We start from the raw sequence: 72,089 nt of genomic DNA, 5'->3' as shown, positions 1-72,089 counted from the left end.
TTCCAAAATCCGTGGAGGCGGAAAATGGAGGACCACCGGTGCTGATGGCACCATCTATGCCTGTTTTAGGTCATCATGTTAGTGGCAATATTAAAAGCTCAGAGGCTGTGGAGAGGAGGAATGATGAGATTACAAAGCCAAAGCTGAAACCTTTGCATTGGGATAAAGTTAGAGCTACCTCTGATAGAGCAATGGTTTGGGATCAATTGAAATTTAGCTCTTTTCAGTAAGATTTGTATCGTTAAATTCTTTCCGGTCATTGTTGAAAATCGAGTACATTCTTGTTTCCTAATTTTTGAAGGGTGTGATTTCCGTTGTAGGTTGAATGAGGAAATGATAGAGACTTTATTCACTGTGAATTGTTCGAATTCGAATCCAAAAGATGGGATAACACGGCTGGTACAGCCAGTGTTGAATCAAGAAAACCGGGTGCTTGATCCGAAGAAGTCTCAAAATATTGCAATTTTGCTGAGGGCACTTAATGTCACTAATGAAGAAGTTTGTGAAGCACTTTTAGAGGGTAATATCATGCACTGTCTTTTGAGCTTTTCGTAAATTCTCTTGAATGTTCACAACTAGCAATCGTTAATTAGGATTATGGTAAGGATAAACTTTTCAATGCACTGCATTAATTTTGATCCACTTGCTCTGGCCTAGATATTTAGTTTAATCTGGTAAATTGCCTTGTTCGGATAAACTCCTAAATACATTTGGTTTTTTAACTTTTATGTTTATTCTTTAAATGTGTCATTGCTTTTACTAGATATGTTGAAGTTTGTTGAATCTGATTGCTTGCCATTTATATTTTACTCCTGCTATAGAAATTTAGCCTCAGAAGTGTTTATTCTTTAGCTGAATGCCCGGTTCTTAAAATCTACTGTATATAATATTCAATCAATCAATGAACTGCTAATTTGGTACCACATTCTGGTGGCTTATAATTACAGTCTCATCCAGTTATATTGCCATCGCTCTCATCTTGAACAACAATTAGTGGTTATTCAATTTTTGCATGAGGGCACTGATTCAATTTCTTTTTGCTTAACCAAAATCAGGGAATGCTGATACTCTGGGAAGTGAGTTACTTGAGAGTTTATTGAAGATGGCTCCCACTAAAGAAGAAGAGCGGAAGCTGCAAGAGTTTAAAGATGAATCACCATTCAAGTTAGGCCCAGCTGAGAAGTTTCTCAAGGCAGTGCTTTATATCCCTTTTGCATTTAATAGGGTGGAGGCTATGCTATATATTGCAAACTTTGATTCAGAGATTGAATATCTTAAGAGGTCATTTGAAACACTAGAGGTAAATTGTGCTTATCTGTTCTTGAATGGTACACTTTATTTTGTTCGACAATATTACCTGTCATGATGGCAAATTGGCAATACCCCTATACCACGTTGCTTCTTGAAATTGATTTTAGCTTCCTCCTATTGTGACCTTGTTATGCTATACTTTTTTTTTTCTTCTGGTTTCAATGTTCTCCCCTACCTGCTCAATCCATTATGCTACGTCAACATATTGGATGTCATAACTTTGGTCTGAGATTGCCATTCTTTCTCTATGTACATGTACCATTGTCCAGACGTCGTTCATGCATGAGTTTATTTAACTTCATTACCTTGCCATACTTCTTTTATGGACATTTGTTCTTAATAGGGTCATCTGAAACACTGAAGTTTCTATATGTTGACTGTTTAGACACAATCTCATTGGTTTAACGTTAAGAACACTGATGAGATTTTGACCATGTAGAGAGTACTTGGGTCCGGCCCAATTTCCGTGGTTGGACAATGTTCATCAATATACTTTCACTGTAGATATGCCGTGTTTGAACTTTGATGACATCAAGATGTCTTGTTCCTTTAGATTCAGTTAGTAGCTTCGATTTGATGAGCTGAATGTTGGATGTCCACCTCCTTGAAAACTTATATATTCATCCTTTCAGACTGCTTGTGAAGAGCTAAGGAATAGTAGGATGTTTCTAAAGCTACTAGAGGCTGTACTCAAAACTGGGAACCACATGAATGTTGGAACCAACAGAGGAGATGCCCGTGCATTCAAGCTCGACACACTTCTTAAGCTTGTAGATATTAAAGGTGCTGATGGGAAGACCACACTACTGCATTTTGTTGTTCAGGAAATCATCAGAGCAGAAGGGTCTCGTCTTTCTGGTGCTGATGATCAGAATCCAATTGTAGAAAAGACACTGCAGGATGAGGTTGAATTCAGAAAGATTGGCCTTCAAGTTGTTTCTCGCCTAAGTGGTGAGCTTACAAATGTGAAGAAAGCTGCTTCTATGGACTCTGATATTATTAGCAATGAAGTTGCAAAACTAGCTGCAGGAATTGCTAAGATCACTAATGTTCTTAAGCTGAACAAAGAGTTGGTGCCGAGTGAGAATAGCAGAAAATTTTCTGAGTCAATGAATGGATTCTTGAAGACGGCAGAGCAAGAAATTATCAACATCCAAGCTCAAGAGAGTGTTGCCCTCTCAATGGTGAAGGAGGTGACAGTATATTTCCATGGTGACTCGGTCAAGGAAGAAGCTCGGCCACTTAGAATATTCATTGTAGTAAGGGACTTCCTCTCTGTCCTCGATCAGGTGTGCAAAGATGTCGGGAGAATGACTGACCGAACTACAATCAGCTCAGGTAGACAATTTCCCTTGACAGTCGATGCAGGGCTTCCCCAAGTTTTTCCTGGATACAGCGTAAGGCAACACGATAGCTCCTCTGAGGATGAAACAACCCCATCTGCGTCATGACATAGTGTTATCAGATGACTTCCTTCGCCATAGTAGGCTGGTTTATTTCCACTGTATAGTTTGCTGGAGCCTATGGATTGGTCTTTTTGATGTCCCAAGTGTAGTAGATATCAGTCTTGCATTTCTCATCTGTATTTATACCTTTTCTGTAGTTGCATTCTAGAGCTATCTTATTATAATTTTATTGGTAACCGCTCTTTTTTTAATGATTGTAATACAAGAAAGTACAAGTATATCAGGGATTATCATTCATGATATTTGATCACGAGACAAGTAGTTTGTTACTGTATCAGGATTTGCTTTTGAATTATAGTTCAAGATAGCAGCCTGCATTGCATTTTTTTTAAGAATAGTAGACCATATATATAAGGCGAAATGGTCTGGTGGACCCTTGAACTCTTATACTTGTATCTGTTTGTATTGTGAACTCTTCTATTTACCCTTTTGTCATCCGGACCCTTGAACCCATTCAAACCCAATATTTTGAACATTTTTTTTGATATGATATGGTGCGTGTTGCACAAACTCGTACACGTTGGCCAAAAATAAAAACAAATTAATTCACGTATGAATATTATATTCCACGTTGGTAAATGACTATTCCAACTAAGAATAGTCCAAACCTTCACGATTTTTCCAAAACTTTGCGACTTTTCCACTTCTCCCCTTCTCCTCCCTGCGTTTTCTCACAGTTCGTTCGCGATTTTGCTCAGTTGAAGCTTGGTTTCACTGTGATATTCGTTGTAAGTTCTTGCCTTTTGCGTTAGTTCTGATTTTTTTCATTTTCTTCATGCGTATCTATTTGATTTTAGGGTCGATTTTCTGAATTTTTTTGGGGATTTTACTTTGGTTTGGGTGTAATGTTAGTGTAATATGCTTTCGTAGTTGATGTATGACTTCAAGTGACTTCAATGATATATTTCGTGAATCCGAGTAGATTCTAGGATTTATTCGTAAAATCTCAATTTCGACTAAAATTAATATTTATTTCTGGTCAATTATCTTGGGTATTGATAGTGGTAGTGGTAGTGGTCCATTGTTACATCAATTACAACAATTCATTAGTGGTCCATTGTTACTTTAGATTCTTGACAGTTGACACCTTGTTTTCTTAAAAAAAAAATTAGGGCGCTTTTTATCTTACAGTCTTGGTAAGTTAATGGCTTTAACTATAATTATTTTTATTTTGACTTTACAGGCATCGTAAGTTAATGACTTTAAGTATAGTGACACTTCAATTTCACTATGGGATTGTTTTGTATCTGATCCTACTTTAAGGTATGCCAATAGAATCACTAGTGTTGGAAAGATTAATATAGATGTAGATGAGTTGCATATTATGTAGTTTCATAAAATAGCACTGGAATTGGGTGTTGAAAATGTTGAGACATTTGGATGTAGAGTCAACAAGAAGGGTACTTTTTACATGTTAAATACTGGTTCTGATATTTTAAACTTTTTTAATGGTTTGAAGGGTGTTGATTTTGTTGATGTATATGTTGTACATCCCATTAGTATACCTTTAGTTGTTGAGGAGATACTTGTATTGTCTAACACTAATGTTGATGTGTCCTCATCTCTACACAAAGATAATGATGATGTGTCCTCCTCCCTACACAAAAATAGGGTTGATCTGTCATCCTCCCCACAAATAGATAGGGCTGATGTATCTTCATCTCAACCATTTGATGAAAATGAAAATAGGCATTTAAACCAAAATCAGTCCTTTTTAGTTGAAGAGCAGTCCCCTTTAGTTGAAAAATAGTCCCCTAGAGTTGAAGAACAAGCCTCTGACCCTAGAGTTGAAAAACATTCTGATTCTGATTCACTCTATGATGTTGATGAAAATATTGATGATTTGAGTGATTTGGATGAGGAGTTGCTTTAAGCTAGGCAGTCTAACATTCAAGAGCAAGTTAAAGAGAAGGCTGATAGAGTAAATCTAGATGAGATATCATTTGGTCATGTAGGCATAGATGTTGGTTTTGAAAACATTTATAAGGAGAAGAGGGGGAGATTTGAAGGTAATTTGGGTGGTAATGACCCTTATTTTGATAGCTCAGATCCTGATAGTGACATTAGTGAAAATGAAGGGGATCCTGTTGAGAATGATGAAATGGTAGATCCAGCACCTAGGAAGGAATGTACAAAGATCTACTTTGATCCAACTGCTAAAAAGATTTTATTTCAATTGTATATGATTTTTTTGAATCACATTGAGTTCAGGGAGGCACTGCAAACTTACTCTATTCAGAAGGGTGTTAATATTAAGTTGAAATCTAATGAGAAGGAAAGGATAAGGGCAAAGTGTAAGAAAAAGGGTTGTCCTAGACATATTCTTGGAAGTATTGATGGTAACACTGAAAACTTTAGTGTTAAAACACATTTTCTTGTCCACAAGTGTTTTAAAAGAACAAGAAACAGACTGTGTACCCCCATTTGGATTAGTAAACATTACAAGGAGAGGATTATGAGTGAGCCTACCATTAAACTACATCAGATTCAGTCTTTGATACAAAAGCAATATGGTTTGTGTGTTAGTAAGACAAGTTGTAGAAAGGCAAAACTGAGAGTTATGAATGAACATATGGGAGATTTCATAGAGGAGTTTGCTAGGTTGTATGATTATGCTGAGCAATTAAAGACCACAAATCCTGAAACTAATGTATCTATTAGGACATCCAAGAACACAATTCCAGGAAAAAAGGTGTTTATGGACATCTATATTTGTCTTGGTTCCTTAAAAAGTTGATGGAAAGAAGGGTGTAGAAGGATTATTGGTTTAGATGGTGCATTTCTCAAAAGTGTATGTAAAGGTGAACTGTTATCTTGCATTTTCAAAGATGAAAATAATTAGATGTACCCATAGCATGGACAATAGTCGATAAAGAAACCAAGGACAAATGGTCTTGGTTTCTCGAGTGCATCAAACATGATTTGGAGCTTACAGAAGGTGAAGGACTAACAATGATGTCTCATATGCAGAAGGTATTGCTAAATTATTTGTTAAATTTATTCTTTTATTTCTGGAGTAATTGATATTTAACATTGTTGTATGTCAAATGTTCTTTGTTTGACAGGGTCTTCATCTTGCACTTATTGATGTATTGCCGAATGCTGAAATTAGATGGTGTGCTAGGCATATATGGGCAAACTGGAAGAAAGAATGGAGGGGCGAAGAAAGGAGAAGAAAATTCTAGCAGGTTTCCAGGGCATTATTTGAGGTACTTTTACAGTCTAAACTTGATGGCTTGAGTGAGTTAGGAGAAGGCATTGTAGAAGCTTTGTTAAAGTATAACAAAGAAGCATAGTGTAGGACATATTTTAAAGAACATAGCAAGTGTGATGTGGTTGAGAACAAAATGTGTGAGACTTTCAATAGTTGGACTTTAGGTGCTAGGTTCAAATCAATAATCACTATGCTAGTGGAAATAAAAGTCAAAGTTATGGAAATAATGAATCAAATGAGAGAATTTTCAGAAAAATAGATTACTAATGTATCACCAATGGCTATGGATATTCTTGGAAAAATGCTGAAATTGTAGATAATTGTGAGGTAAAATTTAATGGTGATCTTGACTTTGAGATTCATGATCCACCATATAAACATGTTATTGACCTAAAAAAGAAGAAGTGTAATTGTAGGTCATGGCAACTAAAGGAAATTCCTTGTGGCCATGCACTTACAACAATTCATTATAAGGATTGGATTGTTGAGTCATTTGTTGATCACTAGTATAAGAAGGAAACATATTTGAAAGCTTATAATAGGTTTATTCAACCTACGACAAACATGAAGATGTGGCCAAAAAGTGATAGACCAATCATTGAACCACCTGAAATTATTGCCATACTAGGAAGACCAGGAAAAAACAGGAGAAAAGATAGTGATGAGCAAGTTAAGAAGAAGTATGGAAAGGCTACAAGGAAGGGAAGAAAAATGAAATGTTCTGTGTGTAAGACTTTTGGACATAACAAGAAAGGATGTCCAACTCTGGTAAGTTGTGCTTTAATGTGTCTTTGTTACTGAATTTTACTATTGTTATACTTTTGACTTTAATATATGTTTTTAGAAAAATGGTACTGCTGGAACAAGTGCTGCAACTGCTGGAACAAATGCTGCAACTTCAAATGTTGCTACTGGAACTAAGGCTGGGCACCGGACCGGGTTGTACCGGTACCGTTCCAGTACTATTCTGGTTCATTCTGATCCGATAGTCTTCGGGACGGAACGGGACACCGTGAACCGGTACACGGGACAGAACGTATCACGATTTGATACCGGTGTATCGATACCGATTTATCCTGATTTATTCTGATTCCGTTTCGATCCGGTCCGATTTTGATTAATTATTTTTTATTAATTAATTTATAGTATAATTTTTATATATAAAAAATAAAAGATATAGGCTTTCCCAATGTCCTAGGTGGCACCTTTTCAGCAAAAAGCTTGTTGCCCCTGCCTCCTGCTCCCTGCCCCCTGCCGACCTGTCCCATTCGGTCATCCCCAGTCCCCACTCCCCACTGGCCAATGTTGACTGCCCCAACCCCCAACGGAAATATTTTCAGCTTCTCTACTCTCCAGACTCCAATCCATATTCCATTCCAACGACTATATTTTCCAATTCCAACACATAATCACAATTTCTAAAAACTATATATACTTTCTCTCTTTATATTTTTAATTACAATTTACGTATTTCCAGTATTTAACAATTAACAATCATCAATTTTTCTCAATTCTCAATCTTTCTCAAAGTTTCAGACTTTCAATATTCAAGTTCCAAATTTCAATCATATTATTTTGTAATTGTGAAGATTTCAATAATTATTTGGTGAATTTTGGAGTAGGAATCTTCTTCAAACTTCAAGTTTCGACATCAATTTTTCAATTTTCGATTATAATCAGTTGTTCTTTACACAAACGTTTGGTAACTTCGTTCCACTCTCTAATCTTATATTTATTATTTTTAAGTTGTTCTTGTTATATTTTATTTGTTCTTGTTAAATTTCGTATTTTATAATTTATAATTTTATATCATGGAGTCTTCTAAAAAAAGTGGAGGTAAAAAAGGTATTGTACACAAAGTAAAAAATATTTTTACAAAAAATAATAACGATTTTAGTTCTTCTAAATCTAAAGTTCCTCTTGTTAGAATGAAACTGATGAATTTACTCATGTGAATGAAACTGATGAATTTACTCAAGTGAATTAAACTAGTTTTTCTCGTCCTGGTCCTATAGAAATTAATTCGGATACTCCTATAATTTTCGAAGAGGTTTATGAAAGACATTATGATAACTATCAAGAAAATGAAGAAGTAGAAATTGATGAAGAAGATTTAGATGATACACCGACTAGTCTTGACCTCAATAGTATTGAAGTTCCACCTCTGGAGGATAATCCTCCGGTTGGAACTAGTCGTCCCCCTATTGTTCCAACTAGAGGTAAGACCAAGGTACAACGTACTTTAAAATCAAATGTGTGAAATTTTTGTTATTTGAATGAAGAAAAAACTTTTAGTATATGTAATCTTTGTAAACAACATTTTAACTATAAATCTGGTGGGAGTGAAGGTTCAACGGGGGGATTAAAAAAGAATTTGATGCAAAAACATAGTAAAGAGTGGTTTGCATATTTATCTTCTCTTAGTGTTTGTGAAGATTCTAGCATTGGAGCATCGGCTAGAGGGTCAAATATGGTTCAAGGTGAATTAAATACTTCGAACCCAAGTGGTCTTCTTACACATCGAATCTATAATAAGGATCATGATCGTGAAAATTTTGCAAAAATGGTTGTTGTTTGTGGTTTACCTTTTAGTTTTGGAGAACATCCGGGTTTTATTGCATATATTCGTGATACATATAATCCTAGTTTTAAAGGTTTATCAAGAAGCATGGTAAAAAAAGATATTTTAGAATTTCAAGAAAAACATTGTCAATTTTTGCGTGCCTATTTTGAAATAATGGATTGTAGAGTTGCTATTACCACTGATATGAGTCGTAATCCTAATGGTTTTGATTATTTAATTGTTATTGCGCATTGGAATGATTATAATTGGAATTTACAAAAAAGAATTATCGGTTATAAAATTTGTCAACAGAAAAAAACTAGAATGTATATTACTATTACTGTGTTAAAATTTTTAAATTTTTTCGATCTTTGTGATAAAGTCATTAGTATTACTTTAGATAATGCTTCTGCTAATTTAAATGATATTAATATGCTAGAACCTAGAATTTGTCCTATTAGTAAATATGTTTTTCATGTTAGATGTGTTGCGCAAGTATTAAATTTGGTTGTTAGTGACGGTGTGAAATTATTTGAAAATAGTTGTGATAAAGTTGATAATGCTTGTTTTGTTATTTTTCATATCCATAGTAGTTGTAGAATGCTTTGTAATGCATGTAAACTTCCGTTTAGAAATGTTTCGAAACATGTAAAAACTAGATAGAATTCCTTTTATGATATGCTTGAAGTTGCTTATATAGATAGAATTCCTTTTATGATATGCTTGAAGTTGCTTATACATATAGAGAACCTATTACTATGCAATTTAATAGTCATAATGCTTATCCTGAATTAAAACTTAATGATAGTGATTGGGATGAAGTAAATGAACTTAGAATATTTTTGAACTCATTTTATGATGCTACTAAAAAATTTTCTGGAATGTATTATTCTACTATTTCCAAAATTTTAATACATATATGTGAGATTTCATCTCTCTTTTCTGAATATAAAACAAATGAATTATTTACTAGTGCTATTGAAGTTATGTTACAAAATTTAAGATATATTTTTTTCCTATCCCTCAAATTTGTTTAACTGCAATTTTTTTCAACCCTGAATATAAAGAATATGGTGCAAAAGCTTTAGTTGAATGCTTTATCAAAATTTAGATATTAAACCAGAAGAACAACCTGATTTGGTAACATGTCAAAATAGTATAAAATTACTTGCTAAAGAAATGTATGATAAATATTGTTCCTTAGATAATGTTGAAATCCTCAAATGTCAATGCCTCAAGTAGGTGCCCATGGTAGAGTGAAGCATAAACTTGGTCTTGACTCTTTTAATAAATGTGAATTTGTTAAATATCTTGAACATGATTAAGGTAATATTACAAATGAGGAAGGTATACCACAACTACTGAACTGGTAGAGGGCTCGTGGAACTCAATTTTCAAAACTTAGTAGGATGGTGAAGGATGTGCTTGCAATTCAAGGATCATCAGTAGCTTCAGAGGCAGCTTTCAGCGCGGCAAGATTTCAAATTGGAGACCACATATATTCGTTAGCAGAAGACATTTTGGAGATATCGGTGCTTTTTAGAGATTAGATAAATGTTGAGCGTAAAAATCACGGACTTCCAAAGTTAGATAGTCAATATGAACTTTTCATAGATTCAGTCATTAGATGTGGCAGTGACGATGGCATGGAACTTCAAGATCATCAACGAGCTTTACCAAGACCAGTAGTTGATTACGGTCAATCTATAGCTGAGTTAGAAAAAGGCTTTACGGGACTATACAACTATTAGTATTACATTTGAGGCTTAGTTGAAACAGAACCCTTCCTAGAAGGTGACTGCGTAAATTATGCACTCTACTAATAGTTGTAAATTGTAATTGTAATTTGTAATACTAATTTAAATAAATTGGATTGATATTTTTTAAATTTGTCATTTGTGTCATTGTTTTATCCTTATTTTTAATTATTTTTTTAAAATTACAAACTTAAGTTATTTAAAGTACAAGTTATAAATATAACTTATAAGTTATAACATATTAATAAGTAATAACTTATAAACTTCAAAAGATTCAAATCTTGAAATTTGAAAACTAAACTAAAAGACTTTTAAAAAAAACTAAACTTAACTTGTAAACTTAATAGGTGAAAATTAAAAAAAATATATCTTTAAAATAAACTTAAGTAAAATTACATTATAAATTTCAAAACTATCAATTTAAAGTTTAAGCTTAGAAAAATTAAAAAAACATTCATATTTTCGTAATTCAAAAAATCAAAATAACTAAAGTTTTTTTATCATTTTTTGAAATAGCTAGATGTGTTGTCCTGTTTATCCCATCCCGTTCCATTCCAGTTCCATCCCGGTATATAGTGGGACGGGATGGAACCGAGTATCCGTCCCGATAATTCCAGTCTGGTTCATTTCGGTACCGGTCAACAAATCGGTCAAACTGTCCTGTTTCGGTCCGGTGGTTCCGTTTCGATCCGTTGCGCAGCCTTAGCTGGAACAAATGCTGCAACTTCAAATGTTGTTGTTGGAACAAGTGCTGCAAGTGTTGGAAATGTTGCAACTTCAGATTTTACAAATGCTGCAATTGGAAGCCAATCAAGTGTAAATGCAGGTCCAAGTGCAGGTCTAAGTGCTAGAAGGCCTACAAATGCTTCATCAAGTGGTGTGAGGCCTGCAACTCCCTTGGCATCTGGTGGAAGGCCTACTAGTGCTACATCAAGTGATGTGAGCCAATTAAGTACGCAACAATCAACTTCTAGTGCAGCTGGCCAAAAAAGAAAGACTAGCACAACTTTGAGAGGTGGTGCAACTCTTGCATATAAGAGACCAAAACAAAAACAAAAAAAGCAAAGACAGCTGGTTATGGTCTCTTATTTGGATCAGGTGGCAGTGTAACTGAGAGGGTATGTATTTTATCATTTAAACACATTTAATTGCTTTAATTGATATTAGTTCATCTTTAAGGTAAGATTTTTGTTGTTCTCTCAGTCTGGAAATACTGATAGGGTGTTACATAGTGCTACATTGTCAAGTTCAACTTCTACCAATATTGATCTTGGTTACAAACCCAATGGACTAAGGTGGAAGGGAAGAGCTGCAATTACTCAAAGGCATCTACGAGAGGAGAGTTACAGAAGCACTCAAGGCACACATTAGATTTCACTTTGTTTAGCTTAATGGCTTGATCCCAACTAACTTTATTTTGATTAATGACTTGATCCCAACTGTTTTGGTTCTGCTATTAGGAAGACTTTGTTTTTGTATATGAATGGCGCCTATATCAATTTGTGTTAAGTTGCTATTGGGAAGGCTTTGTTTTTCTGTATGAATTTGTGTTTGAATGAACTATTCAAATTTCTGAAGCAAATGCAATCCACTATTGAGGCCAATGTCTTTGTTGTTCCATTTCATTATCAATAACACCTAGTACAAATCAATATCTCTTAAAAATAACGACTAGAAACCAAATAACAACAATCACAATAATAGTGATATCAATACTAGTGTTTGATCCTTGTCTTCCTTGTCTTCTATGTCTTGCTTGCCCTGAACTCGTTGATGGATTCTTGATGTTGTATTATTCTTGACATGTTGAATCATTTGCATCAGCCCATCGAAAGAATCCACACCCATTATCGGATGAATATTTTTGGCAATGCCAAAACATTCTTCCAGAATTAGTTGGTGTTCTTGATGTCTTTAGTTCAACATATATTCCATAGTAGCAACATCGAACCGTCATCGTGAAGACCAACAAAATCAAACCAACAAAAATACAATAGAATCACATTAAAAAAAAAGATGAGTAGATCGAAGGAGAAAATAAAGGTGCCAAAAATAAAAGAGAAAAAAATTGAAGAGACAATATCAAGAAAAAGAGAAGCTCAAATTTGTCCAACAATGGCGTTGAGTGAAAATAAAGAAGAAGAGATGGCCTTTAAAGGTCAAAATCTGACCGTTAGTGCCTTTTTAAGGCATCTCACGCTCTTGCTTTGTGTGTATCACACGCTCCATGTGGAGTCTTTCCACATAGGATGCCACATCAAAAAAAGTGTTTAAAATGTTGGGTTTGGATGGGTTCAGGGGTCCAGATGACAAAAAGGTAAGTAGAAGAGTCCACAATACATACAAGTACAAGGGTCCACCAACCCATTTCGCCTAAATATAATAGCAAGCAACGTCATAAATCGTAGTTGAAGGGAGAAATGATGTGAAACAACAGCTGGTTGAGTTCAACATGAATAACTTTGAAGAGTAACCCTGTTAATACAAAGAGCATAAAGTTTTGTATACTTGCAAATCTAAGTGGCTTTGGATTATACACAACTTTAAAATTTGCCTAAGGTTTTAGTTTTGCAGAGCAGCTAGTATCTGCTTTAAATAACTGTGACATATCTTGCTTTGCTATGAGTTTGGAACTCAAAATCAGGTATCCTCAGTCCTTGTCTTGCTTTCCCTCACATATCTGCCAATTGATGCTAGTCAAGAACATGAATTTTCAGCATCCATCCGTTCAATCACACGACGTGCTTCTTCCTCTGTACCAGGGACGACATTCCTAACCCGTGCACCATTTTTCAGTGAATCTTGATGGACAGTGAAAGTGAAATAGAAATTGTTTGAAACCTGTTTAACAGAAAAAAGAAAGAGACTGGAACTGATCAGCAGAGGGTAAAACAAAGAAATAAATCTATCTGGAAAGCCTACAGTTTGGGGTAAACAGTTTAGATTCTTCTTTTATTCACAACAATGACTTCTGTTTGGTTTCTCTATCTCCCCCTCCTATAAGTCCTACCTTTTTCTTTTACTTCTTCTCTTTCCTTTTTTCCTTTTTTGCCATCAAATCTCTTCCCTGATTTTGGTTTTCATCATGGTCAATTCTAGGGAATAATCACATCATATTTGCTACTTCTCAACCCGAATCGTCCAGCCATTCATTTCCCTGTTAAAATGCAATGAACTTTTTAACCATCACAGTCCATTTACTATTGCAATATTTTAGTTTTTAGTATGCTAATCATGTTGTAAAATATAGTCCATTAACCAAAAAAACTTCCTAACAGAATTGGTCATCCATTAAATATATTCCCCAAAACTCAACATAAGCACTCCTTCGAATTATCAAAAAGGTAATCCGGTAAAAAATCAATTCAAACCAACTCAAATCTCACCAAATTTTCCCAATATTTGAGATTCAAACTCCTTAAATATTTCAACGTAATCCAATAACATCCAGCCAAAACAAATCACAATCACACTAGTTTTGAATTTTTAAGCAAAGCTCCAAGTTTCTTCAATAGAACTTTTAGCTCATCTTCTTTACTTTTCAAATTATTTTGCTAAGCTACTGTATTAAAACAGGGAAAAGGTACAAGTACCCCCCTAGACTATGACCGAAATCCCAGAGATGCACCTTAACTAAACTAAGGTCTTATTTTGTAATTTTGTACACCTTTTTGGTTTACGAGGCATCCAAATATCTCCCATGCGCCTCAACTGCGTGGAGTCACACAGTGTGCGAGGTTTTTGTACACCTCAGAGCTTCCATGAGAAACCTCCGAGACAGAGAAGTCAGTCACCGTACCTTTATTCCGGTGACTTTCAGATCTAACCAGCACCACCTCCACCTATGGTAGTAGTTTGCGAGAATTAACATCACCACAAGGTCCAACAGGTATTGGTGACTAAACCCCACAAAAAAATCTCCATCAGAAAATCAACGACGCGCCATCATGTGCCTGTCGGAGTTCTGACCCGGCAGCGCGTCTGTCACACGCGCCAGCGCATGAGCTGTCTCTGATCACTTTTTTCCGAGAAGGTTTTTTTTCCAGTCAGGGTGCACTGAAATTCCAAACCCTATCCATATAATTTATCCAGATTCCGAGCACTTCCCGACGAGGGAGTCACTTGTCCGGTGATCTGTACACAGTTTCCGGCGAGTTTCTTTTTCCAAAAACTCTATTACGAACATATCCACAGTGTTTACACCAGTTTCCGACAATGTTTCCAGTGGGGAACCCACTTTCCGTCTACATAATCAAATTCTGCCAACTTTCCTAGTTTTTGGCCAGTTTTTCAACTATCCTGCTGACTTCAAAGTTGATTCTTTGTTCTTGGGGGTGTTTCAAACATTTGAAACCATAACCCTTTGAGATCCAATCATGTCTTTCAGAGGCAGCTCATTGAGACTGCTCGCACTCTTCTCATTCAATCCCATGTTCCACTGCAATTTTGGGGCAATGCAACTCACATCTTGCTATTAATAATCAGACGCCCTCAACTTCAATTCAGAATCAAATTCCTTATTAAGAGCCTATTTGGATTGACTTTTGTTTTTTGACTTAATTTGTAACCTATGTCTTTTGACTTATTTTTAACATTTTAACTTAAAGCACTTGTTTTACCCAAACACTCCACAAGTGCTTAAAAGCTAATGTCTTAAAACCACTTAAAATAAGCCAATCCACATAGGCTCTAAGTATTGTTTCCTTGGTCACCTCTATACTCTCTTCCTTCTTGTATCTACAAAAGTACATGTTTTGTTCATAACTTAGTCCCTAACCCCTGGGAAAAACAAATTAACCCCTCGTTCTCTCAAATGTGCCTTTCTTAGTTATTCTTGGGTACAAAAGGGGTATCATTGCTACTCACCTGATCTTCATCAGTACCTTATGTCAGCTCATGTCACATTCTTTAAGCCTTGACCTTACTTTACATCTTCTTCTAATCATCCCGACATATCTGAGGTATTACCTATACCGACTTTTGAGGAATCTACGGTTACTTCTATATCTCCATCTGTCCTACCCATGCCGACTTTTGAGGAACCTACACTTGCGCCTACATCTCCATCCAAAACGCCGCCACGTCTGACTTATCATCGTCGTTCATGTCCTCCATCAAGCCCAAAATGATTCACGTCCTACACCAGACCCTGCACCTACTGCGAAATTGTCTCCTCATAATCAATCGATTGCACTTTGAAAATGTTTACAGTCCACTCACAACACTAACACCCATTATATCCTTTTAAATTGTCATCGTTTATCATCGCCAATTATGCATTTGTATCATCTGTGTCCTTTGTCTCCATGCCTAAGTCTACAGGTGAAACAATTTTTCATCTAGGATGACGACAAGCTATGATTGACATAATGTCTGCTTTACATACGAGTGGTACTGGGGAGCTTGTTTCGTAAACCTACTGTTAGTTGTCGTAGGGTGTATGTAGTCAAAGTTGGTCCAGATGGCCAAGTTGATCGGCTTAAGGCTTGCCTTATTGCCAAGGGGTATACTAAGATATTTAGGTTTAATTATAGTGATATTTTCTCTCAGTTGGACATGATAACCTTTTGGAGGAAGTTAATATGGAGCAACCATCCGATTTGTTGCTCAAGGGGAGTCTAGTTCGCTATGGCGATTGCACAATCACTTTATGGTTTGAAACAATCTCCTCAAGCTTGGTTTGGAAAGTTCAACAGAATAATCCAGGAGCTAGACATGACTCATAGTGAAGCTGATCATTGTGTGTTTTATAGACATTCTGCTTCAAATCTGTGTATTTATTTAGTAGTTTATGTGGCTATTGTTATTACCAACAATGATCAGGATGGTATCATTAATTTAAAGAAACATCTCTTTCAATGTTTTCTGACTAAAGATCTCGGCTAACTAAAGTATTTTTTAGGTGTTGAGGAGGTTGCTTAGTCTAGATCATGTATTGCTATTACGCAACAAATGTATTCCACATACATTCTTGAGAAGACAAGAATGATGGGATGTAGACCCATTGACATTCCTATAAAATCGAATGCAAAACTCTTGCCAAGACAGTCACTCAGTGATCCTGGGTGATAGAGGCAACTAGTTGGTAAGTCGAATTATCTCAGAGTGACTAGAACTGACATTTCTTTTCCTATGAGTGTTGTAAGTCACTTTATGGATTCTCCCTATGATAGTCATTGGGATGCAATTATCTGCATTCACCAACATATAAAGTCAGCTCCAGGTAAAGGACTTCTCTTCAAGGATTGAGGTCATGAGCAGAACGTTGGATAGACAAACGCTAATTGGAATCACCTTCTAATAGACATTCTATGTCTGGATATTGTGTTTTAGTAGGAAGCAATCTGGTATTCTGGAAGAGCAAGAACATGTGTGTGGGCTTGATCTAGTACAGAAGTAGAATGTCAAGCAACGGCTATAGCAACTTGTGGCTAGTTTGGATTAACCAGTTGCTCAGAGAACAAAAATTTGAAGAAATTAGTTAGATGGAACTTGTGTATGATAACCAAACCGGCCCTTCATATTGCATCAAATCAGATATTTCATGAGAGGATTAAACACATTGAGATTACTTTGTCAGAGAAAAAACCCTCTCTAGCATATTGTTACAAATTTTGTGAAGTCAAGTGATCAACTTGCATATATTTTCACCAAGTTTCTCATTGGTCCTCGAATTAATTACATCTATAACAAGCTCAACACATATGAGTTGTATGCACCAGCTTGAGGGGAGTGTTAGAATAAGAATACAAATAAGATTTGTAAATAGTATCCTGCGTGGAAAAGAATTGTCATGTAGTGTCTATTTATAGGGCTCAACGTAAAAATATAGAAACACGATTTCAATAATATTCTTCTATTTTATTTCTAAAAGGCTAAATCAATCTCAAAAGCTAGTTTACGAGTGATGATTGTCCAGGACCATATAAGAAAATAATAACACATTTCCTCAACAATGTGGGACACTCTAACACAAGAAAATACACACTTCTTCCAACGGTAAAACAGTTTACTCATATTACCAGAAAAGGAACTTCACAGCATTTGAACACTAGATTAGCTAAACCTTTACGCTGGTTAAAAAAAAACAATAGATCAAAATTTCCTCGCATGCAAGTCAAAAGAGGTTTCATTTGGGTTTTAATCAAATGCTTACCAGATATATCTATTTGTGTCAGAAGGTAGAATAGTTTACATGACTGGATTTGCTAACAACAATAATTGACCAAAAAAATAAAGTTGTGTAAGCATTATTAGATGATTTTGAAGAAAAACTCAATGAATGAGAACAAACATTTTCTCCAATAAGAGCTAATTGTATGCATGAGATAGTTCACCGTAAACTAAAAATAAATATTGAAAAACTTTTAGATGATCCTGTAAAGCACTATTACCAATAATATCAATGACGCAATATGTTATGCTTTAGAGTACACATGCTCACCTCGCTAGACCGCAACTCAGGGCGCATGACATGAGCTACCACTTCTACATTGATCAGAGGCTTAGATAAATTCTCTAGTTCTGTGTACAAAACACATGATTTGAGGCGGAGGAAATTTCCAACATCAACCTGCATCAAAAGATTAAGACTTAAATCTCAGCAATATATTTATATTTGAGCGCAAAAGCATAGCTTGAAGCATACTGCTTCTTTGCTTATAATGAAGTTGAGTTGATTATTGCCAGGATGCAACATGGCTGAAACAGCCAAATACACTCTAGAAATTGTAAAAGATTGGTTAAAACCCTACTTAATACCTTCTTTACTTCCACTTCTAAGTGGCTGTAAAAGATTAAACAACTTCTAAAATGCTCAATTAGTACACTTTGTCCCAGATAAATAGAGTACCTCTGCATCAAACAGAGGCAAAAGAAAGTCTCAATGCTGGAGATTCACTTATTTAAAGATATAAACTAGAGTTAGAAATCACAAGGATTATTATGAATTCCAAGAAAATAGATGTTTTCTCAATGTTAAAAATATTATTTGATCTCTTAAGATATTACAACTCCACAGCACCATGATTTTAAAATTCCAATATGATCCAATAACCTCAGCATCTTAGCGTGAAAGGAAGAACTTGAATAGATAAATGCTCAATCCCATAAAGAAGTAAACAGTAAACCTCATGTATCCCAAACAATTAAACAAATCAGAGGCCGCCACTACTTCACCGCTCAACATATGCCACAACTCAAATTACCAATTCCTCGGATAATGACAATATGTATTCACTTTGTTAGTAGGATTCACATGGTATATCATTTTTTATTCTAATTCACTTCCGCACTCGATATGCATCAACATTTTAAGCTTTAGATATTTGTATGGCTATAAATCATCTCATTAAAGGTTAAGCGACAATTTAAAGTTCAATTGTTACTACTAAATATAGAAAGTCATTCTTTTTGGACGGATTAGAAGGGAAGAGTGTCACATATATTAGTACGATGAGAGTAACATTTATCCAATGAATATCATGCAACATTAACTAGACATACTAGCAAACCGTAAATTATCACCACAAGGTACTCATTCTGTTCCCCCCCCCCACCCACCCACCCACCCACCCAAATACACACACACAAAAAAAAATAAAAAATGAAGAGAGTAAATTATTACAAGGTAAAAGGTATAATCAAATATTGTAAATAGTTATGTACCATTAGCCAAACATTACTATATGTCATGGAAGTTAATCAATGATGAAAATGTGTTTCTTTTTGCTAGTGTGAGATGGATATGCAAGATTATATTCACCTTCAGTGTTCTCCAAAGAAGAATGACCAAGGTGTAGAACTAATACAATGCCTATTCAAAAAATGAGCCTTTAAGCCCAGTCAAGCTGACTAGGTATATGTTGTTTAGGGGTTTAAAGATTTGACAATTTTGGACTTAATATAGAAACTTAATAAACTCATAAATTAGATGATCATGCAGCTAACCAAAAATAGTTTGGGATTGTGTAGATTAAAACTATTCTTTCTTGGTTTTATGCATTAGGTTGAAACTGACACTAAGTTCCGTGCAAGGCCAATTTAAATTAACATAACGTATTACCCTGTTCAATTTTCTGTGGCGGAATATGGAGTGTGGAGGTGAAACTACTTAATTTCTGGTGTAAATTAGATCTTCAAGATTTTTGAAATAAAATTTATATATTTGGAGATTCACATAAAAGGTACTATAAGTCATAATAATCCAAAACAATCAAAAATAATATTGAAAACACTGTGGTCAAAGGAAAACCTTTTTCACTCCCTACATAGTAATAGTGCCACGTAAAATGGAACAAAGATATTATTCAATTTGATTAACAACTTAGAAATCATATATTAGGAAAGAGTGGACCTTCAGAGGAGAAAGAATGAACAGTATACAAACTTTTGCTCCTGTTAGGACGAAACAGAAATTGAATTGCCAGACCTTTGTTAGTCATGTATTTTTTGCTAGATTTAAAATCGAAGTTACTGTTTTATACTATCCTCCCTCCCCTCAATCTTCCAAATCAGAACCAAGAGAATTTCAATGTAAAGAATAGTGTGACTATATGCTTAAAGGTAATCCTCATACTCACAGGTTTTAAGAAGTCAACATGATCAACTTCCACAAAGCAAGGTGCACTGCCTGCAAATGCATAAGCTGTTGCATAAGCCAGCTCAAAAGCTCTTCGCATCAAGAATCCTCCAAAGATTCGACCATGGATATTTCGCTGCTGTGGCTGGCAAATCAAAGAGTTCTGAAGACATGTATCTTTTATTAAACTGCTGTCTCTATCTGCTAAAGCAGGCATATCACAAAAGATTCGGCTCTCAGCCAACAATTCGTTTAGCCTATTCACTTCCTCACCCTGAATTTCCTTCTTCCGTTCTCCCCTTTTAACCTTTCTCATTTTGTTTCTTTCTTCAGCTTCTTCCCAGAGAAGTTTTTCTGCTTCAGTTTCGGGAGATATCTGATTAATTGGAGCTGATTTTCCGGTCTTAGAATCTCGGGCCACAAAAGTGAAGTTTGCAGTTAGAGCTAATGACTCCGATGTACTGGATGCTTCTGCAAGAAAATATTGGTGCTATTATCCTTGCAGCAACGAAATATTAACATATAAACACCTAGGAAAGAGACAGTATAGCACAAAATCATTAATTTAATTAACATGAAAGCAAAGGTGTCAAATCATTTAGACATGAGCACAATTCTCATTTGATAACGACTCTGCATGGAAGTAGGAATAACCTCCCACGATCCACAGAAATCACATCTTCTAAACTAGACAAAGCAAATTATGAGTTGTGGAATTTACCTGGTGAAGATTGCATTACTTCCAGTTGAATCTCCATAGATGAACGACCAACCCATGTAACAGCACCCTCTATTTTCAGATCAGTATCAACACGAATAGGTTTCTTCAAAAGCATCTTGTCCACAGAAGCAGTAACTAGTATCAAGGGCCTAGTAGTACCATCATTACTGGAACAATGCTGGTGTGAAAAGAGAAAGAATATGAGGATGATACTTCAAAAAGAGGAAATTCCTTGGTGCATGATCAGTCAAATAATTCAAGTATGGCCAACAACAAACACAAATACATGACTAGCACAACTACAACAATAAGAAACAACAATTGGAATACCAAGAACAAATTAATGTGATCACAAATTGATGTAACTTACCACCAACACAAACATATTCAAATATAAGTATGCAAAGAAATACCCTAAGTCCTCAAGGAGTCAAAATGTTTTAACTGTAAAGATAATGGCAGCTCAATGAGTATTCTCTAGCATATGTATCTGATCAAGTCTTAAATGAATCTGATACAAGAACATTACTACCTTGAAGGATATAGTTCCTGCCAAAGCATCAAGGTCTTCCAGCAACTTCCCCATCCTAATCTCATTCCAGGGGTTCCTATACTGCTCTCTCAGCACATAATCAGAAGAGAATTTGTAAAGAACACTAGTCCTACTCTTAGATGGGGTTTTAGTAATCAAATCACTTTGTGCAGTAGGATCAACTGGAGCATCTGAAAACCTCTCAAAAATACTTGATCTTGCTTCCCACAAAGCATTTGTCACAGGCGAATGGTACATACCTGGCCACAAACTGATCGGCTTTCTAATTGAAGAACCTGCATCAATTGTAGGAGAGCTATCCAACGGTGACCTAGTAGCAGCCACAACTGGGATCGGATCAATAAAAGTATCGTTTGCTCCAACTGAAAATTGCTTTGTTTGAGAAAAAGGAGACACCATCTGATCGCAAAATACAGTGTTGAAAATGGGTTTTTCATCTTTGGCTAAACCAAGCAAGAAATGGGGTTTTCTATAAAAATTGGGACACCTTTTGATCAAACAATGCAATCTTGATGATGGGTTACCCATTCTTGCTGTAAGGAATGGGGATTTTGAGATGAGAAGTTCAATATGAGAGCTGTTGTTGAGTTCTGGAGATCAAATTGCACCAAAAAGATAACTTTTGAGGAGAAAACCAAAATTCTTGCCTTAGAAGTACTGTTTGGAGGGAAAAAGCACAAGCACATGAGTCGATTCTGAAGTCCATGGTTCCTTTTGGCCATGTTTATGTGAGATAAGTGGAGGATGACTATATTGATGGGTAGAAATGGCAAGAAATTTAGTGTATTTTATTTTAAAAAATGAATAGTGGTATTCTTTTTTTTTTTCCCCCTATATAATAAGAATGAAAAAAAGAGAGGAGGGTTTCACATGTGAGTTTTTGGTCATTCAATTGTAAAAGGGCAAAGGATCAAATATACCACGGTACTATTAGAAATAGTTTAAATATATCTTTTGTTATATTTTTGGGTCAAATATATCCTTTCGATTATACTTTCGATTTAAATGTACCCCTCCCATCATACTTTGACACAAATTTGCCATTAACTTTAACGGAAGGACACATGTCAAGCTCAAAAAAAATGACCCACCCCAATTCTAAATACCTAATTTTTTTTGTTGAAACCCACCCATCTAACTGGAGTACCCAATTCATTTAATTTTCATTTCTTCTTTTTTCAATACCCAAACCTTCAAAAAGGGAGTTTATTTTCATTAGCTAGATTCATTCCTTCATAGTTTGATCTTGCCATGAGCAGGACATTAACCTTAAACGACAGCAAAGTCAAATTTTAAGGAAAAGGAGCAGGTATCATGGGTAAGCATACCAGTAGCGCTCTTTCAGAGATTTTCAATAGTAAACTTTATTTGTGCATAATATTTTCACGTTGAAATTCAGTGATTATATGAATAGCTATATGATAATCTCCAAATTCAGGATCGTCTTTGTTACTGTCCAACAAACAAATAATCAAATGAAAAAAGTAGTGCAAAATCTGAAAAAGAAAATGAAACCCACTGTAATTGTAAAAGTACAAGCTTTTGAAGGTTTGGGTATTGAAAAAAGAAGAAGAAGAAGATGAAAATAAAATGGATTGGATCCAGTTAAACCGGTGAGTTTCAACAACAAAAAAATTAGGAATTTAGAATTGGGGCGGATCATTTCATTTTGAGCTTGACATGTGTCCTTCTGTTAAAATTAAGGGTAAATTTGTGTTTAAGTATGATGAAAGGGTATATTTGAACCAAAAGTATAACAGGAGGGGTATATTTGGCCCGAAAGTATAACGAGGGGTATATTTAAACTATTTCTAATAGTACATGGGCATATTTAACCATTTGCCCATTGTAAAATAAGGGGTCGTTTGATTGAAAACAAGTTATTTCACCATGCATATAACATAACTTATCTCATCACTGTGACAAAAATGGTGGGATAAATAATCTAAGGAGTACCTAATACTTCCAACCAATGTTTTAAAAGGCCAGGGCGTGAGGCGAGGCGTTTTATGCAGTATGGGGCGAGGGGTAAGCCTCGAAACACGGGGCGTAAGTCTCATGGATCTATGGGGCGTAGCCTCATGTATATTCAATTTTATAATTTTCTTACTAAGAAAATAAGCAAAAGTGAAACTTTCAATGATTTTACAAATATTTTTTTATAAATAACCTATAATATATAGAAATAATATTATGATTTTATTTGAGATAGGTATTAATAATCAATAATGAAGAAAAAAAATATTATAACTAGTATTTGAGAAATATCATTACACCAATAATAAAAAGTATGATTTAAAGCAAAAAAGGTTTGAAAAAATTAAAAACGCCCGGGACTTACGTTTTTTGCTCGGGGCTTGCACCCCAAATTCTAGGACTTACGCATTATGAATCTACGTCTTCAATTTGCGCCCCGGATCATTTTTGGTACACCCCGCCCCAAACGTTTTTGAAAACACTACTTCCAACCAAACATGAGATAAAATAATCCTATATTTTATCATGATATTATTATACCTTATACCTAACACCAAACGACCTTTAGGGGCATTTTTGTTATTTCAGCTTACCAAAGTGATTATCCTTTTCTATTCTCCTATGTTGTATACCTATCTTTCGGTCTAAAGTTGAACAAACATGTAGGTGTCGTCTGATAGGGTGTATAAGAATAATATTAAATAAAGTGTATTAATATTGTTTGCATTAGTAATGTTTGTATTAATTATGTTTGCATTAAGGGAAATGACATAAATTTCCCCTGAAGTTGTACCGAAAAGTCAATTACATGTTTCAACTATTAGGGTGACCTATTACATACCTATACTACTCAAAAGTGTATTTATTTACCCCATTTGTCACCCACTCCTAGGCGCGTTTTAATCGACATATTAGAGCATGTCAACACGTTAATAAACCCGATTTTTTTATTTTAATTAAAAATGTCCCAATGGTTATTTCTCTTATAACCCACCGACTCGACCCCAATTCTCACCAAAGATAACTGAAGAACCCTAAATTTTCACCCAAAAATCTGAAGCCCCAAATTCAATTTCAAACTTAGGTTTTTTAAATTAAAGGAACTTTTTTCATTATTATTCATTCATCTCTTTTTCATTTTGATTCATTTCTCTCTTTTTCATTTTGATTTCTTTCTCTCTTTTTCGTAATTTTTTTTGAATTTTTTCGAATTGAGTTGTTTGATTAATTAAATCGCTATAATTTTTATTAAGCTGCTTAATGGCTCGAATAAGCTTGACTAGGCTCTGTATGTAAGATGAAGATCATGAATTAGAAGAGGTGCAATGCAAATATGGATTTGTTTTGCCTTTAATTGGTTGACCTCTTGAACCCCAATAAATCTTGGTATAGATATTGGGGTTGTCGTTACTATGGGGTAAGTTAAATATTTTTTTAAGAATTGTTCTTCAAGAGTCATAGATTGATTCGTTTTGTTAATTTTAGTATGTTAGATCATGCGATTTTTGACTTTGAAAGGATGACTATATTGATCTAAGATCCAAATTTGTGATTCCTACGTTGTTGGGAAGAATTGTTGAACTTGAACACAAAGTTGAATATAATCTTCTGGAATAATTGAAGCTTCAGAAAAGGTTGACAACAAGCCTACTAGGTCGATCAACTCTGTGGAAAGTAAAATAGATATGAGCAAGATAGAGTCAAAGATGGACAATTTTGAGATTATTTTTGAAGAAGATGAAAGTAATTGAAAAGAAATGAAAAAATAAATTGGCTATGTCCAAGAAAAGGGAGAAACAACTTTGGATTACTCTCTTGTGTGTTTGTATTTTAGATATAAGTTTTTGTATTTAAAAGAGAAGACATAAAGTGACACCCAAACTTGGACCGGATTTTCAAAAAAATACTTTAATTATGCGGGCGTCCTATTATCCCACAAAACAATCTTGAACTAATATTATTACATCATTTTTTGTCCACATGACATAGAGAATGTGTGCATTCTCTCAAAGAGAGTGAACAACCTAAAATAACTAATATAATTGTATTTTTACAAGTATTACATTATAAAATATATTTTCTTATTATTTTAACTTTTTTTCCTCATTATTTTTTCTCTTCCTTCTTTCTTCTTCAAAAATTCATTGTCATCTCCATTGAAGTTTCTTACTCTCAATGTCACAATTTTTACCACAACATCACCTTCCCCTTTTTACTACTATTAGTTTTACTCTCTTTAATTTTAAAACTTTATTTAAATGTTTTCTTACATTTCAAACAATTTGATAATCCCATTAGATTTCAAGATGATTAGGAGGTATCATATAGTTTTTTTATTCGATTTCAATCAAGTTCTTTCAATTTTCGGGGATTGATTCTTTTAAGATTATCATTTCTAATCTTGAAGTTATATGAAAAAGAGTAATTGATTATACCTTCAAAATTTTAAATTTTCTTAGAAAAAATAATTAGTTTTGTTATCAATAATTCAATGAAGTCTAGGAAATATTATGATTTCTTTTTAATATAAAAAATCATTGAAATAAAGAATTTGATTGGAGATGAAGAAGAAAAAGAAAAGAAAAAAAAATGGGATAGGGGTTCAACTTGACGTGGGGGGTGGGGTGAGGGTGGGAGGTGAAGAAAAAAGAAAGAAAATGGAGGGATGGATCAACTTGAAAGTGTGTGTGTGGAGGGGGGGGGGGGGGTGGAAAGATGAAGTGGAATTTAAGATGAAATCAAAATTAAAATACGTCAAAAAGTAAGAGAGAGAGATAAAGAAAAAACTTAGAATAAAAAAAATATATTTTTAATTACATTAACACACATGTCATGTAATGATTGGTGTGTGAACACACTTACTTCTTAAAATTTGGGGCTGATCGAAAATGATACAATAATATCAGTTCAATATTGTTTAGTGGGGTAGTAAGATGATTGCAAAGTTAAGATGTCTTTTTGAAAATTCGAGACAACTTCAATGGTGACTTTATGTCTTTTCTCTATTTAAAAAAATATTGTTTATGAAAGGGGTTTCAAGGAACTCGCTATGATCTCTCCATGTAATTGTATTTGCAATGTTGTAATGAACCTTTTCCTATGTAATGAAAAAATGTTGGATCCGGCTCCTCTCCATTTCTCTTCTCTCCATTTTCCCCAAGTTTCTATTTGGATTAGTGACACGTGGCATAGGTTAAATTAAATGGCTAAGATTTAATTTCTAAAGTAAATCTCTAACCATAATTTAAATAATAAATATATTAAATATTTAATTTATAAAATTACTATAACCCCACCATCTTAGGCTAATAAATTTATGGGAAAAAAGTTTTCTGCCTAAATTTTTTTTACGCAGGATGTTACTTTTATTTTCTTTTTTAGTTAATCTTTTCATTGCATTTTTTCCTTTGAATTTTTCTTTTTGACCGTTACCTATTGAAGAGTATGTTATTTTTCTTATTTTATTTCACCTTTTTTTTTCTCTTTCCTCCAAAGTTAACATTAGCTATTAGTTCGCTGCAGTGCAATGTTTGTATAATCCGTAACCTTTATAAAAAAAAGAAAGTATAAGCTTAAAAAGTTTTTCTTCTTATTGAGTTATCGATTCAGTAACAAAACAGAATAATAATTTTTGTAGCAATAAAGAAAAATATTGTTTAAAAAAAAAAGAGCTCATAGTAAATAGGAATAACAAGAAATTTTAGATATATTTATGAATGGAGATTTTTTGCAAGAATTATGGAATTAACATTTTTTAAAAAGTAAATGAAGAAATTATTTGTTATTTTAATCATGATTAGACCTTAATTTAGGTAATTAAATCTCAACCTTTAATTCTTAATTATGACATGTGGCTACCATCCAAATAGATACTTGGGGAAATGGAGAGGATGAGTAATGGAGAGAAGCCTCATCCAAAAATGTTGTCCGCAAGGCTTTATCTTGATTTGTCTCATTTATTTTTGATGAGTATTTGGTTTTATAAAGAAGTGAGGACATAAACTATACATTTAGTGTCCTACAACTACCTTCTCAACTATCTAAAACATCACAAATACCCTGCAAATTCAGGTTGTGTAGTCACTGTTAAAAATTCATTAGTGTAGTCACCACTTGCCATCCATAAACACAAAATCATTTACCATAAACTAAAAGAGAAGCATTTCTAATTAAAGAGACAGTCATAGCTGCATAATCATTAACTAAAAGAGAAGTTATAGTTGTCAAAGCTGTTACATAATCAATCAACACCAAAAATTAAATTGCAGTCATAGCTAAAAACAATACATACAACCAAATCAACACCAACAAAACATAATGTTGACATTACATTGCCAAAAATCTACCAAAACAAGTTAGATTGCATTAGATGTTATGGGCATTGGAGCTCTCTTGGCTCAAATGTGCAGCCTTAAATCTAGTTTCAATTTGTTTTCTTCCCCTTATTTCTTCAAGTTTCCTTGAGGTCATAACTTGTTTTTCCTTCCATTTCACACCACTTGTTGGTTTGTACCCAAGATCTCTAGTGACAAATGTTGAAGATTTCATATTTCTAAATCTTTTACTAGGCATTCCAGGCTGCTCATTAATTCGGGTAATTTTCCTTAACTGGACAAGTTGACTTCAAACGGGCATATCTCCCTTATCCGAACTCAAAACTTAGCAAACTCGGCGGCGTTGAAAAAAGGATTCCAAGACCTTTCATTTGAAATTTTATGGGCCACCTAACTCATCAGAACGTTATGGTTGTTTGAAGTTGGCCCAAAACTCACAACTTAAGCATAACTTGGAAAAATCTCAAATTAGCTCTTTCCAAATTAGTTCTTTCTAAATTTAGCTCTTTCTAAGACGGGATGTTACAAGAGACTTGTGGTAAGCTCCTAAAGTGTGGAGTTGTCCATCTCCTTCTGTTTTGCTGGACTAGTCTCTTGTATTCAAAGACGGTTCTGTTTTGTATATTTGTATTTACCTTCTACTCCTATTTTGATTAGTACCTCGAATATTGGCTGATACTAGGTTTTGGGATGTCTTATGTATATATTGATTATCTTTCTTTATTTTATTTCGATATTTGTTCCTTGCTTTCAATATGTTTCTCTTCCATGTGATAGTTTGTTACCTATACCTCCTGGTTCCGGGCTATAGGTTCGGCTTACCTACTGATGGGATGTTAGTAGGTGTCATTATAATCTAAAATTTTGGATCGTGACAATTGTTCTTGAAAGTGATTCGCTCTTGATTACTAGCATAATAAAAGGAAGAACTACTTTAGCATGGAATCGTTAAACACTGTGATGATGGATGTTAGGAACCTTATTGAGCGTTCTAATATTGTGATTCTAGCAAATGCTATGGAAAAATATAGTTTAGATAATAGGGGGCTTATTACTTTTTATCCCAAAACAAAAGAAGCAAAAAGTCCCTACACTTGACAAGGGTCAGATTGGCATCATTGTGACACAAGCATTGAGAGATTCTTTTAGAGAGTTACGTTGATTTTTGAGCTGAAACTTTTGTTGTTTTATAATCCCCTTTTGTGTTTTTGTTCTTTGATTAATAAAGGTTGGTGTTAAGTGAAAGTGCAAGGTATTTTAATGGGCATGAAAGATCAAAAACATATCCAAAATTAAATTATTATTCTTTTTAGTTTAATATCTGCGATAAAATTATCAATAATTTATCTAACTTTTGTTATAGTGGTAATGTTTTTCCAAGTGAAGTATGCCACATGACATAATTTTTAAACAAAAGATATAGTGTGTAGTATACATACCATCATATATTAGTCGAGCGTGTTTCGTTTAATATTGAATGATAATCTAGGTAGTAAATTTACATTACTAATAGTTCAAGTATGAAACTCAAAGAAAGGGATAGTTTATATATGTTTTTTACCCTTAACTCTTTTCTTTTTTTTTGGTAAAATTCCTTCCTCGGCAAAATGAATGTTTTAAACTAAAGATAAACAATTATATTTATATGTTTATTTTACTTATGCATTGATACTTTTCTTTATAACGTATTTTTATATGGGAAACTTTCACATATAGCCACTAAAAATAGCTTAATTACGCTCAATAGTTATAGTTTGCTAATTACGATTTGTAGCTACATGTTATAGGAAGGAGAGTGGCGAGCAAGATTGGGAGAGGCGAGCGAGAGAGGGCAGATCGTGGGAGAGAGGTGAATTATATATGTATATTGGTTAGATAATTGTCTATATGTATTTGTATATCTGGCAAGAGGGATTGGGAGAGGGAGGAGAGAGGCGAGCGAGATTGGGAGAGGGAGGAGAGAGGGCAATAATATAATTTCTATAGTTCGCATCTCATTTGTATAATTCGCGGGTACATTTAAATAATTCACGTGTTTTTGTATAATTGAGTAATACAAAGTCTGGAATTAAACAAATATGATAAAACTCAAAATACCGAATTGATACAAACATAAACATATGAACTTTAAATAAGTATACACATTATATTATACAAATTAGATTATATAAATTATATTATACAAAATCCGAAAACTACACGTTTATACAAACTTTAAAAAGTTATACAAAAAAAATTTGAATGTATAAGGTGATAAAACTGAAGAAGCAAAGGAAATCATCGTCATATACAAATACAAACCGTCGTATATAAATACAAATCAAACGAAGAATTGTTAGTTGCGAAATATACAAATGTGGCGAATTATACAAACTCGAAGTCAGCCCACGTAATTAATGGTTAATATTAGTCGCGAATGGTAATTATAGCAAACTATAGCTATGATGACTAATCTATATATATATATATATATATATATATTGTTGTAAAATGAGAGCAAAATATAATAATACTAAACAAGTAAGGAAGACAAATTGTGATGAGAAGTATAGAGTGGAGAATATTATTTAAAACTCTTCAAGTGTGTTCTCACAAGGGTGAAAAGACTACCCTTTTATAGGATTTAGAAAACACATGTTTTCATCCTTTAACCAAATACGTTAATACAACTATAATAAATACAATAAATACATCCATTACGTTAGAGATGAATTAAGAGAAACATCCACACAATTCAGTGGTTTTGTAACACAACCCCCTTGGATGTTTATAGATAATGTGCCTCGTTAAAACCTTACTAGGAAAAATCCAGTGGGAAAAACCCTAGTGAAGGAAAAAGAGTACACACATCTTGTAATATGCCTTGAGTGCTGCCTCATTAAAAAACTTACCAGGAAAACCCAATGGGACAAAACCTTGGCTAAGGGAAAAAGAGTACAGCGCGTATTTTACTCCCCCTGATGAAAAAATTATTTGATATCTTGGAGACGACGCATTCCAATTTTATATCGTAGCTTCTCAAATGTTGACGTTGGCAATGCCTTAGTGAATAAATCTGCAAGATTATCACTCGAACGAATCTGTTGAACATTTATCTCACCATTTTGTTGAAGATCATGTGTGAAAAAAAACTTAGGTGAAATATGCTTTGTTCGGTCTCCTTTGATATATCCTCTCTTTAATTGAGCTATGCAAGCAACATTATCTTCATACAATATTGTTGAAATCTTTGTTTGCACAGAAAGACCGCATAATTGCAAAATATGTTGAGTCATTGATTTAACCATACACACTCACGACTGGCTTCATGAATGGCTATTATCTCTGCATGATTTGAAGAAGTAGCAACTATTGTTTGCTTCATCGAACACCATGATATAGCTGTACCTCTATATGTGAATAAATAGCCTGTCTGAGATCTAGCTTTATACGGATCAGACAAATATCCCGCATCTGCATAACCGATCAATTCTAACTTGGATGCATTAGAATACAACAACCCCATACAATTGTTCCTTGAAGATATCTGAATATATGTTTAACACCTTTCCAATGTCTTGTTGTTGGACATGAGCTGAATCTCGCCAATAAACTAACTGCGAAGCAAATATCTGGTCGGGTATTGTTGGCAAGGTACATTAGTGCCCCGATAGCACTGAGATATGGTGTTTCATCACCAAAAATCTCTTCATCCTTTTCTTGAGGTCGGAATGGATCTTTATTTCAAGAGATCTCACAACCATCGGGGTACTCAATGGGTGTGATTTATCCATGTAAAATCGCTTCAAAACTTTTTCAGTATATGTTGATTGATGGATAAATATTTCATTTGTCAAATGTTCAATTTGAAGGCCAAGACAAAATTTTGTCTTACCAAGATCTTTCATTTCAAATTCTTTCTTTAAACACTCAACAACTTTTGGAAGCTCTTTAGGAGTTCTGATGATGTTCAAGTCATCAACATAAACAGATATTATTACAAATTCAAATTTTGACCTTCGTATAAAAATACAAGGACAAATAGGGTCATTATGATACCCTTCATTTAACAAGTATTCGCTAAGACGATTATACCACATTCGCCCTGATTGTTTCAATCCATATAAGGATTTTTGAAGCTTTATTGAACAACCTTCTTTTGAATTTTTATATGCTTCAGGTACTTTTAGTGCTTCAGGGATTTTCATAAAAATATTGTGGTCTAGTGAGCCATATAAATAGGTTGTGACAACGTCCATTAGATGTATTTCAACCTTTTCATGAACTGTCATATTTATTAGATACCTGAAGGTAATTGCATCTACCATAGGAGAATATGTCTCCTCATAATCAATGCCAGGCATTTGCGAAAAACCTTGTACCACAAGTCGTGCTTTATATCTTACGACTTTATCATTTTCATTGCGCTGTCGCACAAAAACCCATTTGTACGCCACTGGCTTGACACCTTCAGGTGTTCAGACTATCAGTCCAAAAACTCATGTTTTTCAAGTGAAGCCAATTCTGTTTGAATTGCTTCCTTCCATTTTGGCTAATCATTTCTCTGTCTACATTCATTGACAGATCTTGGCTCCAAATCCTTATCTTGTTGCATTATTTCAACTGCAACATTATAGGCAAAAATATTATCCACCACAATATTATTTCGATTCCACCTTTTTCTCGTCAAGACATAATTTATAAAGATTTCCTCATTCTCATTATTTTCAGGTACATGGACCTCCTCTTTGGTGTCATCATTTATTATGTCTCAGAGCTCTTCATGAGAAATTGCCTCCATATTATGATCATCTTGATCATTTATTCCTTTCCTTTTTCGAGGATTTTATCCTTGGAACCAATTGGTCTACCACATTTTAAGCGTGGTCCAGACTCATTTGCCTGAACATTTTGTCCTATCGGTACATCAACTCGAACTTGAGCATTAGCAGCTGGGATATATGATTTAGTAACCCGTGGAAGGTTAGTAAATGCATCCGACAGTTGATTTGCAATATTCTGCAAATAAATTATCTTTTGAACTTCTTGCTCACATTGATTTGTTCGAGGGTCTAAATGAGACAGTGAAAGTGAATTCCAATCTATCTCATTTCCCAACTGTTTTTGTTCTCCCCCTAATGTTGGGTATACTGATTCATCAAAATGACAATCAACAAATCTTGCCGTAAATAAATCTCCAGTTCTAGGTTCCAAATATTTTATAATAGAACGAGATTCATACCCAACATATATCCTCAACCTTCTTTGGGGACCCATCTTTGTGCGTTGTGATGGAGCAATTGGAACATATACCGCACAACCAAAGATTCTAAGATGAGAAATGTTTGGCTCCTGACCAAAAATCAATTGTAATGGGGAGATGTCATGATAACTGGTTGGCCTTATGCGCGCACAAGTGTCGCTGCATGCAAAATAGTATGCCTCCAAATTGAAACATGCAACTTTGTTCCCATCAACAATGGTCTAGCTATCAATTGAAAACGTTTAATGAATGACTCTGCTAAACCATTTTGAGTATGAACATGTGCAACATGATGTTCAACTGTTATTCCAGTAGACAAACAATAATCATTAAATGCCTGAGATGTAAACTCACCAGCATTATCAAGACGAATTGTTTTTATTGTATAATCTGGAAATTGTGCTTTTAACCTTATTATTTAAGCCAACAACCTCGCAAAAGTCATATTGCGAGTTAATAATAAGCACACATGAGACCATCTTGTAGATGCATCTATCAAGACCATATAATATTTAAATGGTCCACATGCAGGGTGAATAGGTCCACATATATCACCCTGTATCCGTTCCAGAAATGCAGGAGATTCCACCCCAACCTTAGCCACTGATGGTTTGATAACCAATTTTCATTATGAACAAGCAGCACAGGAGAATTCCTTTGATTGAAGAACATTTTGGTTCTTCAAAGTATGCCTATGTGAATTCTCAATTATTCTGCGCATCATATTATAATCGGGATGGCCCAATCGATCATGCCAAATGATAAAATCATTAGAACAGTAAACCTTTTGTTTACTACGGCATGTGATTCAACTGTACCAATATTTGTATGGTACAACCCAGAAGAAAGTGCAGGTAATTTTTCATGCACAATTTTCTTCTCCGCATTTATTGTAGTAATATAAAGGTATTCAACCTTTCCTTCATTCGCAGTCTCAACATGATAGCCATTTTGGCGAATAACCTTGAAACTTAACAAGTTTCTATGAGACTTACTATAATACAATGCATTATCAATTACCAATAATGTTCCTCCAGGTAGTAATAAGGCCGCTCTTCCAGAGCCCTCAATCAATTTTGTACTACCGGATATTGTATTAACATATGCCTTTTTCATTATTAAATGAGAGAAATATTTTTTTTTCTCTTAGTATCGTATAAGTTGTGGCTTGTCCAGAAGACACATATCTCCATTACTCATCTTGGATCCAACTGAAGACTGGAAAATTTTATTTATCTTCATAAAAATAAAAATACATAATAAGAAGTACGAAATTTAACAAAAGAAAATTTAAGTACATGAACTTTAAGTAAGACATTAGCAACACATAACATTATTAATTTCCCAGTTCAATTATCAATCTTCAATTGCGATCCCCAAAGAAGTCCTCAGCTTCTAAATGAGTAATATCATCGAGCCCATCAAAAACATCATCTTTCAATGCTAAGTTTGCCTCAACATTCTCATCATATTTTTGAGAAGATCCTGCCTGAACATCATCTTTGAGAGTCAAATGTGACTCCACCCGGGCATTTGAAGAGGAGGCACCACCTTTATTTCCTTTCCTTTTGAAGGAATTTTGATATAGCCTGACAAAATGCTCAGTTGCTCGACATTCATTTTTCCAGTGACCTTTAAGGCCACAACGATGACAGTGATCACTATTTCCTTTAGAAGGATTATTTTGAGAACCAACATTGTTCACCCTTTTGTTATGACCACCACCTCGACGATTATTATATCGTCTTTTGACCTTGCCACGCCCACACACATTGTCATGGCCCCGATTATTATGTCTTATTTCAGACTGGCTGTGTGCTTCTACCTCGTGTGCCTCCGTCAATGGAGCACTTCCAGCGGGACGGGTTTCATGATTTTTCATTAAACGGTCATTATGTTGCTCAGCCACCAAAAGGCATGAGATTAATTTAGAGTATTTTTTAAAACCCTTTTCACGGTATTGCTGCTGTAATATCATATTGGAGGCATGGATAATAGTTAAAGTCTTTTCCAACATGTCCTCATCTTTTATAACTTCCCCACATAATTTTAATTGGGAAGTGATTCTAAATACATCAGAGTTATACTCAATTACAGTTTTATAATCTTGAAACCGTAAGTGCATCCACTCATAACGAGCCCTTGGCAATACCGTTGCCTTGAGGTGGTCATACCTCCCTTTCAAACCTATCCACAATTCAAGTGGATCTTTCACTATTAGGTATTCAACCTTCAGGCTTTCATCAAGATGATGACAAAGGAAAATCATAGCCTTCACTTTATCTTGACTTGATGCTTTATTTCCTTCGATTATACAATCACCAAGACCCTTAGCGGTAAGGTGAATTTCAGCATCAAGTACCCATGACAAATAGTTCTTTCCAGAAATGTCAAGTGCCACAAATTCAAGCTTTGACAAATTCGACATGATGAAAACTATCATAAAATAGTTGAGTTAATAACATGATGTGATTTCTTTATAATAAAAGATAACTTTATGTTTCAAATGATTAAGAATTAGTATAAAGTATATTATATGCATGAACATGGAATGTTACAAAAACATGTAAACTCATTAAGTATGAAACGGTAAATTTAATATATGTTCTAATTATTTTTCAATATTTACTTCTAGTTTCAATAGTTATTAACGTCAAACTTTTGTAAGTTTTTCAAGTCATATTTAATATAATACTACTTTCTTTATGACACACAAATATTTATCATAAATTTATGACAAGAAAATATTTACAAGTCTTCTAACTAGCATGTTATCACATTTCCTACTATTTAATTTAGAGTTATAAGTTAGTAGCATATAAACAACATAAACATATAAATATGAAACGTATTGATTATTATGCCTAATAAAGTATTATAATAATACCTAAAGCAAGTTATATATGCAGTAATTAAATTACGGATCAAAGATTTATGCAAGTCCTATTAGAGATGTTATAAACATATAAATGTATACCTGACTCTAAATGAAAGTTGATTAACTTTTAGGAATTAATTTCGAATTAAGTAGGTCTCAGTTGGTTAGAGACTCCTGCTGATAACGTGTTGTAAAATGAGAGCAAAATATAATAATACTAAACAAGTAAGGAAGACAAATTGTGATGAGAAGTATAGAGTGGAGAATATTATTTAAAACTCTTCAAGTGTGTTCTCACAAGGGTGAAAAGACTACCCTTTTATAGGATTTAGAAAACACATGTTTTCATCCTTTAACCAAATACGTTAGTACAATTATAATAAATGCATACTTGACGTATTTTACTATTTTGACGTATGGCTATTTTTAATGAATATGTCTTTTAAATCTATATGTATATATATAAAGCTAGATAAACAAAAAAAAGTGATGTGACATTTTTCAATGGTCAAGAATTTATTTTTATTTTTTTTGATATTTTTTCTAATTTTTTAAATTATTTTATTTTATAAAATCATCTCTTTAATTCCTACCTCTTCAATTACATAATTAATTTAGTAACATCTATAACTCCTAACCTTTCATATTCATAACCTTCAAATTATTTAATATACAATTTTATAACTCATCAAAATCACACTTATAAAAACCTATTTTGAGACATATATGATGATTATTTTATTTTCATTTTTTTTAATCTTCATCTTTTGTCTCATTGGTTGGTTAATTTTTTGTCTTCTTTGATTTGATTTTGCAGGAGAAAGATCTATAATGAATATATTAGACATTTTTACATAGTTGGCTTTTACGAGGTAAAATGATTTGACATGCATAATATAGTATCACTTTTTTTCTATTATATATATATATATATATATATATATATATATATATATATATATATATATATATATATATTTAAATATTGATTATATGAATCATGAGGTTTTTTTTAGAAAAAATGATTTGATTTTTTCTCTTTGCTTCTCTTTGTAGGTTCCTTCTTTCCTCTTTAACTCATAGCTAAATATTCTTGATTAGTTAATTTTATTTTTATATTTTTTTTGTTGCTTAAGGTTAACTTACCGTGTTTTCAAGTTTGGATATTTTTAAAAATAAAAGCAGAAAATGGAGTTAACATATACAAGTATACTACTCAAGAAAGCATGTAAATATAATTTTATAGTTATGTGGATCAAATTTTTATTAATTATAATGATAGAACATGGGAATGTAAAGTTAATTAATTTTCAAATATAGTAATTCATAGAAAGATTGACTATTAATACGTAACTTTGAAATCTTCATATTTTAATTTTTTTTTAATTATTATTATTACTATTATTATTATTATTATTATTATTATTATTATTATTATTATTATTATTATTATTATTATTATTATTATTATTATTATTAGAAGTTCTTTTTAAAAAAAAATAGATAGTAATTCTATTAAATATTTAACATTTGTTGTTTGAAAGATTACTACAAATTAGGAGTATATAGGTTTTCGTATAGTGCTTCAGTGCGTCTTCACTATTGGAAATGTTTATTGATTATAGTGCTTTAAGATCGAGTGTTATTACAAAATTTATTAAAATTTACTTTTGCAAATGATAATTATTATTCTTTTTTAAGAAAAAGTGTGTTTCATGAGTTACAAAAAAAATATCTATCTATTTGCATTCTCTACTTAAATATCGTGTCTTCTCAACTTCCTTCTACTTAATTTTTCATGATTAATCAATCTATAAATAGCAATTCTTCATGGAATTGTTTCAAAAATAATCTCATTATTTAAATGAATTAAACGGATAGCACAACCAATTAAGGAAAAAAGTTGTATAAATACACTAATTTTTCAAAAGAGAAAAATAGAGAAAAATACCAACAATATTACAGAATCATGTAACATTATGTGTTGATGAACTTGCATATTTATGAATTACTTTTTATACAATTACACCATCCTAAACTAATCCTCTACACATTTTCATTTACTATATTTACATAATAAATTAATAATAGATCTTTCATAATAAATAAATATCAAACCAAATCCCCAACTTTCCTCCAATTATTTATCAAAATCTTGACACTTATCTTTACGCAAACATTTAACAAATTCAAATAATGAATTCATCATTTAAACAATTAAATGGAAAGCACAACCAACAAATAAAAAAAGTGGTATAAATACCACAAACAAAATTAAAAACATCAAGACACACCATTTATCTTCATAGTCACCATCTACTCATAGTGGTTAATTAAGGTTAGTTTTTCAAATGTTCAATATTATTATATTTAAATTACATTTTATTGCAACACTCTATCCTTAGTTTGACTTTGACAAATACTTATACAAAAGTACTACAATGGATAAAAAAAATCATGGATCATCCCCAACAAATTAGTTCGGAGAATTGTCAAGGTAAAATATTAATGATAATATTCATAACTATATTAAGTTGTACTTCTATACAATTAACAAAACATTTATTGTTAAATACAAATGCAACTGAAAAATCAAGCAAAGCGGTTAAAGTGATGTATGGAAATATTATGCAATAGCGAATTGCATATTTCAGAAAGGAACAAGAGTGATTGAAAAAATATATACACAGAGAAGAATGACATGAAGTTTTTTATGAATTGATTTCAATGTAATAGGGAGATGAAATATCTTTTTATTAGAGAATATATTTTCTAAAAATCAATCTAATACTGAACGGCAGGTACCCACAATCGCCGTAACGAAGGAATGAATCTATTAAGTGGGAAAGAGCCCTCGTAAGGCCTCTCTCATCCCTTGCTTATGCTGAATCGAGATTTTATTGGTCTTCTTTGACCCGCGGGTGCGAATCGGGACCCGTTGGGTAATCTATTCTAGACCCGCCTGCCGGCCTTAAATCTATCTTACTCTTCCTTGGTCTCTTCCATGGATCGGTGGATATGAAATAGAATGAATTCAAGGACAAAGTCGCTGGTATACTGTGATCCAGACCCAGGAAGGGCCAGACATGAATCCGGGAGCCGAGCCCCTGCGCAGGGGCTTAGATCAACACTTATATAATAGCTAGTCATCTATTGGAGGCGGGTGCATGACGGGTTGTAAGACGCTCAATCAATCGGGCACTATCCCACCCTTCTTCCTTTTATTTTACATTGAAAAACATTTCAATTACATTCACAAAAGTATTCATGATAGATATTACAATATAAAAGTTCAATCTCTTTGGCATCTTAATAAAAAAACAAGAAGGACCATCAAAACATACTAACAATTCCCCATTCAGTGCAATGGAAATAAAGTAATTTTTAATAGAGCATGTATCATTTCAAATAAAGAGATAATGATACGCTCGGAAAATATAATGATATAATTAATCTACAAGAAAAAATATTTTAACACATATCTTTTAACCCTCGCGCGAAGCGCGGCCATGTACCCTAGTTAAATAGTATAAGTTTGCTTAACCGCATAATTTTTCCTTTTTATATTTATAACATACTTTTCTATTTTATAATAATCAGGCTAAGCACATAAATATTAATTCACTAGTAATATCATAATCTACACAAGAAATTAGTGTTTTATAAGGTATTTTTATATTTATAACATATTTTTTGTAATTTATAACTGCACAAAGCACATAAATATTCACTAGCAATATCATAATCCTCATAAGAAATTAGGAAGAGAATATTCTAAAATTATCCGTTTAATTTTATTTTGAATGGTTTAGGGTATTTTGTAGCCTTTGGTGTAGCTAGATAGAAATAAAATAGATAAGGAAGTTGGGGTCCACCAAAAAAGAAGTTATCAAGAAGCAACCAATAAAATTTGAATGCCAAATGCTTAGTATTATCCCTAAAACCACATAAGAACATTTCTTGTTTTGTGTGGTACGTGTTCGATCTTGACTTATAGAAATGTCCAATTCATTTAGACCAAGCAAATGCACACACACATACCAAAATTATGGCTCAGTCAGTGTCCCCTACAGCAGCAGCTACACTAACCTCACTATCAACCAAGAAGAATGCCCGTTTGAGTTCTTTTAAAGTTTTGGCTTGTCAATTGGACGCAAAGATTAATGTCTCTCGCAGGTTAGCTATACGTTTAATTATTTAATTATTTGTCTTCCAACTCCCAAAAGAATGAAGACAATATATGTTGTAGTCTTGTAGAGATGAATCTAATCCTAGACCATACACCTTAATTAGCTTGTTTGAATATAATGGTTGTTATCCGTTGCGTATTGTATTGTTAGTTTAAATACAATGTTTGTTTTGATTTTTTACTTAAATTTTATTGTATTGTACCGTTTAAATCTATTGTTAGGTAACGATGAAAAGTCTCATTTTTGTGTAGCCACTGATTTGGTATATCATTGTGTCGTTTTCTTAATATTTTCTTCTCATTTTGTCTTTACTTAATTATTTAATAATCATATATTTTTATTTTTTACCCAACATTTTCATAATAACTCTTCTCCCTACGGCTCTATCCGTTTTTGATCGTGTAGGCTTATCATTCAAATTGTTGATGTACACATTATGTAAAATGGATAAAATAATATAATACGATACAATACTATACATTATGAAATTCCCATGGTTTCTATCAGTCTTGTCAATTGGATTAGATCTATATGATATGATGTAGTCAGTTAAAAATACTAGGCATAGCACTACAAATATGCAAAATGAGAAGTTCATATATATATATATATATATATATATATATATATATAGGTAATAATAGGTAGTCTAATACTATAAAATTAGCTGACATGCAGTACAACGCTAAGAAATGCTGATATTATTGAAAATATATGGCATTTATGCAGAAGTTTGGCCTTGAGCTTGGCTGGAGTAGCGGCGGCGCTGAATGGAGGTAACAACAATGCAAATGCCGCTGCAAGAAGGCCTCCACCACCCCCGCCAACGGAGAAAAAGGATCCAAATGTGAGTGGTGTGTTGGCTAAAGTATTAGCTAGCAAGAGGAGAAAGGAGGCTATGAAAGAGTCCATCGCCAAGCTAAGAGAGAAAGGGAAGCCTGTCAAAGAAGTACCATCTGAATAGTTTGTTCGATCACTATGTATATTAAGAGAGAAATTATTGCTATTGCTCCTCTTTAATTTACATAGTTGAGTTAAAGGTTTGCAAAATTACAAGTCAATTCTATCAATAATAATGAGATCAATGGTTAAAAACCAATCATAAAAGCTATTCATTTATATATATTTTTGAACTTCCATGGGGTTATGTGTTTGATTTAGGAAAAAGTCTCAAGGTTTTAAAGGAATGATATGTACAAGTCACATACAACATTTGTTTGTCGGAAAAATCATATAGGTGCAAATAAAGTTAGATAATAAAAATAAGATTAAAGATAGAGCTGTCAAAATAGGCTGATCCAATCCAATCCAATTCAACCCTAACGGACTAGAGAGTTAAATGGATTAGGAGGGTTGACCCTTTTAATTAAGGAAAAATTATATGAAATAGCAAATTATTAATTCAAATTAAATGTTATAGCCATAGTTTCTTTTATTTGTAATTCGCAACAAACATTTCATGTTTTTTGTCATCTCATTTGTATACCGAAATATACAAATAGACCCATTTGGTATACATATGTGTTGTATATATGAGATAGGGAAAACATTTGCTTCAGGTTGCTAAACACCATTTGTGGCATTCTTGCCTTGGCTGCAATCAAAAGGTGGCCTTATTTCAATTTGACGTGCAAAATAGAATGCCAATTTTGTTTATATACAATTATTATGTTTTAGTTTGTATACCGAAATATACAAATACAAATTTTTATGTATATGTATACCAAAATATACAGATTAATAGCCATAACAAACGTTATGTTTGCTATGGAGCTCAATTATACAAACTATAGTTATACTATACAAATATGGTTTTTATGTTTGCTAAACCTAAAATTTACTCTTTAATTAAAGGGCCTATAAAATAACAGCCAAACCCAGTCCTAAGCGGGTCACGGTTGGGACGAGTCGGCCCTTCAACCAAAAAATGAACAACATTGATGTCTTAGAAAGAGTATCTAAGAGTATCGAACGCTGATCTCTGATGAACATGACATCAATACAAATAAAAATTAATTTATAAATTACATATTTCATTGAATACTACAAAAATACATAATAGCCATGATACAATATTGTAAGATTCATCCGAGCAAAAAATATTACATAATCAATTTTTCATAAACAAGACAACAAAGGGGAAATGAAAAATTAGGTATAAAAACAAAAATATGTTTGATTTTAATGGGCTAATGACCCTAGAATATAAAAGATCTACAAAAGAGTTAGACTTGATTTTATATTTTTTAGATATTTATTAATAAATTTTTTACAAATAAAACACTACTGAAATATTTATAATAAATATTTTTTAATATTCATAGCCCACGAACTGGCCTCTAAGCCTCGCGGTTTGAGCCTACGAGGCTAGCGGTCCAAATAAGGTTAAGCCTAAAAGCCTCGTTTCTAAATGAGCCAAAAAATTAATTCCAATCTTATATAATTCAAGAATTGAATTGAACCGACTTAACAGATCAATCCTATTTTGACAGCTCTAATTGAAGACAAGTTAATTAGGTTGATTAAGCTTTCTTTCGTTTTCAAAAACCTTATGATTCGATCCGCATCTCTTCGCATTAATTGTTTCTTACCATGTGCGTATCTTTATGTCAAGTCATATGTCCACGTGGCAATTGTTGAGGCCTATTTTTATCGCTTAGCTCTTTTCATTTACAAATGCCACAACCCAAGCAGTTGTTGTTCGTGATTTTGTTTTTTGCTTCTATGCTTGTTGCCATCGTAGGAATAATTGTTATTAACCTGTATTTCTAAAACACTTAGGGGCCGTTTGGTTACTGGGTATAAGACACATCTTATTCATATATAAAAAGTTGCATTAGCTTTATTATGTTTGGTAGATGTTTTGTATTAGGTATAAAGGTCAACATAAGTTATACCATGTTTAATTGATACGATTTTGAATGTTGTATAAAAATTATTCATGTATATATTTATATGGTGTTTGGTTGTGTTTTTTGTTGTCTTACATAATTAATACCAACATAACTTATGAAGGAATCTATGTATAAGTTGTGTGGGATAGTAGGTGGAATAAGTTATGTGGGTATTATTACATATTTACCCTATTAATATTTTTTATTTTTTTTTTAATTGAGAACTTTACAGTTTTCCTTACTACGTTTGTTTTTCAATTTGTTTTTATATACAAACATTTTTTATTTCTTTCTATATATATGTACGTACAGTTTGTATTTATTTATGTAAATATAAATATTTTATTAATATTAGAAGTTGGTTGTATGAATTTTGACGGCACATAGTTAATCGAATATTAGCGATATATATTATTAAATATATTCAACATATTTAATTATATGTATTATTATTTTGTTAATAATATATATTACTAATTTACAACAAATTCAATATTCAATAGTTAATAATTCATGTATTGCAATAGCTAATATTCGCATAGCTAAACCATGCACAACTAAACCCTGCATAATTAATACCTGCATAACTAATACCTGTATAACTCTAACCAGTAACCAAACGACCCCTTAGAACAATGATTTTGAAGAATTTGGTAAGTACAATAAGTTTAAAAAATATTTTTAAAACTAGAAACTTAAAACCAGTAATAAAAAATAACATCAAGTGAATACATCAAGGATCAAATAATCTCAACCCTCGGAGGCTCGGACCATTTTAATCATTTTCTTAAAAAAATTGATGTAAGACCGGCTGGTGGTAGGTAGAGTGATAAACTTAGAGGACCTGATCACATTTAATAGAAGTTATAGTGATATTTTTGTAATTTTTTCGATAGTACAATTCCTCACAAGTCAAAATTTCCTAGTATCGAGGAACTCGTAATAAATAGAAGAGAGTACCTAAAAAAAGAAAGTGCAGAAGGTTTCGCAGGAGAAAATGGAAGTCGGAAAACTGATTTTGGTGTTGAGTTATCTACAATATGTATACCCTCTATTTATCATTTACCTCTTTTTCCTTCCATTGGAGAGAACTCCACCTCCACACTTTGATGTATCAACTTCTTTAGTCAAGTATTTGCCTGGCTTCGGTTTTCTTCCTTTTCAACTAGATACTGGGTAAGAAGTTTTTTTTTTTTTTTTTGGATTCTTTTTGTACAAGATGGTATTTGTAATTTGTTGTGTTGTTACTGTGTATGATAGATATATAGGAGTTGGTGAAGGTGAGGAAGTGCAACTGTTTTATTATTTTGTGAAGTCAGAGTCGGATCCTGAAACCGACCCGCTTATACTATGGATAACAGGTGGACCTGGTTGCTCTTCACTTGAAGGATTGACTATGGAATTTGGTAATATACTTCATCATAATAAGTAGTAGTAGTTGTAGTATTCACTTAATTTTTATGTTTACTTGGAAATTCTTTTAGCCCTTTTCTTCGGTGTAGCAGAGAGATTTGATTTTGTAATCCTTTTATAAGTTTATTTTTAGTCTCTCCTTATATAAGAAGGTGTGGAGGACACGGATTAAGATTGAAAATTAGTAGGTAAGAGTGTGTCCGTGCTAGTAGGTAGGAGTGCATTGTCTTGATGCTTCTTACTAGTAGTCTTAGTGCTATGCATGTAGTTTCTTGTTCTTCGATTTTGTTGATATATGTTTTTTCGTGTAGTTTGATGGTAGTAATATTTGGTTGTGGTACGGTTCTGCTACTATCTGATGTTATGTTTACTACCTATTGTCTCTTGTACTTCCATTACGTACTTTTTAGTTTGTTTTTGTCTTGAACTGAAAGTCTATTAGAAACAGTCTCTGTACCTCATTTGTGAGGTAAAGATAAGGTCTACGTACATTCTACCCTATTCCCACAGACTGGGGTCTGGGGAGGGTAGAAGACCTTATCTTTACCTCACAGATGAGGTACAAAGACTGTTTCTAATAGACTTTCGTCTCAAGACAAAAACAAACTAAAAAGGTACGTAATGAAAGTACAATAGACAATAGGTAGTAAACATAACAACAACTATATTCATTATTATATTAATAATTGAAAACCTAGAGCTGCGAGGACTAATCAATCCAATTTGGTAAACCATCCAGGTCCTCTGCACTTTGATGATATGGAGTATAATGGTAGTTTACCTACTCTATCATTGAATACCCATTCATGGACCAAGGTGAGCACTTACCTTACTCTTTAAGAAAGTACGTATAAAATTTTGAATGATTCTAGATTGTTGAAATGCCAATAAATGAAATGGTTTAGGTGGCAAGCATAATCTTTCTAGATTTGCCAGTGAAGACAGGATTCTCTTATGCAACAACTGAAAAGGCAAATCAAACAAATAATTTACAAACTGGTGAACATGCTTACCAATTTCTTCAAAAGGTAATTTCTTTCATTTCCTTTTTGTTTCTTTGTGCTCTTTTATTTGCATTTTAAGTTGTTCTCCTACATCTCTATCAGTGAGATGAATGACGATTTGGTTTTAAAAAATTTCCATTGTAGTTGAAATTAAATAGCTTTTGCTTTTAATCATGCACGATTTGATTTTATAACAATTTCCATCTTTTCTTCTACGCTGTTTTTCTACATTTTGCATTAATTTGATAATATTTGTATTTTGGCATTTTGTAGTGGTTGGCTAATCATTCAAAGTTCCTTCAAAATCCAATATATATTGGCGGTGACTCGTACTCTGGGACAACTGTTCCAATTGTTGTTCAAACAATATCAAATGGTATGGTTCTCATGGATGAAAACTTGTCTTCATCATCAAGAATTTAATTTAATCTTATTCCTTTCTTTATTGATCTACTTCCATTCTAGATTTGATTTCGTATAATAATTATATGCTACAACATTTTTCCTCAAATTTTGAAGTTCAAAACTAAATAAAGTCTTACAGTTATGAACTGAATTTGTCTAAATGCTACTCTAGGAGTTGTATGCTAGTTTGGACCTATATAAAAAGGGATCTATGTAGTTTGGACAATTGTTTTATTGGCTGAGTTTATATATCTGATACTAAGAAGTAAGATGTGGTTAGTGATTAGTTCATGTGTGATCTATTGTAGTTTCATTCATGTGCTAGTCAATTGATTGTGAAACAAAGTAGAAGTTTTGATCAATGCATGGATAATCATATTTATCCTGTTTTAGTTCCTGTGGTAATAGAAATTTTCATTAGATAAAAATTTAATCAAAATTTATTTTCTCAATTTGTTGTTATCATAAAAAGTAACAGATAAATTACGAAACCTTGGGCCAACAAAATGCATAATTATCTTTTATTTATTGCTTGGCCGAGATATTTATCAGTATCAGTAAATTTTGCTACTTCAAATGTTTTAAGGTAAATAATAGGAATGACAAAAATCATAGAGTTGTCACAAAATATTATTGTTGCTGCATTACATTTGCAGTTGTGGTGTTACACTTTAATTCATAGCTTTTATGAATTTTAGCTTTTACAGCATTTAACTTAGAAAGTTATAGAAGTGACAGTAAGTGGTGGAATCAATATGAGATGTCTTTGTTTCTTCTTTTATGTATCATACATTGATGTAGGTTCTTCATCCCAGAAATTTTGTACAATAGATTGCTATAAAGAATTATGCTCCTTTCAAATGTTTGTCTATGTATATGCGTGTATTATAAAGAGCTCAATGTTCCCTCCTCACTGTGCAAGTATTCCGTCTGAAGTCAATTAGAAGGATTTCAATGCACTTCTACTCTACACGTAATTCTACTTTTGACATTCATTAGAAGTTTTTATCATGCAGGGAATGATGCGAAGACCAAGCCAATGATTAATCTTAAGGTTTGTGATTTTGAAGTCTTTCGCTACTGTATTAGACATATGTTGTGTGTGTACACATGTACATTGATGAGGGGGTGCCACTAAGTGACTTAGATAGGCATATTTTCCTACCACATGGATGTGGCTGATTAAAAACCTTTTTTTTTGCAAAATTTTCTCCCTTAACTTGTGCAATCAAACAAGCTTGGACACTAGATATGTGCCTCAAGTATATGTAGCGGAAGCTCAACCTTTCATTAACGAGGTCCTTGATGATTGTAGCCTTCTCAGCCATTTGTGTGTAGCCATTAGTTTCTTGAGGCATGTTTTCAGTGTATGCTTCTTATACAACAACATACCTAGTGAAATTTCATAAGTGTGGTCTGGGGAGAGTACAATGTATGGAAACCTTACCACTACCTTGTGGAGGTAGAGAAACTATTTCCAAAAGGCCCTTGGCTCAAGTGTAGCAAATTCAGGTACAAAGAAGGAGACAGTGAAGAAATATAACAAGTAATAAGAAAATAGTGCAATAGTCGAAATACAATAAACAACATACGAGGATAGATTATTGAAAAAAATAATAAGCAATGATAAATGTACAAAACAAGAACTACAATATTACAACTAGTACAATGGCAAACACCAATCACTTTAAGCAAGACAACACTACACTACCTACTAACCTTCTACCAAATACATGTCCTCCACATCCTCCTATACAAGGTCATGTCCCCAGTAACCTGAAGTTGTGTCATATTTTGTCTTATCACATCTTCCCAATACTTCTTCGACCTACCTCTGCCTCCTAATTTTGTTGTCACATTAGTAAGAGAAGGTACTTACTTTTCTAATAACGTCGTCATGTTATGCGGTTACTAAATTTGATTTGGATGTAGCACCGTAAACTAAGTTGCTCGGTACTCGATCTGGTCCACCAAACCCCTCCCTTCACAAGACCAATCCAACTGCTTCCAAACAATCCACCAACCCTCAATAACCTAACTTCCACAAAACAATCCGCAACAAGACAACCCTTTACCCTTAACTACTCCATATGCATCCCAAACTTCACTTACCCAAACTCCAGTCATCCAAACTACTCCACTAACCCAAACCACCTCGCTTACCCAAAAATACCAAGCGACCAACATATACCAGCGGCACACACTGCAATCCCTAACATGCAATATGTGCCTCAAGTATATGTAGCGGAAGCTTAATCTTTCATTAACGAGGTCCTTGATGATTGTAGCCTTCTCAGCATTTGTGTGCAGTGGCGGAGCTAGGATTTTTAATAAGGGGGTTCAAAATCTGAAAAAGTAAACATACGAACTAGTCGAAAGGGGTTCGACATCTACTGTATATACATAAAAAATAATTTTAACCATGTATAAATAGTAAGATTTCCCGCCGAAGGGGGTTCGGATGAACCCCCTGACATACTGCTGGCTCCGCCCCTGTTTGTGTGTAGCCATTAGTTTCTTGAGGCATGTTTTCAGTGTATGCTTCTTATACAACAACATACCTAGTGAAATTTCATAAGTGGGGCTTACCACTACCTTGTGGAGGTAGAGAAACTATTTCCAAAAGGCCCTTGGCTCAAGTGTAGCAAATTTAGGTACAAAGAAGGAGATAGTGAAGAAAATATAGCAAGTAACAAGAAAATAGTGCGATAATTGAACTACAATAACAACATACGAGGATAGATTATTGAGAAAAATAATAAGCAATGATAAATGTACAAAACAAGAACTACAATATTACAACTAGTACAATGGCAAACACCAATCACTTTAAGCAAGACAACACTACACTACCTACTAACCTTCTACCCAAATACATGTCCTCCACATCCTCCTATACAAGGTCATGTCCTCAATAACCTGAAGTTGTGTCATATCCTGTTTTATCACCTCTCCCTAATACTTCTTCGACCTACCTCTGCCTCCTAATTTTGCCGTCACATTAGTAAGAGAAGGAACTTACTTTTCTAATAACGTCTTCATGTTATGCGGTTACTGAATTTGATTTGGATGTAGCACCGTGAAACTAAGTTGCTCGGTACCCGATCTGGTCAACTAGTTTTGGGTACTTTGACCGAATTCGATGGAGAGATTTCAGACAGTTTTGATGATTTCTATAATCAAAACAAAAACTAAGGTGAAACTGAAGAAAATGAAATACTTAGTATCTATGAATTTCTATTGCCACTTCCTTTCCTTTTATATCCTTTCGGGGATCAATATTTCTCCTCAAGTTTTTCATATAATATCTCATAATTTAGGTTTTATAACTCTATTTTTAGATATTGAAATTATTTTAAGATGAATCCCCGCACTCGTATCATACATGAATTCGTATCCCCGAATCTTAAAATTTAGATCATAGAGGATCCGACCTCTGGATCCATACCCGGGTCCGAGCAACTTAACCCTGAAATTTACATGAGATAAGTAAACCACTCCGCTTGCATGCATACAACATTACAACTGACTTTATCCAAGCCAAGCTTACGTGCATATGATAAGGCAATGAAGTAAGAAAATGTCAAGGATGATAGAATTGTATGTGCAGGACTCTCTGTCTATGTTAACCACAAATGGACATGTTATTTGTGAATTGCACTTAACCACAATGGGCACGTTATTTGTAAATTGCACTGTCTGCTATTTTTATAGAGCATATACATGAGATGAGTTATATTATAGATGCCAATTCATACTTGAAAAAAATTGTAGGGTTACATACTTGGAAATCCTTTGACAATTAATCCAGATGAATTAAACTATAGGATCCCATTTGCTCATGGTATGGGACTTTTATCTGATGACCTGTACAAGGTAAACCTATACTGCTTTTGCTTTGATCTTCCCACTGCAATTTCTTCATCACTTTCCTTCTTGTTATTGCATTTCCATTTAACTCTTTAATTTTGTGTGTTCTTTGTAGGCGTTAGTGTCCAACTGTAGAGGAGAATATCAGAATATAGCTCCGAACAATTCAGCTTGTTCTAATAGCGTTCAGACATTCAATAAGGTTCACACTGTTTCATTTTTCATGCAGCACACCATTTTCCTCATTTCAAATGAAAATTAATACAAGCCATGAACTTATAGTTATGCGAGGGAATAAATAAAGAACACATTCTAGAGCCTCTTTGTGATAGTGTTTCGTTAAAGAGATACAGATCAGTTGGCTGCAGAACATCTCTTTATGCGAAGCTCCACAAACTCGAGAATTCAATGGTGCTTCCCGGAGTTAAATGTCTTGTAAGTGTTCATAATCCATAGTTTCATTTAGATATTAAACTACATTTTAAAATCTTTTTCTATTTTAGATAGTTTTTTTTTTTTTTGGTTTGGTTCCTTACACATTCAATATTGCACACAAATGTAGAGGAGGTATACAAATCTTCCATATGAATATTTTATTCCTACAAATGTAGGAGGACTGGCGCAAGCTTTCTGTTCATTGGGCCAATGATGATAGTGTTCAAGAGGCTCTTCATGTTCGAAAGGTTTATCAATTGTCTTGATAAAAGCATACACGTTAAACAAAGTGATAATAATTCAAAAGTTCAATTTTAGGGAACCATTCAAAATTGGACACGATGCAGGGGAGACTTATCTTTCACATACAATGTCTACAATGTTGTACCATATCACGCCAATCTTAGCGCCAAAGGTTATAGGTCACTTATATACAGGTATGACAACTACATTTTAATGTTATATTTGCAAAAACAAATCTCATGATCTTTTCTATTGCTGGGCATTGCCATGTCATTATCGTGTACTGATACGCATACATATGGAATTGCAGTGGTGATCATGATTTGACTATTCCTTTTATTTCAACTGAAGCATGGATTGGATCACTTAACTACTCAGTTACTGATGATTGGCGGAAATGGATTGTAAATGGCCAAGTTGCTGGGTAGGTAACCAAATGTTTCTTCCTTTGTTTCTGACCTTAAATGGAGAGGTTTAAGTTGTTTCATCTTTTATTTCCATTGTTCTGTAGCTACACGAAGTCTTACTCTAATAATTTGACATTTGCCACTGTGAAGGTAAGTTTCTTGACTTCACTTTCACTTTAATTCTTCTCATAAACTCTCTTTTATGTTTCCAATTATATTTAATTTCCTTAGTGATATTTGGCTACGTTGCTCAGATTCTTCAAAAATGTCAACGTGTGTGTTGGATTCTCCAAAACTAGTGTATTTTTGGAGAATTCGACACGGGTGCGACATCGAAAGTGAAGAGTTCGCGCAACTTAGGTATTTGGTGGATTAAGTGTGTGAAGTTGTAGTGTATGCCATCATTTTCAGGGATCAGGTCATGTGGCTCCTCTTTGGAAACCTTTAGAATGTTTAACCATGCTTACAAAATGGATATCTTACAAACAACTTTAGGTCTTCTCAAGGTCTGGAATAGATGATGCTGGTTAGTTGCTGGATCTTCCTCTCTTGTCTTTTTGAAATAATTTGATGTTTTTGAGCTTTTCGACTCACCAACCTATGTATTTTTACCTCAGTTTCTAGGAAGCTTGTTTCACCATTGGTTCACAAGAAGAAGGGAACTTCTTTGTTATAGATTCTTGGGGATCGTCTGGTAAAGTGTATTAGAAGAAATAATCCATGTGTTATATGAGATATTATTTAGTACTATGTTTGGTATTTAGTAATACCATGAAGCTAATATATGTAACGACAAACTTCACAACCAATATGACTAGGAAATCTTTTTGCAACAAATTTACAAATCACACTACACCTATGAATTTCAAAATTCTCATAATACAAAAAAATTTACTGCTTTTTACATCAGAAGAAAAACTTGATAATATTCCATCTAGCTATTCATTCTCACTTATCATCAATTTTTTAGAAAACACTATTCATCACCTTCTTAAACAAACTATGCTACATGATTTGTATAACAGGCCTTTATTCATTCTTTACAAACTCTTTTCTCAACTTGTTAAGTTTTTTTGTCAACAAATCTAGATTGTGACTCGATCCTTTAGGCTTCAATTTCATAATATCAGCATTGTAATCACGAGTCATTATATTTGCAAACTGAATTCAAATGAAAAAACATATTAAATTTGAATTGAAATATAAGTATATCTTGTTAACTTTGAAATATGAATTTAAACTATATGATTACATCATCATCATATATTATTATAAGTGGGAAGATCTTAACTTCAAAGTTGAATTACAATTTTACTCTTTCACTAAATTTAAATATTATTAAAAAAACTAATTAATACAATATTAAGTAATAATTATCTGGTATTAATCCATTATATTTCTAGATAGAATTAATTCACAGAATTCTAAAATGGAGTTTGGTAGATGAAGTATTTCGTAACAACAAAATGTTGTAAATTATATCCTTTAAAAATTGAAATATCCTTAAACATTAAACAACAAAATGCCCTTTGAATTACCATACATCTTAATATGGCACACATATTTAGATTTAGTCAGAAATTTTACATATCCCAACTTTAACCAATCCAATTCTCATAGATGTTATGTATATCATCAATTTTTAAATGACTTTTATAATTCATGACTTGTAATTATACATACCAAAAAGTTGTTTTCAAAATCACTTTATATTAGTATAATTGTTGATGGATGATTATTGGTGGATGTAATTATATTGCTCATCATAGTCACTTTATGTTAATGCATACACTTAGTTATTCTAATGTATAATTGTCTATGGATGATTGCTGATGGATGTTATTGATCATCACATATGCAACAAAAAAAAACCAAATCTATTTATGTTTTTGTTAGTTACTCCCTCCGTCCACAATTGTTTGGCAGGTATACTAAAAATAGATGTCCAAAATTAATTATCAATTTAAACAATCAAGAAATAATTAGTCACTTTTTTCCAATTCTGTCCTTAATGATTGTGTAGTTCAATTGAAAAGTTATGTGGACTTTTGGTATTCTTGATATAGTAGGGTTATATTAGTCAAATTACACCTTGTATTAAATTTTCCTTGAGGGATGTGCATGACCTTACCCTGACAAACAATTGTGGACGGAGGGAGTATTGAGGAAGTTCCTCCATTCTTTTAAACTGAAACTTTCTCTCTTTAATTTTTGTTATTTAAGGGGTCGTTTGGTGTGAAGGATAAAAAAAATGGTGATGGGATAAGAAAATAGTGATGAGATAAAAATTTTGTATCTTAATTGGTTGCCATGTTTGGGATAACTTATCCACCATTTATATCATAGTGATATGATAAGTTATCCCATATATATGGTGGGATAAGTTATCCCAGGATAGCCAACTCCAGGATAACTAATCCTGGGATAACTTATTTCCAACCAAACGACGTTTTAGAATTCATTAGCCATTTTATTATTTTTAGTCTACTCTATTTCGTCTTATTTTCGAATATTTGTGGGATGAATAGAATGTACATCTGAAGTTGTATAGTTTATTGTGATGCTATAATAATGTAATGGATATTGATAAATTTTTATATATTTTCTTCAAACATTATATGTCATCTTCACAACTAATAACTCATGTGAAATCTACGTATCAAAATGATACAATTTCTTAAAACTATTTGATATGATTGTCAGATTGTCCATTTGATGTTAAGCTTTAATTTGGTGTTACACTCCTTCTCTTTTGATTACTTAATTTTATGAATAACTATTTATACATATTGTAATTGTATTTAAATCATTTACAAATATTTATACTAAGTAGCGTGAAATACACGCATATTTTCTATTACGAAAATTCAATTTTTTTTAATTATATAGAAATCGTGTAGTAATTACAAGGAATAAACGCACAACGCATGTTCCCAAAAATTAGTTTATATAAATACATTCATATGCTCTACATAATAAAAATATTTTCACCTTATTTCTTGATGACATGAAAATTTCATTTGCAATATTCTTCTAACAGATTTTTAGCAATTGATTTCCACAAATTTCTAGGAATGGAATTCGAAACACAAACAAATATACCTGCGTAACTCTTGAATAAAAAAGGAATCCACCTAATTTTTACTCTCTCTATCTCAATTTTTGTGACATATTTTGAATTTCGAGATTCAAATAAGATTATTTTTGACCGTAATTGTCACTTATCTTGACTTATAGTACTTTTTACGTAGTTTACAAATATATAAGTTTCAGCTTAAAAAAATTGAAAATTTCATGAGCAAATTCTAGGTCAAACTTAAACTGTTTGATTCTAAAAAAAATGAAATGTGTCGCATAAATTAGGACAGAAGGAGTAATATTTATTAGGTGACTTAAATATTTTCAAGCAACTTATTATGGTAAACATTTAATCCCCAATACCAAGGATATAAATTGAATTGTCCATTTTCAACAAAATAAAAATTGTTCTTGCTGATTTGTTGTTTGTTAGTGAAAAATTACAAAATAACAAAAATTACAAGATTACAATTGAAAATAAAAATGAAGAAATAAATCTCTTCAGGCTGAGGTGTGGATATCTCGCTCTCTTTAAGGAGACTCAAGCCCACTGCAGTAAATGTTTTTCACCGGTTCAGCAATAGTCCTTCTTCACTTGTTCCCTCCAGGATACAACAACCTAATCACAAAATATAACTCAACAACTTTGGACAGGAGTTGAGTCTAAAGCTCCACAAAAGAAACACCTCCCTTCAACTAATAAGAACTTTCTTTTTTGACAAACTTTATGCACTCTATATTTTTTTTGTGTATTAAACAAATGAAGACCACCACTATTTATAGTAGAAGAAGTCTTCCTAGGAATAAATAGGAAGATAATGGAGTACTAAATAGTGAAGATAATGGCTTTAGGAGTTACATATGTTAGAAGGTATAATTGAGGAATAAAGAATGGAATTGATGCTTGATAACCAATGTTAACAATGGACAACAAATGCGCTGCCCATGGTCAGTCCACCAACGTTCTCAGCAATGTTTTATTTCCTCCAAAATAATGAGCAATTAAGCCCAAACTGTGCACATAATGAGTGGATAGTAATGTTACTTAAAACAATATGTAAGAAAACTGCCACTCACGGACACAGAGGCATTCCAAATGACAAATTTTATTAATTTAAAATGCTAAATTACCAACAATCTCCCACTCATTTTAATATTAATCAAGAGAGTCTATCAGTTGAAGGAAGACTATCATGCATAATGAAGGTGTGCTCTTCATTGAACCTTCACTTAGTAAAACAGTAATTTTTACTCCAGAGTCATAGTGGTCTCAGACTTGAACTATGACTGCTTAAGGGATATAAATGTCACTGCCTACACATAATAGTCAAGGTGTTGACATGAGCTTTAAAAGTCAGCACGTTATGGCCTTGTGTTATCCCGATTTCATGTGTGCTTTTGAGAATAAACCAATTCTTATAGGAAGCGACCTACTTCCACACATCACATAGGTGACAGATAGGTGAAATCTGTCGAGAGTGCTCCTGTAAGTTTAACACTCCACCCATACGGGCTACAAATATTCATTAAGAGTTTTGTAAACTCAACCTTCACAAATTACTACAGCAAACAATGCACTCACATCATAGGGAGGGAATAAAAAAAGTAGTGCATTTTTTCACAACAGGTCATCATATGATTAGTTTTTCCCTTTGAACCTGGTTATAGGATCTCTAGTCCCAGGTTGGGTTTCCTCATATATGACTCAAGGATTTATAGGCTTCAATCCCATTTTCTTGATGTGCTCCAGACTTTTTCTCTTGTTAAGGCCTTAGTAAGAGGATCTGCAAGATTATCACAAAATTTGACATAATCAACATTAAGGGTACCATTTGTCAAATATGATCTTACATTACTGTGTTTCCTCCTTATAGGTCTGGATTTACCGCTGTAATAACAGTTTTAAACTCTACCAATCGTAGCGGTGCTATCACAATGAATTAAAATCGGAGGAATTGATTTTTCAAAATAAGGTATTTGAAATAATAAATCTCTTAACCAATTCGCTTCCTTACTAGTTGAAGCTAAAGCAATTAGTTCAGCCTCCATGGTAGAGTTAGCAATTATAGTTTACTTTTTTGATCTCCAACAAACAACACCACCACCTAAAGTAAAGACATAATCAGTGGTAGAACATGAATCACCTGATAATGTGTTCCAATCTGCATCGCAAAAGCCTTCGAGTACAACATGATATTTTTTTTAAAACAAACCACAATTTTTTGTTCCAATTAAATATCTCATAACTCTTGTTATAGCATGCCAATGTTCATTACCTGGCTTGCTTGTAAACATGCCAAGTACTCCTACTGCATATGCAATATCAGGCCTAGTGAAATCAGTCACATATCTCAAACTTTTGATTATGCTAGCATATTCCTTTTGATTTATTACATCATTTTCACTTTCAACAGAATCATTTTCACTTTCAACAGAAGATAAGTGAACACTTGAATCAAAAGGAGTAGCAACATGCTTACAATCAAGAAAGTTATATTTTTTCAAAATTTTCTCAACATAATGTGACTGGTCAAGGAAAATTCCCTCACATGTTCTTGTTATTTTTATTCCAAGAATAGAATTTGCCTCACCAAGATCTTTTATATCAAAATGACTTCTAAAAATATTTTTAGCTTCATCAATAACATTCATGTTAGAGTCAAAGATTAATAAATCATCAACATATAGGCAAATAATCACATGTGGATTATTCCAAGACTTGTGATATATGCACTTATCAAACTCATTTGTTTTAAAACCATTTTCAATCATGCAGGAATCAAACTTTTCATGCCATTGCTTTGATGCCTGTTTCAAGCCATATAGGGATTTAGTAAGTTTACATACTTTGCTTTCTTGGCCTGCTTCAACAAAAGACTCGGGTTGATCCATATAAATTTCCTCATTTAGGTCTCCATTTAAGAAAACAATTTTTACATCCATTTGATGAATTTGCAAATAAAAAATTGCAGCCATAGCAATTAAAAGTCTTATGGATGTAATTCTTGTTACCGGTGAAAAAGTATCAAAAAATTCTAGGCCTTCTAGTTGTTTAAAACCTTTTGCAACTAGTCTAGCCTTATATTTATCAATAGATCCATCCAGTTTCAACTTTTTTCTTAAGACCCATTTCCAACCAATAGTTTTACAATCCGGTGGTAAATCAACTAACTTCTTACCGCAGTGCCCGATTTGTCTTGATTTCCGATTGATGAACAAGAAGGAATATGGAACAATTGGATTTTGGACTCGCCCCCGGCTACGTGTCCTTTGGACCCTTCGCCCGCCCGCACCCGACCTTGGATCAAAGTTCTCACTCGCTCAAGATGTCGATGCGCCACCGGGTTGACCCTTTTCTTACCAGCATTTAGAATTAGTGATTCCGTTTCATCATTTACAGTCTCTTTCCAAAAAATAGAATCATGTGAAGTTAATGCTTATTTCAAAGTGAGAGGGCCATCTCCAACATTAAACACACAAAAATCCAGACCAAAATATTTTTCTACCCTAGCTCTTTTACTTCTTCTTAATTCAAAATCATTAACTTCTTTATTTTTCAAAGTAGAAGTAGAAGAACTAGGTAGTGACAAAATCTTTTGTTCAATCCTTTGATCCCCACTATTTTTAGGATCAAATGGAAATTTATTTTTATGAAAAATAGCATCACCTGATTCAATTATAATATTATCTTCAAGATTAAAAAATCTATAGGCTATACTATTTGAAGCATAACCAAGAAAAACACAAGTAATAACTTTTTTATCTAATTTTGTAATCTTGGGATCCATTAGCCTCACAAAGGCTAGACAACCCAAACTCTTAGATATCCCAAACTTGGCTTGTGGTACCTTTCCACAATTCAAAAAGTGTCAATTTAGACTTTTTATGAGGCACACGATTCAACACATAACAAGCAGTCAAAATAGCTTCACCCCAAAAACTTAAAGGTGCATGTGACTCAATAAACATGACATAAGTCAATTCAACCAAAGTTCTATTTTTCCTTTCCGCTACACCACTAGATGAAGGATAATAAGGAGGAGTAGTTTCATGAATTATTCTTAATGATCTAACAAAAGAATTAAACTCATATTCACGGCCTCTATCACTTCTAATTCTTTTTATTTTTCTTCCAAACTGTTTTTCAACCTCATGGAGATAAGTTTTAAAATTTTCAAAAGCATCACTTTTATTTTTCATCAAGTAAACATATGTAAACTTAGAAAAATCATCAATGAAAGTGATAAAATACCTATTACCTCCACGAGTTAAAATTCTACAAAGTTCACAAATATCAGTATGAACTAATTTTAACAATTTAGTTTTTTTTTTCAACTTAAAAATGAGGCCTTTTAGTGATTTTGGTTTTACTACAAGCCTCACACTTTTCAAAATTCTTCTTAATCATTGGGATTAATCCTAAAGTACTCATGATTCCAACATAGCGATGATTAATATGACACAAATGAGCATGCCAAAAATTGGTAGAAGAAAGCACATAAACAGAAGTAGAAACTTTATTCATTTCAACATTCAGTTTAAACATTCCATTACAAGCATACCCCTCCCCAAAAAAATACCCTTCTTCACTATTACATATTGATCAGATTCAATAATCTGTTTAAAGCCTGCTTTATTAAGAAGAAAACTAGACATCAAATTTTTTCTCATGGAAGGAGTATAAAGTACATCTTTCAAAGTTAACACCCTTCCAGAGGTAAAACACAATTCGACATCTCCCGTTCCAAGCACTTGAGTAGTATGTGAATCACCAAGCATGGTGGTTTTGGGCTCCACAAAATGAGTATATTTTTTAAACCAGTCTTTGTCATAACAGACATGACGGTTTGCACCAGAATCGGTTCACCATCCATCAACACTCTCAACCATGTTTATGTCAGTAATCACTGCCACAAAAAGTTCTTCGGTAACGTTTGCCTAAGGGTTTGGACCACGTTTTCGAAATCTACAAAATCAAGCAATATGCCCACTCTTGCTACAAACAAAGCATGGTCCCTTATCTTGAACTTGTTGATTTTGTGCTTGGTTATTTTCACCATTATTTTTCTTGGGAGGTCTACCCTTATTTTTCTTGAATTTTTTCTTCTTAGGCTTCAAAGAAGTATTTTTGTGAGATTCAGGAGTAGTATTATTTGAAGCAATTAAATTTACCTTTGTTGTGTTGTTGCTCTCTTCTGTTTGTAAAAGTGCATCTTGGCCCCTTGCCTCTTCACCATCGTACTTTTCCACTTTGTCATGATGAGAAATAAGTTCATCATCATCCATGGAGGTGTCATCAACTTTATTAGGATTCTTCTCCGTTAAGACATAAGAAACATTGAGAAGACTTAAGTAGAAAAGTACTTCACCCTTCCATCTCTTGAAATGGTTACCATTGAACCGAAATGGCTTATTAAGGTCTCCCATCTTGACATCCGCGGTTTTTTCAATTGTAGCCATTACTGAATCTCCTTAAAATTGTTAGTGAAAAATTACAAGATTACAATTGAAAATAAAAATGAAGAAATAAATCTCTTTAGGCTGAAGCGCCGATATCTCGCTCTCTTTAAGGAGATTCAAGACCACTGCAATAAATGTTTTTCACCGGTCCAGCAACAGTCCTTCTTCACTTGTGCCCTCCAGGATACAACAGCCTAATCACAAAATATAACTCAACAACTCTGGACAAGAGTTGAGTCCAAAGCTCCACAAAAGAAATACCTGAACTCTCTTTTTTGATAAACTTTATGCACTCTATATTTTCTTGTGTGTTAAACAAATGAAGACCACCACTATTTATAGTAGAAGAAGTCTTCCTAGGAATAAATAGGGAGATAATGGGGTACCAAATAGTGAAGATAATGGCCTTAGGAGTTACATATGTTATAAGGTATAATGGAGGAATAAAGAATGAAATTGATGCTTGATAACCAATGTTAACAACGGACAACAAATGTGCTTCCCAGTCCACCAACGTTTTATTTCCTCCAAAATAATGAGCAATTAAGTCCAAAATGAAATGCACATAATGAGTGGATAGTAATGTTACTTAAAACAATATGTAAGAAAACTGCCAATAACGGACACAGAGGCTTTCCAAATGACAAATTTTATTAATTTAAAATGCTAAATTACCAACATTGTTCATATTTTTCTTATAAGAGAACAAAAACTCATTAATGATAAACAATATAGTCAAAGCCGTTATCAATATCATTTTCACTTAAATAATTTAAACTAGTGATTGGAGTGATTTCTCTAAAACAAAAGATCAGTCTCTTTTCATTTAACTCTAACAACAAATACATTATTTGGATTTGTAGATCAAGAAAGTGATCAAAACTCATCTTCTTAAATAATTCAAGTTGTTTATTAGATGAGATATATTTAATTTGTTCAATAGAGTCATGATTGGTGTTTGATGTCACCTACCTGTAAAATAAACAACATTAGTATGTTTCCAAAATTTACAATCATGCACATAAATAAAAAATAATTTTCAACTTCTAATTCAACAAATAACTTAAAACTCAACTCATCCGACCTCTATACATACCAAAAATATCTGACATCCACTATTATAATATATTTTTGTGTGTTAAAAATTATATTGTAAATGTTACATTAAAAATTGATCTTCTATTTGCTTTCTAGCACAACCTTATTTTCAGATTATTTTACTTAATTACATGAGGTTCTTTGTCAAAATCATCATGACTATAGTAACAACCTTTTTAGAGCTAGATTGGGCCTCTAAACAGCTATTTTTCGATTTATTTGGAACATACTCCATACACCCCTCACGTGCGAGCCTGATTCTTTTTTATGGGCCAAATACGTGAAATTCTTTGTAATTTGGGTGGCGATGAGATTTGATACCAGAACCTTTGTCTGCTCGATTATCAAGTTGAAGTTTGTGACCATCTCATCTAAAAATTTAAGCTGTTAGAGAGAGCACACACTTTTATTCGTTAATTATATTCTCAACAATAACTGTGTAGAAATTGAATTCGATTCAGAAACTGAGGAATTGTGGGGAATAGAATAGAGGATGAAGAAGACAATGACTAAAAAACTCTAAGAAAAGCATAGAAGAAAAGAACAAGACTAAAAAAGTATTTAAAAATATACGAATATGAATATCTGTCAAGTATAAGTATTGCTATAGATGAAAATAAATAAAAAATATGTTTAAAAGCAGTAATTATTTGTTAAAAGACAACCATTCAAGTAAATTTTTAAAATTTAATATGTAGGATATCAACACAATTATCGAAGAAAATCAATGTAGGACAAAAGATATTTCTCATAAGATACCTATATATATATATATATATATATATATATATATATATATATAAAAGGTGATGTGTCACCTCTCTATGATTTTCATTCTTATTTATCTTTTATCTTTTTTTTTTTTAATTTTTTCAATTATTTTATTTTGTAAAAGCATCTCCTTAACTCATAGCTCCGTAATAAATAAAATCATAACTTTCAAGTTTTTCATATTGGTAGCTTTCAATTATTTAATGTACAAATTTGTAACATCTTAAAATCATTTTAATAATTTTTTTTGAGTTACATGTACCTCCCACTATAATTATCTTCTTTATTAGAGTTTATAATATATATTCATGTATTCTTCCACCTTAAATTTTTATAATTCTCAATTAAATTTTATTGATGTGGAGTAATAACATGTTAAAAGATGAAAGCTAAATTTATTTATTTTATTTTTTATAATTAAAAAAATATTCATTCAATTTAATCAACTTTTTGCCTTCCACTATAATTACCTTCTCAATTAGAGATTTTATATGATTCATCCACCTTTAATTTTACATTTTTTAATTAATTTTATTAACGTGAATTAATAGTGTATTAAAAAATGGGAGATTAAAAGACAAAAATTAACCTCTATATATCTACCTTTCACTACCAAATTATGCATACATGAATTTAACCATTTTAGTTTTAGTTGTTCTTAGGAAATGTTTCAACATAATTTTCGATGTATTTTATTTTATTTTTTCGAGTAGTAATAGTTTGCATAATGAGATATGTATTGAGAATATTTATCTTAATTACACTTACTATACGTGTTCTATTCTTTGTAAAAATTCTTCATAGACTAAGATTTCTCATCTTATTGGTTGAAATTTTATATTTTTGCTTCATTGCTATTTTTTGCTCAATATTTGCTAAATTTTAATGAATCATGCTATGTTATCTATATTGAGAAGCTTGGAACATACAATAGATTTCTTCTAAGGTGATTCTACGCACTCAATTTTAAATTCATAAAATAAATTCTCCTCCTATTTTATTTCAATTTCTTTTATAATATATAATTTTCTTAGATTAAATTTGTTCAAGAATATGATTAATGATTGATATTGTGCAACTTTGAAGAATTTAGGAATGACTTGAATGAACTCTCTTTAGTTCTTCTTGGAACTCAAGGTGTTACATCTAGTGACCTTAACACTCAAGAAATTTTAAATTCCTCGGTAAAATCCTACTCACAATGAAGGATGGTTCGAGTCTTAGCTCAATTTTTTTTGTGGTGTTACAATATGTCCCCCTTGGGAGACGACTGGACTGGGTATGAAATGGGGTTACTCTTACTAAGGTCTGAGTATAATGGTATGCTCTTACAATACTCAAGCTTAGTACTCTAAAAACTCCATTAGAAAAAGGACCTCTGAAAAGATATCTCCCATACTCCTTAGAACTCATTACTATCTTATTCTCGAACACTTGACTTGATTTCTCATCTTGTCATCTCCCCCTTAGGTCTAAAGCTGACACTTGAAAGTTATGGACCTATTCCATCATCTCTAACTGGTCTACATCCTCTTTTACTCTAATACTCGGGAGAAGTTTATCTCTTGACTACCGAACTTTCCATAAGTAGGTACTAAGACCTCTTTCTAAGGTGTTTCTCTTAGCCTCTTAATGCTCTTACTACTCTTGTGACTTAGCCACACTTCTCTGCCCTTATCTAAAGGTTAGGGTCTCTCACTTGCACCACTCATATTTATTGCAGCTAATCACCTAAACTCCTCACCTACTCAATGTTAAGTCTTCCAGATCAAATCTCTAGACTAACATCATCACCCTCATGTTGCTATTCTTTTGATCATGACACTCATCTCAAATTCAAGCTTAATATTTATTACTAAACCCGAATATCAATATGATTGCTCGCCTACTATACTAACTCACCACTACTATGCACAATTTTAGAAACACTCGTCAACTAAGACCTTATGACAAGTAGTCAATCCTTGCCTCTCAGTCTCTACACTCACAAATTACCATCACATCCCACTTCACAACTTAAGTACTATTTGCTCACTTATTATACATCATTACTTAAACGGTTCTATAACCTTTGGAACATCATGACCCTCTCAAACAATTCATAAGCCTAGCTTAGATCTATCACTTCATGAATAGTTTTGCTCTTCTATTTGACACTTACACTTGGTCATTACCTACACAATGACACTTCATGACAAACTCCTTTCTAGCTAAAACACACTCTACCTCCTATGATGAAATCTTCACAACTCATCACTTCTTAGTCTACCCATAAGGGAAAACTCCTCATTAATAACTTACTAGGTGTATGACTATAGTAACATAGCTTGTCAAAATACCATCTCTCTTTCTTAGATTACTAAAGCTCTACATACTTTCCTCTAATTCTGGGTACTTTCACTACTACTTCTCATGATATTGTAACTCATGTTACCTTTTCGGGCAAAAATACTATCCAAGCTCTAATCATACTTCCTCATAAGGATCTTAGCTGAAACAAGGCTTAAGGAAGAGAGTACAACTTACTTTTAGCTCAAATGCGCGATTCATATAATAATGAGTGCATTCCTTTGAAACTCAACACTTAACTCACTCATGGGCTCCTCTCAAGCCCCTCTGTTGTCTCATGACTTTTTCAAAACTCTTGCTAAGAACAACTCATCGATAAATGACTGACTTTAATGTTCAACCACCTCTAGTATAAGGGGTAGTCGAATGAATCTGTGAAACACACAAGTATGAATGAATCTCTATGAATTAGCTCAATTGAACGATTAAGAGTATGAAAGAAGAGAAATTTTTCTTAAATGTCTGTAGTCCCTCATTTATAGAAGTGGGGCCCTCACAACCATAAATAAGATCCTACTTGACACGGCTTCATAGACACCCTAGGACACTTGAACTCTGTGCTATAATATCAAGTTTGTCACGATCCGAGTCTATACCCTAGACGTGGCCGGCACTCGAGAACCATTGTTGGTCCCCAAAAGAACCCTCATCCTGGCTGACTATAAGTGAAAGACTAACTCAAGCATACAAAAGCTTAAAAACCGAATTCAATTCAAATACTCAACTTTAAAATAATCTGAACAATACTGAATAGATAACTCTGAATAAAAATAATATATTCAACTCGCCATAAATAGGCAACTTAAGTCTTTACAACATTTAACAAAATAAATGAACAAACTTTTGAAACTCTACTGTCTATCTATGAACCCTCTAACTGACAAAGATGGAAGTCGGGACAAGACCCACGACATCCTAACAACTGATATAACTGAAAGTACAAGTGGAACCCTCCGAAAACAAGGAGGCTCATCATAGCTACCTCTAACTGCATGTGGTATCAACGAAACGCCTGTTGATGGTCCTGAGTACCTGTATCTGCATCATGAAATGATGCAGGCCAAATGGCTCAGTACATGGAATGTCCAAGTATGTAAGGGGAATTCTAAAGAATAAACATAAGCTTGAACTGATGGAAAAGAAACATACTTACCTCTTCTTAACTCACTCAACTCAACTCAACCCAACTCAAAGAAACATAGTCTAACTCAACTCAGAGAAAATAGGCTCAACTCAATGATGAGATATTCAACTTAGTGAAATAAGGCTCAACTCAATAATATGATATTCAACTCAGTGAAATAAGACTCAACTCAATAATAAGATATTCAACTCAGTGAAATAAGGCTCAACTCAATAATAGGACACTCGACTCTGGGTAATCAAACTCTGGATACTCAACTCAAAATAAAGCAACAATAAGAGATGCAATATATAGAAAGCTCTTAAAAGAGTAGAAAGCAACTCAATGTATTTAAGAATACATTATACTCTGTTTATATGCAAGGATACAAAATAAACTTTGTTTGTATATGAAAATACAAAATAAACTCTATGTATATAAGAATAAAAAATATCTCGTCTTGCCTCACGCTACCAGGGCCGTCCTATACCTTGCCGGGGGGTATAGAACCTACTACTAAGTGGATCCACTAGTCTATGCTAAAATCATTAAGGAATCATCTAAAAAATATGACATTTTTCTACCCATGCTGGCTACAGAGACATATCCAGAGGGGCTGCCGTGGGTTCACGCGAACCCATGCTCCCCTCTCTAGATCATATATAGTAGTGTTATATATTTTTAAAAATATTTAAATATAAATGTGTGAACCCATGTTCAAAGTATCATAAATAATACGATAGAAATTTAAATCTTATATCTATCTTGCCTTTTTGAGTAACACATCTCCAAGTGGTTATCGGTTACACTTTTGACGTTTCAACTAATTTTGCTTTTATTTTTTTCCTTTAATCTTTAAAAAAAATTTACATTGAAAATTCCTAAAAAATTTAGCACGGTAAGTTTTTTTATATAATTAAATCAAATGTGTATAATATAATTCAAAACTAGTAATATTATATATATTGACCTATAATTTTTAAAATTTAAAGGTTCATATTAAGAACCTAAAAGTCAAATCGTTCAAATTTATATTTAATATACATTTTTTCGTAATCGTGCACCCATCTAGCCGAAATCCTGGATACGCCTTTGGCTGGCTACACAGTTTATGGAGACTTTGAATTATCTGAACTCAAACTCGTCCCCATATCGGTGCTCAATACTACTCCCAAAATATAACTAGCTCATATGTATAAAAACATAAATTTTATGTGGTTTGAGATTATTACTCAAAATCAATCTCTTAAAAGAGATGGTACTCTGAACTGCTCATGAACACTCTTTTGGAAATCAATGTTTCCTCTGTACTTAAATGTAAAAACATTTACTCTTGGAATTACTTAGTTCCCATATATCATTTTAAATAAAAATGAACTCATCTCTACTCTTCCTCAAACTCATATGCTCAAGTCTTAAAACAAATTTAAAAAGGTTTGCAAAAGACTTCTTAGAATAGGGTTCATGCTGAATTATGGACGTGAACGACTCAATTCAATGTTTTCAATAACCATACATAGAACTCAAGAACTTCAATGATATTACTCATTTCAGGAATACTCAACTCAGAAGGTTCATGCAGAATTATGGGCACGAACAACTCAACTCAAGGACTTCATGATACTACCTCATCTCAAGAATGCTCAACTCATAGGGTTCATGCGGAATTATGGGAATGAACAACTCAACTCAAGGACATTCATGGGTAATATATGATAGTCTTATGATTAGGAATATAATCTCAAAAGGATTGGGAACTCAATACTTAAGACGTATAACTTGAAGACACTACTCCTCTCAAAGATGCTCAACTTATGAAGTTCATGCGGAATTTATAAGCGTGAACGACTCGACTCAAGGGTCTAAAGAACATTATGGAACTCATGTATACGTCTATTCTCATTCTCATACTTAGTACCTCAAAACTTAGTTCAAATCGATAGTTGATCTCAAAGGATTCACAATTGAACTCAAAGACTTTCTTGAACTCTACTCTTAACTCTCTCTTGAATGTAAATTATGAATTCAAGTGTTATGGGATCTCATGATGATAAAGTAGACTCATGAATACATTATTCTCATTCTCATAATTAGAAATTGTAGAAGACTCCTAAAAAAGACTCAAAGGGACTTTCTCAAAATGTTCGAGAGAACTCTCAATACTTAACTCTTAACTCTACCTTGAATTAGAATTATGAATTCAAGGTTATGATTTGTGGTAGGAAATATATCGTGATGATTAAAAGTATTTTTAGATAGTTATTCATGATAAACGGTCAAGAAAACATTGTCTGGGAGCAAGTCTGCGACGCGGAGATGCATTTTAATATTTGGTCGCGAAATAAATTTGAGATAGTGGGGTCCGCAATATCTTCGTGACGCGGAGAGGAAAAGTTTACTCTGAAGGAACAGGTCCGCGATTCGGAGAGGAAACGTTTACTCTGAAGGAACAGGTTTGCGACGCAGACCTTGTAGTTGTTTTTTGTCCGACTTTTTCTTCCTCATTTTCTAACCCCAATTCACGTAGATTCGATTTTTTTCTCAATTTCTCTTTAGATTCAGATACCCAACACATGTACACAAGAATCTACTCATAAATGACCCTAAAATTGACACTATTTCCTCAAGAACTCAATAATCCCATCCTAATGCAAGAACGAAAGCTAATTTCAAGAACACAATTCAAGATCATCAAGACTTTCAACTTTCTAAAACAAAATTAAGCTGAAATTAACATGATTTGTGCGTGGGTGAACAAATCCAACGCTATGTGAACTCACATACCTCTTAGGGATCAAACCCATGGCGAAAATCCGCAACAATTCTCAAGAATCTCGACGAACGCCTTGATCTTTTCCTCTTTTCTCTTCTTTTATCTTCTTTCCTCTTCTCGAACTTTCAACTAAAACCATAGGTGTATATTAGGATTATAAAATGGAACCTAATCAGTTTATACCCTTTAAACCTTACTAAAAACGAATTAAGTCTGATTGGATAAGGAAAAGACCAAAATTGGGTAACTTTCTTATTTGGATAGCCTGGCTTCAAAAGGGAATAACTTACTCATCCTATATTGAAAGTTATGGTCTTTTGAAGTTGACCCAAAACTTAGAAGAATTTAGGATTGACTTGCATGAACTCTTTTTAGTTCTTCTTGGAACTCAAGGTGCTACGTCTAGTGACCTTAACACTCAATAAATTTTAAATTTCTCGGTAAAATTTTACTCACAACGAAGGATGGTTCGAGTCTTAGCTCAAAAAAATTTCTGGGGTGTTACAATGCCAACATGGGTAAATGGTCATACTTTTTAGATTATTCCTTATTTCTTTTTAAGCATAGATTAGTGGATCCACTTAGTTGAGGTGTTCCATACCCCGACAAAGTATAGGACAGTTCTGACAGCGTGATCGAGATGTTGTATCATCAAGTAACTCATAGGGATGTGTTTGTTAGAGAATCTCCCAAATAGAGTGAAAGTGTAATTTTATATATCACTTATTACGTTGAGTTCAGAGATGAGAAAGTATTTTGTAAAACTTTAAATGATTTAACTATTTTATTTCTTTACATTCAGCTTGAGTACATTGTTATCTATTGCAGTCCTTTCTTTCAGTTATTTGTTATTCAGCTATATTAAATACTCATACATTCAATGTACTGATGTCATTCGACCTGAATCTTTTAATGATGCAGATTAGGGGTGTACATGGTCAGATTGGTTCGGGTTTTTCAAATATCAAACCAAACCATTTGTGTCGGATTTTTTAAATCTATAAGACAAACCAAACCAATTAAACTCGGGTTTTTCAACCTCGAGTTTTTTTTGGATTTTTTCGGGTTTCTGGGTTTTTTCGGGTTTTTCCGCTAAAGTATTCATACAAACATATAATTTACTTGTACTTCAAATATTTCTTCAGTCCTACCAAAATACAATTATCTAAGGTGCTTCTTAAGAATACAACACAAACAATGATATGATTACTGACACTAAAATATCCAAAAATAATAATAATAATGAAATCGCGTAAAACAAATATTGTAAATTAACAAGTCATAATGAAAATGATCATAATTTAAAAGTACTAAATCATGCTAAAATATGTTTAATAAGTATTAGTTACATGACTAAATATTAAAGGAAATTAAAATTAGATTATATACTTTAATTGTCTAAACCAATGTAAAACCAAAGAACAAATATTCAATATTATTGTCATTCTTAGTGTTAAATTGTTTTTCTTTTTGCATTAGTATTAATTTGATTTTGATTTAAGTTTTATTATAATTACCAACATCTATGGACTATAATCTTTATGGAACCATTCAAAATTCTAAGTTTCAAACTTGAAATAATATATTAAAAGATCAAAACTATGAAAAAGTATAAGAAATATTTAAAAATTATATCAATGTAAATATTTTTATGTATAAAAATAAAATTTTAAAATTATATATATAATGTCGGGTTGGTTTGGTCTCGGGTTGGTTTTTTTTAGTTAAAAGCAAACCAACCCAAATATAGTCGGGTTTTTTTTTCAACACCAAACGAAGTCAAACCAACCACTAGTCGGTTTTTTTCCCCCGGTTTGACTCGGTTTGCGGTTTGGTTTGGTTTTGTACACCCCTTGCAAATACATGTCCCTAGGATCCTCAACAAAAGTACGTTGAGATCACTTTATCCGCTCGTCAACTTTTGAGTGAGGTCTCCTTGCTTCCGAAGGACTCCAATCTTATGAGTTGTTAGTATTAGTATCATTTTAGTAGTCGTGGGTCTGATCCTGACACTTGTGTATGGTAGAGGCTTCATAGATAGACAGTTTTGGAGAGTCTTTCAGTTTTAGGTATTTTATTTAAAACTTATGTTTCATACTCAGTATATTCAACGAAGTTTTGAGATTCAGTAAATTGTTTTTAAATTTCTTTCAATTTGATGCTTATGTATGCTCAAGTTAGTCTTCCGCTTGTAGTCAGCCATGATGAGGATTTGCTTGGGGACCAACAATGGTTCTTGAGTGTCTGCCACGTCCAGAGTGTAGGCTCGGGTCTTGACATATCTCCCATGAGAATTGATGATCACTCGGGACCGATGCAATCCTCCCATCAGTGCAAATCACAAATATCGATGCAAAGACTACTCTAGCACCAGTAATATAACCTCTGCCATTTGATAACACTGAAGAAATCCCAGAGTCATTGCTAAAATCCACAACTAAAAATTTGCAGGTATCTATATCATCTCATCATTATAAAGGCCAGTCTGCTCGAGGAAGAGATAAGGAGCATCAAGGCTCTTATTGGCACAAATTTGGAAAATAAAGTTGCTTTACATACACATCAAAGCTATAGAAATCATGTAGTGGTAAAAGGAGATTGAAATTCCCGTATCAGAAGAATATTTAAGGAGAATTTGATTTCGAAGAAATAAATGAATTGTTCAATAAGAAAGATGCTTGAGATTTTTTCGGCAAAAATAATTAGGCCAAAAAGGATGATGGAAATGAAGATGAAAAAGAGATGGATGATGATGATCTTAAAGGTGAGTCCAGAGAAGTACATGTAAAAGATAATAGGAAGCATCTTGCTATACGGATGACTTCTTTGATTTTCTTTCTTATTGAACCTGGAAAGTGGCGCTCTCTGAATAAAGGAGAAAAGATGATGAGACATTTTGAGTTTGAGACTAAGGAAAAAAGTGACAAGATTCTCTCTAAATGAGTTATGTTTCTCAACTTCGAATGTCTCATCATCTTTTTTCCTTTATTCAGAGAGCGGCAGTTTTGCATATTCATGATCTGGTGCACCATAAGAAAGAGAATCAAAGAGTCATCCGGACGGGTATGCTAGAAAGGATGTTTGGACGTTTACTTGGATCATACGTGTATAATGTGTTTTCCAAGTAAACGTTTGATGTTCCTTTTCTGAAGAAGCGTAAGGGGTTTCCTGTCTTGTTTAGGACTGGACAACTTTTAGGTTATTACGACTCTTGGGACCACAATAAATAAGGGGAAGTCGACTGTTGCCTCTAAAAGGGCCCAGATACCGCCTAAACCAGTGCAAGGTGGTATTCCCAAGGAAGTTCCAGAGGTCATGCTTTGTCTTTGCCAAGTTGAATAAAGCAGTTCGACTGCACGCATGTTTGGGTTTTTAGGTGAGTTACGTGCATCCAATCCATTTGTAGCAGAATTTCCACATATAAATAGGCTTCCTATTATCTTTTACATGTAGTTCTTTGGATTCAACTTTAACATCATCATCATTCATATCTTTGTCATCCTAATTTCCATCATCCACTTTGGATTTGCTATTTTTTAAGATGAAGTCCCAAGCATCTTTCTTATTGAACTTTTCATTTATTTTCTTGAAATCAAAATCCTCCTTAAATCTTCTTATGACATGGGGATTCCCATCTCCTCTTCCCACTGCATAATATCTTGAGATTTTATGTGTATATAAAGCAACTCGATTTTCCTCATTTTCCCTTCCTAGTGAATGACCTATGTGCCTATGAGAGCCTCGATGCACCTAATCTCTTCCCCAAGCATACTGACCTTTAGAATGATTAGAGGATATAGATACCTGCAAAGTTTTAGTTGTTGGTATAAAAAATGACTCTGGGGTTTCTTTAGTACTATGTAATGGTAGATGTTCCATTATTGGTGCTAGAACAAACTTTGCATTAATATTTGCGGTCTGAAGTCATAGAGATATAAATGATCGCCTCGATCTTGACTGTTTCTCAATCATCATGAGAGATAGGACTACTTGGTGAATAATACACCTATCGGCTCAATTGAATTTATTTTATCAATAACTAAAGACAGAGTAACATTCAAACTAAGTACTTCTAGCAAAAAAGATATCATTTTTTGGCCAGGATCCATTGGAACACATGAAACCAAACTAGATCCATTGTTTGGCATTGAAAAAGATGATAAACGAGATACAAATTTAGAAAACTGCCTAGGATTGGATTGAACAAGCGGTATGGATAAAAAGGAAATGTATATACGAAACCAATATCACCCTGAGATGTAGAGGCCATAGTTGTAGGTGTGGATGAGGAAAATGAGGCTATATTGTTTAATGATCGTCAGGTATAAATGGATGTATTTTGAGGTGCTGGAGAATATATAACATGTAGATCATTTATGTCACTATCCAGTTTCCTCGTGCTTTTGTGCCTTCAGGCTGTGTCTATCATTTATACTTTTGTGGATGAAAATCCTTTTAGTAGTAGAAATTGTAATGACCCTTTAGGTCATTTTCGTTGTTCTCCGATCTCTTCAGTATTATAACTTTCCTGTAGTGACCCCAAGTCAGTTATGAGTTGCTGCGACTAACAGTTCGGTCACCGGGTCGTTGTTTTGGTTTTGTGGAGGTTTGTGTGTTTTGGAGCTGCATGGGTCCTACCTTACACGCACAACAAGGAGGTAGGTCTATGCACTTGGTTACAGATGGTTGATGATGGTTCTATTGCATCCTATTCATTCATATGCATTGCCTATCACCAATATGCATTGCCTATCACCAATATGCTTGTTTGTTGATTGCACCCTCTGGTTTATAGCTCGATTTTTAGATTGGCTTTTCTGGTGCCTAGCTTTTTGTTCATTGCGATTGTGACCCTTGGCCTCACAATAATGATGAGCAAATTCTGAAAATTGACTTTTTCTCCATCGCGGTTGCGACCTAATAGGCTAGCGATAGCGATGAACAATTTTCAGCCCTTTTAAGATCAATCCCTTGCGATTT

At 33.2% G+C, this 72,089-nt stretch overlaps 5 protein-coding genes across 5 annotated transcripts in view; 3 read left to right on the top strand and 2 right to left on the bottom strand.

The window, feature by feature from the left end:
* Positions 1-2,884, top strand: part of LOC125823412 (formin-like protein 2) — a 4,226-nt gene extending 1,342 nt beyond the window's left edge. The window contains exons 1-4 of the mRNA XM_049502792.1: positions 1-226; positions 321-520; positions 1,056-1,300; positions 1,944-2,884. The exon at positions 1-226 is cut by the window's left edge and continues 1,342 nt beyond it. Coding sequence (XP_049358749.1) covers positions 1-226; positions 321-520; positions 1,056-1,300; positions 1,944-2,762 — 1,490 coding nt within the window. The 3' untranslated portion in view covers positions 2,763-2,884. The remainder of the gene's footprint in view (positions 227-320; positions 521-1,055; positions 1,301-1,943) is intronic.
* Positions 2,885-12,752: 9,868 nt separating this feature from the next.
* On the bottom strand, positions 12,753-21,894 carry LOC125823425 (acyl-coenzyme A thioesterase 2, chloroplastic-like). Its single transcript, XM_049502810.1, has 5 exons — positions 21,145-21,894; positions 20,613-20,790; positions 19,893-20,362; positions 17,756-17,884; positions 12,753-13,152 (listed from the first exon to the last, which is right to left on the bottom strand). The coding sequence occupies exons 1-5, from the start codon at positions 21,691-21,693 to the stop codon at positions 13,009-13,011; spliced, it is 1,470 nt and encodes a 489-aa protein (XP_049358767.1). The 5' UTR covers positions 21,694-21,894; the 3' UTR covers positions 12,753-13,008.
* Positions 21,895-34,081: 12,187 nt separating this feature from the next.
* Positions 34,082-35,146, bottom strand: LOC125823476 (uncharacterized). The gene has a single exon (XM_049502853.1). The coding sequence runs from the start codon at positions 35,144-35,146 to the stop codon at positions 34,082-34,084; it is 1,065 nt and encodes a 354-aa protein (XP_049358810.1).
* A 4,440-nt stretch (positions 35,147-39,586) lies between these two features.
* LOC125823443 (uncharacterized) lies at positions 39,587-40,755 on the top strand. The gene is made up of 2 exons (XM_049502827.1): positions 39,587-39,772; positions 40,516-40,755. Exons 1-2 carry the CDS (start codon positions 39,645-39,647, stop codon positions 40,748-40,750), a joined length of 363 nt encoding a protein of 120 aa, XP_049358784.1. The 5' UTR covers positions 39,587-39,644; the 3' UTR covers positions 40,751-40,755.
* Positions 40,756-43,654: 2,899 nt separating this feature from the next.
* On the top strand, positions 43,655-50,967 carry LOC125823427 (serine carboxypeptidase-like 13). The gene is made up of 14 exons (XM_049502813.1): positions 43,655-43,856; positions 43,941-44,086; positions 44,833-44,909; positions 44,999-45,121; positions 45,371-45,473; positions 46,519-46,556; positions 49,277-49,378; positions 49,488-49,574; positions 49,655-49,807; positions 49,984-50,055; positions 50,126-50,244; positions 50,361-50,474; positions 50,562-50,607; positions 50,869-50,967. The coding sequence occupies exons 1-14, from the start codon at positions 43,678-43,680 to the stop codon at positions 50,950-50,952; spliced, it is 1,443 nt and encodes a 480-aa protein (XP_049358770.1). The 5' UTR covers positions 43,655-43,677; the 3' UTR covers positions 50,953-50,967.
* Positions 50,968-72,089: the final 21,122 nt, after the last annotated feature.

The sequence above is a fragment of the Solanum verrucosum genome, unplaced genomic scaffold, assembly GCF_900185275.1.
Source record: "Solanum verrucosum unplaced genomic scaffold, falcon-dt-bn FXZP01000012.1, whole genome shotgun sequence".
Lineage (NCBI taxonomy): Eukaryota > Viridiplantae > Streptophyta > Magnoliopsida > Solanales > Solanaceae > Solanum > Solanum verrucosum.
Note: the sequence above shows the minus strand (reverse complement) of the source record. Positions and strands in the feature narration are given on the sequence as shown.

Excerpts from the sequence above, each read along its gene's own strand:
- LOC125823443 (XM_049502827.1), top strand. The coding sequence starts at position 39,645 with ATGGCTCAGTCAGTGTCCCCTACAGCAGCAGCTACACTAACCTCACTA. Across the intron at positions 39,773-40,515 it reads AAGATTAATGTCTCTCGCAG|AAGTTTGGCCTTGAGCTTGG; the intron begins GTTAGCTATACG and ends GCATTTATGCAG.
- LOC125823425 (XM_049502810.1), bottom strand. The coding sequence starts at position 21,693 with ATGGGTAACCCATCATCAAGATTGCATTGTTTGATCAAAAGGTGTCCC. Across the intron at positions 17,885-19,892 it reads ATGTTGACTTCTTAAAACCT|GTTGATGTTGGAAATTTCCT; the intron begins GTGAGTATGAGG and ends CTTTTGATGCAG. Across the intron at positions 13,153-17,755 it reads CTGAGTTGCGGTCTAGCGAG|GTTTCAAACAATTTCTATTT; the intron begins GTGAGCATGTGT and ends TCTGTTAAACAG.
- LOC125823427 (XM_049502813.1), top strand. The coding sequence starts at position 43,678 with ATGGAAGTCGGAAAACTGATTTTGGTGTTGAGTTATCTACAATATGTA. Across the intron at positions 44,910-44,998 it reads ATACCCATTCATGGACCAAG|GTGGCAAGCATAATCTTTCT; the intron begins GTGAGCACTTAC and ends GAAATGGTTTAG. Across the intron at positions 50,475-50,561 it reads GTAAATGGCCAAGTTGCTGG|CTACACGAAGTCTTACTCTA; the intron begins GTAGGTAACCAA and ends ATTGTTCTGTAG.
- LOC125823476 (XM_049502853.1), bottom strand. The coding sequence starts at position 35,146 with ATGTCGAATTTGTCAAAGCTTGAATTTGTGGCACTTGACATTTCTGGA.